The 72,089-nt window shown below is 39.3% G+C and overlaps 2 protein-coding genes across 3 annotated transcripts; one reads left to right on the top strand and one right to left on the bottom strand.

The window, feature by feature from the left end:
• Positions 1-23,620: 23,620 nt before the first annotated feature.
• On the top strand, positions 23,621-33,976 carry LOC130921232 (amphoterin-induced protein 1-like). Its single transcript, XM_057844876.1, has 2 exons — positions 23,621-23,778; positions 25,709-33,976. The coding sequence occupies exon 2, from the start codon at positions 25,745-25,747 to the stop codon at positions 27,230-27,232; it is 1,488 nt and encodes a 495-aa protein (XP_057700859.1). The 5' UTR covers positions 23,621-23,778; positions 25,709-25,744; the 3' UTR covers positions 27,233-33,976.
• Positions 33,977-36,081: 2,105 nt separating this feature from the next.
• On the bottom strand, positions 36,082-42,891 carry LOC130922395 (RNA-binding protein 15-like). 2 transcript variants are annotated; one of them, XM_057847143.1, is made up of 3 exons: positions 38,583-42,891; positions 37,445-37,624; positions 36,082-36,241 (listed from the first exon to the last, which is right to left on the bottom strand). In XM_057847143.1, the coding sequence occupies exon 1, from the start codon at positions 42,722-42,724 to the stop codon at positions 40,373-40,375; it is 2,352 nt and encodes a 783-aa protein (XP_057703126.1). In that variant the 5' UTR covers positions 42,725-42,891; the 3' UTR covers positions 36,082-36,241; positions 37,445-37,624; positions 38,583-40,372. The 2 variants fall into 2 exon arrangements, with proteins under 2 accessions (XP_057703126.1, XP_057703125.1); XM_057847142.1 differs by having other exon boundaries at positions 36,110-36,232.
• Positions 42,892-72,089: the final 29,198 nt, after the last annotated feature.

The raw sequence follows: 72,089 nt of genomic DNA, 5'->3' as shown, positions 1-72,089 counted from the left end.
ATCATTTATATAGGACTAGATGCATTCTAGCTTCGGTATCGTTACCAGCACATCTACAAAAAACTAGATGCGGGCGTTAGTAACGGCCGCCATCTTAAAGCAGTACACTTCCCTGCAAGGCAGTTGTTGCGAACCTTCCCAGCGAGCCTAATTAACTTTTTATCTAAAATACTCCTAAATCGGTAAAATATTGACTTGAATCTATCTTTAAAATAGTTTTAAAACTTTTACATGTTGAAAGTAGACAAAAGAGAAATTATGGAATAACAGGAGCAATTTTAACAACTTTAACGGTTGATTCACAACATTAAATTAATTGAAAGTAGTTTAAAGCTGCTGATATAGAATGGGGACTCGAGTTTTTTTATTTACTGTTATTTTTGTATATTTGTTTACTACTATATGTTAACTTGATATTGAAATAGTAGTTTGGTTTAGCCTGAGAGGATTTTTGAACAATTTTGGAACTAATGTACAAAACAAATTTAAAAAAATAAATAAATAAAAAGGAGTGGGGTGCATCAATAATCGTTTTATAATCGAATCGGAGCCTCTAAATCGTAATCGAATCGTTAGGTGCCCAAAGATTCCCAGCTCTAGATCAGCGTGGCCTGCGACACAAAATTTATCGAGAAGGTGAGGGACGTGATCAGACCAGCCTCAGCCTCCATCATCCTAGCTTCTCAAAGTTGGGCTCTTGTTGCCACGGTGATTTTTTCATATAAAGTCCATCTACTTGCTCTGTTTTAGAGAGGGACAATGAAATCTGGGTGATTATGTATACAACTATACTCCAACCAACTGCTTAGTAGTTTTTTTTCTCTATTTGCATTTGTAAGGTTGCCGAAGCATTTGCATTTAACGACAATTGCACCTCTTTAGCCATGCATGTAACACTTCACAGGCACTGAATGATTAACCTCAATATAATAGGTTTATTAGAATAATCTCAGATTTACAACTGAGCTCTTCTGGTTCAAATATGGCACTGTTTCTTGGCTGTGAATACACAAAGTTCACAAAATCAGAAAAGAATAAATCGTGACATATGTATTTAGTTTCAGATTTTTGCTAAAGATGCAGCATGGCCAATCAATATGCAGATTATTTCAAAAATCTACTATTCTGAGTGGAAACACATGCATCCTATAGATATGCATGCACATGGCTTTAACAACATAACACACAACATGAGGCATTAGAGTGGAACATGATTACAAAACGGTTGTCATGGTATCAAAATGTCAGGTAAGAGAAGGGGAAAGAGGGCGTACACACATTCTTCTTTATACATTAAAAGACAATGCAAGTGTTGTCTTAACTTTGCATTAGAATCAAGAAAAAATTGCCTTGAAAACCAAACACAAGTTGAGAGTTCAAATTATCATCGAGCATAACGCAACAAATCGGCATATCTTGTGGAACTCAGCAAAAGCAGCAGTGGGCAAATTTTGTATTCGTGAACCAGAACTACATCTGTTTTTTTCAAAGGCCAGAAAAAAATACTTCATTTTAACATAGGTGTGCCTCTAATACAATTATTTTAATTTCATTCATGTCAATGCGGACCACCATTTTACAAGCGTGCCCGCACGGATCACTGCTGTTTTGTTGATGCCTCATGCAACACGGGAATGCATCACATTTAAAGGGAATCAGACGGCCCACTTTGATTAGCTGTGGATGATATCAGCGTGTTCAGTTTAAGTCATTCTCTTTCAAACGTACCTGGTTGCACGCATCTGCGAAATTACCAAAATCGCAACAGCACGGCATAGGGAATACTCTGACTTTATTTGCTGCCGTAACAATGTGCTGTACACAACATCTAACACGAAGCAAGAACTTGACAAATATTTGATTAATTATCATTCTGCTGGCCACCAGTGGTCCCCAATATTAGTGGTACAATGGTAGGCCTCTGTGTGCGTCCACACGTGAGCGAGTGCGAGGCGTGCACTGTTGACTCCTGACAAAAATAGCAGCTAGATCCCCAGCTCCCCTGGCAGCACTCATCATTGCTACCACAAATACAATGGTTTCCATGGCAACCGACAAGCTAGACTCCACGTTCGCACTCAGAAATAGCAAAAGGACACCAGAGTGCCTCTACTCTCAATCCCATATCAGCTGCACTCACGTGTGAGCTCGTGCCATTGCATTTTATCAAAACAGATTTATTGACGCCTACACAAACAAACAGTCAGCCCTGATGCTGCAAAGGTGCCCTGAGTGGGATAATGTTGACCTGCTGATAACATCATTTGGGGGACGACAACTCGCAGGATTATTGTGTGGATGGTTTGATATATGGAACACAGACATAAAACCAATGAAACAGTCACAAGTGATGAATGTGACGCCTTGGTGCTTAGTTTATAATTCCATAGGGTACAGCTTGGTTGCCAGCCAATAACAGATCAGCACTGGTGTCGTCAATACCCCTATCATGGATTTATTTGAACTGTAGGAGGAAGCCAGAGTATGGGGAAAACCTACACAAGCAAGAGGACAACATGCCATTGTCACACAAAGTTCAGAGTTGAACCTTGAACCTGTTGACTGTGAGGCGTCTGAAATGCTAGTGCCATGTGAGGAAGCAACATAAATTTGTAATATAATGTCATTATAAATGTCCCTCTTTTAATATTGATCTGAATTTGCTTTTTTGTAGCTGCCTTTGGAAACGGGGGGGGGGGGGGCGGGGGGGTTGATTGCTGATACCTTCATACATCCTTTTTAGGCAAAGGTTACAAAACCTCCCTAAACTTACCACATGAGGGCAGTGTGTCCTCTATGTTCAGAGTGCTGCTATTAGTACAGACTGGGACAAAGTGTGTTAAATGTGTGAGAAAATGATAAACTCTGGTCGTCATTGTCTGAAAATATACAATTTGTGGTGGTTTACAAGTCTGCAGCATCAGCGATGGAGCTCTCTCTAATACTTAAATAAAGTCATCAAAATTTTAGAAACACCTCCGTCACTATGATGCAACATATAGTGGTATGAAGAACAAAATCACAATGATGAAAAAACAGTGGCTGCTTTAACTTAAAACCACCCAAACATTTATAGGTTTTCTTATTTTAATGTGGATAGCATGCAATCAATGACGGGGGTGGGGGGGGTGGGGGGGTAAACCCTCTGCGGGGTGGGGGGGTGGGGGGTTGGGGGGGGTAAACCCTCTGCCAAAGGAGACTTAAAGAGCAATTGAAACCAATTTTTACAGGTCAGGTCAGATGTGTTCCCAATCACCGATGAGTGGTTTAAAGCTGCCCAGCCCACTATAAAACGCACACCTGGTATAAATATCTTGATGACAAGCATTGTCTGATGTGTATCATGGCCCGGTCAATAGAGCTGTCTGAAGACCTTCGATCATGATTGTTGATTTGTAAAAATCTTGTAAAGGATACAAAACCATCTCTAAAAGTCTGGATGTTTATCAATCGACAGTCAGACAAGGATGAGAGGGTTTATTTATCTAAAATTTAAAAAATCATAAATAGGCTGTCAGTAGCTGTAGGTGAACTAAATCATATTGCGTCTCCAAGAATCAACCAGAATCAATTTTATTTGTAAAGCAGTTTTAAAACCAACAATGTTACACAAAGTGCTTCGCAGGTTAAAATTATTCAGATCTACCCAGCCTCCCACTGTCACCCAAACCATCAAACTCAGCCCATCCCCTCAACCCTGCTAAGTCACACATCATCATTCACTCAGAATGACCAATATGTTAGCAGGCTGTGAGTTTTTATTTTCTCAGTTTTTGTCTTCAGCATATTTATAATAATTTATGACATTAATTAATGGATGGTCCAGAGTTATCTGAAATGAAAAGCTTTTTTTTTTTTTTTTTTAAATTAAATACATATATATGGCGGAAAACACAGACAAGACTGAAAAAGCAGTTTCTGCTCTTACACCCCTCTTTAAAAGAAACTGCTGTATTTTAAGATAAAACAACTGTTGTGTTTGATAGAACAATATGTCTATATGCTGCCATAGCAGATTCATGGCACATGAAGCCTCCAAACTATTTTTAATTTGTCCGTTTTACCCTGAAAACCACCGTTTACAGACATCACGCAACCGCTTTTGTTTCAACCCAGCCATAAAACGAAGGTAATTAATTATATTTATTATTCAAAATGTCTGTCGTTTTTAGCTTACAATCATTCATTCATGTCTCATATTTCGTTTTTATTAAAAAAAAAAAAAAATCCCTTTAAAAAATTATTCACTCACGTATTTTAAACTTTTAAACAAATCATGTCACAATGAAAAAAATAGCGTCTGGAAAAAACTCACGGCTATCTACCTCACAACTATCGCTTAATTGTGTTTTTTTTTTTTTTTTTTTTTTTGTTACGGTCGCATTTTCTCCGATATGTTAGATGATAAATACTTGATCCAGACAAAAAAAAGTTAAAAAAAAAAAAAAAAAAAACGTTTAAAAGGGTAAATATATGAAAAAGAAAATCTCGACCACTCCTTGATGTCTGCGATTTCTGCATGGCGACCCTTGTTATATTACCATGTTTCACCCATAAAATCACCCAAAAATTAAGCTGTGGCTATTCACAGCTATGTCTTGACACACAGTGATACATGCTACATGGAGTTATTGGATCGAAACAAAGTAAGTACGCAATAATATCTTGTTAAAGTCATGGCGTCTGTAATTCTGTTCTCGTGTGCTCTCAACTCCGGATAAGGTTTTGCTGTTTAAATTTTTTTTTTTTAAATGCCCTCCTGCTCAATATTTTTCTTCCCCCAGAAAATTTAGATTTTAAGCTTTCCAATGATGTATCACACATGCATATTGGACAATTTTGAAAGTTGGCTAAATTGGGGGTCTCAAAGCGGAACTTCAAGTCACCTGAGTGTTTTCCGCCATTTTTTTTTTTTTTAATCTTTGGCCCCCTTCCTCCATAGACACACAATCACGCCCATGACCACAACCACAATTAGGTGACCCTAAATTGGAAAGTGAACGGGGAAAAAAATCGACACCAGTATATTTCTTCCAAGCAGGGAGTGGATCGTCAACAGAAAAAGCCTTGACAACACGACCGCATTTGATATTACTTTAACCTGCTTGGCCGAGCTCGTTTATAATTCACGAGAGTAGCATAAATCTCCTGACGGCCTCATGTCATTCTGCAAGGCCGCTTACTAAATCGACCTGGCCATGCAGGAGAACACATTACAGTATGTCTTCGTGTGTCGGAAGTCAAAGCACAAGCATCAGCAAATAGTATCACAAGGAAAGGGTTTGTACAAATAAAGGAGATTTAGCTCAGTCACGTTAGTTTGGGTTTAAGCAAGGACCCGTAATCATCACTACGAGTTTTGTGTACATTGGAAGAAAAATCAATACATTGATTCTTAACACATTCTCATTCTAAGCACTGGGCGGCGGCTTACTTTACCTTCCACACACTTCTCATTCTAAGCAGTGGGTGGTGGCTTACTTTACCTTCCACACACTTGAGTCCATTAGCAACATACCGCATGAGAACTATGGTTCTGGATGGATTAATACACAACAAATGGAAACTGTATTCAATTAATGATAAGTGTGTGGGTTCCAATATTCACATTTGTGTCTTATAGGGGCCTGCTTGGGGAAATATTTGTTTTCGGGGAAATATTTGTTTTCCCAAAGGCTACAATGGATTTTTCAAATGGGACACAAAGGACATGTCATCTCTCAGTAAGTTTATATTATTGTTGATCTTTTTTTTAAGTAAAGTACTATTGGACTTAAATTTGTTTTGAATGAAACTATGCTTCACTAATTATTTAATAAAACAGATTAACATGTTAAACATACATGTATAATAGTTTATTCAAATGACTATACTAGATCAGTGGTGTCCAAACTACAGCCCACGGGCCAACTGCGGCCCCAAGCTCAGTTTTTATTTGCCCTCAGCAAATTATGAAAATGATCATAAATTAAATTATAAGATAATCATCATAATCTAATAAGGCCAGCACCTGAAACTCAAAACCAGCCTACATTCTGTTGCACTTCTCACCTTTGGAGCTAGTCTCCTAAACAGGGCCTCTCCATTAATTTAGGGTCAAAACATGATAACATGTTGAAATCAATGTTGGAAGGTCAATATTTTTGTTTTACATTACACTTCAAATGATTGTTGTCAGCACCCTCAGTCAAAACGGATTGGACGTCTATCCCCGTCAATGGCAGCCAATGAATTAAAATTTCCCCAAAAATCTTTTTTACACAACTCCGATCTTCTGTTTTAACAAATGAATGTGGAAGGATTTCAAGTTGGCCCTGGCATCCTTTGATTTTTATGAAAGGGGGCTTTGTAGAAAAAAAATCATTATTCAAAGATTATTCATTCTAATTTTGAATTTTTTTTTTTTTTTTTTACAGTTCATTCAATTGTAATTGAATATTTCATTTTCTCATGTACACCATGCTGCAGCTTGAGCCAGCTGACTGTGGGTACACCCTGAAATGGTCACCAGCCACTCGCAGAGCACAAATAGACAAAGCAATCATTCAAGCTCACATTCACACCTACTGACAATTTGGAATGTTAAATCAACCTACCATGCATGTTTATGGTATTAAGGAGGAAACCCAAGTACCCATATAAAACCCACATAGGCATCAGAAGAACCTGCAAACTCCACACAGCCCTGGATTGAACCCTTGACCTCAGAACTCTGAGGTGACAGGCTAACCAGTAAGGCATCGTGCCTCCTAATTAAATAATGATTTGATAAAAATGTTAGATGTACAGTACAGGCCAAAAGTTTGGACACACCCCATTCAATGCAACACAAATGAATTTCCCAACCCCATTGATAAAGCAATAAATTCCACTAATCAACCCTGAAAAGGCATACCTGTGAGGCCAAAAACCATTTTAGGTGACTCCCTCTTGAAGCTCATCAAGAGAATAGCGAGAGTGTGCAAAATAGTAATCAGAGTAAAGGGTGGCTACTTTTAAGATACTAGAATATCATACAGTGGGGCAAATAAATATTTAGTCAACCACCAACTGTGCATGTTGTCCTACTTGAATAGAGAGGCCTGTAATTGTCAACATGGGTAAACCTCAACCATGAGAGACAGGATGTGGGGAAAAAAAGCAGAAAATCACATTGTTTGATTTTTAAAGAATTTATTTCCAAACTAGAGTGGAAAATAAGTATTTGTTCACCAACAAACAAGCAAGATTTCTGGCTGTCAAAGAGGTCTAATTTCTTCTAACGAGGTCTCACTTGTTACCTGTATTAATGGCACCTGTTTTAACTCACTATCGGTTTAGACCCTAATCACCAACGTCACACAATCACGTGATCGCTGTGTTGTGCCGCCATATTGTCAGTCATTGTGTGTCCGTATTCTCGATGGTCTCAATTTATCGTGCAATTTATAGTGCAATTCATGGAAGCCCCGGGGCTTTCAGACGCTGTAAACTCATTGGATGTGTTGCATAAAAGGCGTTATGTGGAAAAGCTTCGGTCGATCCATTTGCCAGATCCATATTTGATGCCTAAATCGATATTTTTCAAACCGCTGCATTCGCCGTCTCTGCCTGACATCTGCTACCCTGATATCTACAACTATCTTGTCCACAGAAACTCAGCCTATTCTCACGAAACTTTGAAAAACTTTAAAGTGCTTGTGACACGAAAAAGCATGTTTATTTCATAATACACGCGGTATTTTATGCTCCTGAATGATATGGACCGCTTGGATGTGTGTGGAAGCGATTGCTATATTTATTTAGTTTTTTGAATCCCGCGCCAGGAAAATGAGTGACTTCCGGCTTCGGTCTCGCATTGAGGAGGAGGGCGCTGTGACGTGTACGGTAGAAGACGTCCTCTTCACGCTACAGTGTACTGTTGTGTATGAGGACGAAGGATTCAGCTGATTTTGCGGATTAATACTTTTATTTTTTGCATCACGCCAGCCAAACGGCTGCAGAAAAATCATTCTGTATGCGGGAGAGGCGTATGCGCCTTTTTGGAGTTTCAAAAGGTTCCCATTCACCGTGGATATTTACTGTGGGACCATTGGACTTACAAGGAAGTGAGTAAACATCTTGTTTTGTATTATGTCAAATACGAATACAGTGATTACAAAGTAAACACTATAAAATTCCTTTAAATAAAGGACTACTTACGTTTGATCATTGATAGGCATGTAAAAAGCTATCCTCACGCTCATTAGCAGTTAGCTGTTAGCACGTTAGCTACACAACAATTCCAGCCACCCTCCTCCAGGGAACGAACTGTAAATTGCTCTCCGCCGGGCGGTTTGCCGATCCGCAAAGAAACTCGACAACCGGGTCGTCATGTCAAATAATCCAGGCTAGTTATGTGTGATTTTCCACTTCGAAGACTTTGAAACATCCCTCGGTTCGGGTTAGCATGTCAGCTAGCTGTCACTCCTTCTGGTCTGTTTACATTCTCCGAAGCCGGGGAAGGGAAATGACATATGTCCGATTTAGGTGTCATAAAATATCGTTCGGCAGGTGTGACAGTAAAGGTAAAGTCGACTGTTTTGACCATTATGGAGTAATTTTGCCATGTCGTCTTGAATAAATGGATTTTTATTATTTTATATTCCATTTAGCACAAGTTATTTGTCATGACCATGCCATTTATTTAGCAATTGGGGAAAGTACTTGGGTAAAAAGAAAATCCTGTAAAAATATTGAAGTAAAGAGACAGAAACAATGACATTTTGCCGCTCTCTTCGTCGCGTTTTCCTCATTGTGAATAGTTCCCCCTCGACGGGCTGACTGGTCCATCTCAAGCCATTTATATAGCTATTGGGGAAAAATACTTGGATAAAAAGAATATCCTGTAAAAATATTGAAGTAAAGAGACAGAAACAATGACATTTTGCCGCTCTCTTCGTCGCGTTTTCCTCATTGTGAATAGTTCCGCCTCGACGGGCTGACTGGTCCTTCTCAAGCCATTTATATAGCTATTGGGGAAAATACTTGGATAAAAAGAATATCCTGTAAAAATATTGGGAGTAGAGAGACTGAAACAATGACATTTTGCAGCTCTCTTCGTCTCGTTTTCCTCGTTCTGAACAATTCCCCCTCAATGGGCTGAATAGTAAAACCGATGAGCCTAGTCTACCGCTGACGTCATCCACCTGTTGGGGACGCTAAAGCCCTATAATTGTAGGCGTGGCTAACCGGCAGATTAAAAGACTAATTTCTCGTCATCTGCGCTTTGCTAAATTGTTGTATATAGTCGAATCGTCTCAAAATATGATTCTAATTCACATAATAATGCCATTTAAGACTTTTTTTCTGGTGTCGTATGCTCTTTAAGGGCAGCACTCTAAGCAACATTAGCCTGTGTGACCCTTTACTTCCAATTTTCTAAAATGGCGACAATCAAAAAAAAAAAAAGTTGACTGCGGTGGCCGACGCTTCAAGGATAGGTGGATATTGGACTATTTCTTCAATAAAATATGCAACAACTGTGTCTGCCTCATTTGCAAAGAGGCAGTCGCTGTTTTCAAAGAGTTCGATGTGACGCGATATTACCAAACAAGACACGCTGACATGTACGACAACATTACAGGGAAGATACGTAGCGAGAAATTATAGCAACTTGAAGCTAGTTTAATTTCACAGCAGCAGTATTTCACAAGAGCCCGAGTGTCGAAAGAGAACGCCACAAAGGCGAGATTGTTGAAATTATGAATTAAAAAAAAATAATAATAAAGCAAATGTGACACACAGAAGGGCTTGCTAAAATTTGTTTAAATATATTGTTCTACGTAAATCAGCCAAGGTAGCCCCCCACATTTTTACCACACCAAATCTGGCCCCCTTTGCAAAAAGTTTGGACAACCCTGTTTAACTGATGATCCGTAGATGAGGCCAGCTTCTTTCACTTGGTACCAGCTAAATATTATTCAAAAAATAATGATGGAGGAAGAAATAAACATCTTGAATTTGAAACTGTATGTTGTCGGCGATTAGCCTCGCAATGATCTTAATTGTGGTTGTCAGCCCAAAACCCTCTAAATATATATTAAATGCATCTTACCAGGTATAAAATGACTACTATACTATACTATAGTCTGTGGTGATCGTTTGGTGCCCAGTTTTCTCGTCGAATTGCAGCAGTCCATCTCGTTCTCCTCTTCGGGTCTCTCGGAATATGGTAGAACTTTAATTCTAACCGCCACACACGCCTTCACCATTTTGATTATTAATGTTAACGAGCAGAAAAACACGCCGCAATATGAGGCATGTACGTAGCGGTAATGTGTAAACACGACGAGCTGATGGACAATATGGCGACTCCAGTCAGGGGGGCGGAGTTGTGACGTCATGTGATTGGGGTCTATAAAAGACACCTGTCGACAATCTCAGTCAGTCACACTCCAAACTCCACTATGGCCAAGACCAAAGAGCTGTCAAAGGACACCAGAGACAAAATTGTAGACCTGCACCAGGCTGGGAAGACAGAACCTGCAATAGGTAAAACGCTTGGTGTAAAGAAATCAACTGTGGAAGCAATTATTAGAAAATGGAAGACATACAAGACCACTGATAATCTCCCTCGATCTGGGGCTCCATGCAAAAGCTCACTCCGTGGCGTCAAAATGATAACAAGAACAGTGAGCAAAAATCCTAGAACCACACAGGGAGACCTAGTGAATGACCTACAGAGAGCTGGGACCACAGTAACAAAGGCTACTATCAGTAACATAATGCGCCGCCAGGGACTCAAATCCTGCACTGCCAGACGTGTCCCCCTGCTGAAGAAAGTACACGTCCAGGCTTGTCTGTGGTTCGCTAGAGAGCATTTGGATGATCCAGAAGATGACTGGGAGAATGTGTTATGGTCAGATGAAACCAAAATAGAACTTTTTGGTAGAAACACAGGTTCTCGTGTTCGGAGGACAAAGAATACTGAATTGCATCTGAAGAACACCACCACTGTGAAGCATGGGGGGTGGAAACATCATGTTTTGGTGCTGTTTTACTGCGAAGGGACCAGGACGACTAATCTGTGTAAAGGAAAGAATGAATAGGGCCATGTATCGAGAGATTTTGAGTGAAAATCTCCTTCCATCAGCAAGGGCATTGAAGATGAGACGTGGCTGGGTCTTTCAGCATGACAATGATCCCAAACACACAGCCAAGGCAACAAATGAGTGGCTTCGTAAGAAGCATTTCAAGGTCCTGGAGTGCCCTAGCCAGTCTCCAGATCTCAACCCTTTAGAAAATCTGTTGAGGGAGTTGAAAGTCCATGTTGCCCAACGACATCCCCAAAACATCACTGCTCTAGAGGATATCTGCATGGAGGAATGGACCAAAATAACAGCAACAGTGTGTGAAAAGCTTGTGAAGAGTTACAGAAAACGTTTGGCCTCCATTATTGCCAACAAAGGGTACATAACAAAGTATTGAGATTAACTTTTGGTATTGACCAAATACTTATTTTCCACCATGATTTACAAATAAATTCTTTAAAAATCAAACACTGTGATTTTCTGTTGGGTTTTTTTTCACATTCTGTCTCTGTTGGTTGAGGTTTACCCATGTTGACAATTACAGGCCTTTCTAATATTTTCAAGTGGGAGAACTTGCACAATTAGTGGTTGACTAAATACTTATTTGCCCCACTGTACATGTTATTAGTTATTTCACATTTTTTGTTTTTGCTAAGTATATAATTCGACATGTTTTCATTCATAGTTTTGTTACTTTCAGTGAGAATTTACAGAAAAAGAAACACACAAATAAAAACTTTTCGCCTGTACTGTATGTGTGAAGTCAAGTTATGTATTTGTACATGTTTATCTACAACTGTATGTCAATAGTGGGCACGTTCGGGGTAACTAGTGGCGTGCACAGAGAATTTGGGGGCCAGGTGCTCACAAGGGGAAAAAAAGAGCACTTTTTGCAGCGTATGCAACTACCAGCCAAGCTGCCTCGTTTGAACAATGTGAATTAATAAAAGTAAGAAAAAACATTGCAGATGTATTATGTACTTACATATTTATTTACATATTCAAATAAATAGCAACTGAATCCAAACTTAACAAAACACTGTAATTTTCTTATTCTTTCCTTTTCAGGCATGATTGCTGCTGCAAGTGGTAAACATAAAAAAAACAATATGAATAAGCCTGCTTGGTGACTTTACAACGGGGCACACACACGACACAGCTATTTTTATGTTTGGCATTTGGCAAATAAAGGATGCTGATAGCCTGCTTTAAACCTGCATTGTTGTTCTAACAATGTATCTGTGTGCCCATACTCAAACGAGGGTGAGTACAGTTTTCTTGAGCTAATTCACTTTCTACTACACACACTGAGTTTCACTTCCTCCAGCTGAGTTTCAAGTATATATATTTTTTGTGCGTTTATTTTAAATTGTTATATAGAAGTTTCCTGCGTGAAACATAGGTGTCGCCATTTTTGATCATTTCTGCTCCAAACTTCCGGTTTAGACAGAACAAAATGAAGTGCGATTGAATTAAGCAATGTGTTGACAAAGTTAAAACTGCAAAATCAAACCAGAGGAACCCCCGGAATCTCCAAAAACGGATCCAACATGACGTAGATGAGACCCTGGGATTTTCTGTGCTGTGCTTAGTTGTGTGAACTCCTGGAAGCGCCTATATATATGCCTGGAAGTGGAATGTTTTGACCAGCATCCAGTTTCAAAGTGCCAGTGTGGATTTACCTCACCATATGCCAAAACCAGCTGCAGAAAATAAGACAGAATTATAACAACCCACGCAGCCTATGTTAACGATCGTGTACATTGATACGCTGGCCACTTGAGTGACTAAAATGAGGTGAAATTACAAACAATATTACAGTTGCCGATTGCAGATGGGCTGACCCGGATATTTTTGTTACAAGGAAATACAACAAAGTATGTACATATAAACAAAAATAGTATGTCAGTCTTTTTTATTGCAGATATTGATCGCAATAAAGCATTTGGTCAACATGATTCCATTTTTTGTTTTAGGCAAAAGGATTGGTACATGTACAAAATAGGCCAATAAATCACAATTTATAAAATTATTAGAAAAATATTAACAAAGATGGAGCCTAAGTCGAGCCTTCCACCATAAAAGTAGAACACACTTAATCTCGATATATGCCCATCGACGTACAGTAAGTGTTGTGAGGCACATCAAGTCTTCCCTTGCCTAACAGTGTTTTCCACCTGTAAACAAATGAACAAAAAACTTGCATTTATGCGTTTACATAATTGTGCCATGCTACACGTACTGATTAGCAACAGGCTAGCAGCAGATAGCAAGTGTTGCAGCCACAGCAGTACGGTAGTTTTAGTAAATAATATTAAACATCATCATGAATACAGTACAATCATCATCGTAATAAAAGTATCAAAGACAACAAGTCATTTCATGTGCAAGATTTTCGCTTTAGTATTTTTTAAGCACCGGACACATGAAAATGCAGGGATAGAAAGAACATACCTTTCATAACACTAGCGGCAACAGGGCTACACAAACACCGGGTTTTTGTGGTGGCACAGGCTTGTTTCCACATCTGCCTTCATGAACATGTTGTCCTCCCATGACGTGATGGTGGCAGATAGATGCGGTTTTTCCAAATTGTCATTTTTGAGAGATTTTGATGAGTGATGTTACTCCAGCTCCACTGTTGTTTTGGTTGGAGAAAGTGTAAGACGGTAGTCGTGAGCAGAAATGTGGAAATTAAAGCGGAAGTACCTTGAAAACTATTAGTTTTTGTTATGCAGCAACATTCTCCCAAAGTATCAGTACTAGTACTAAACATGCAAGCACATGACTAAAAATTGCTCTATGATAATGTAATGTCCGTAACTATGTGCGGCCCCTTTAAGAGACAACTAATGTGCCCCCTTCGTGTTCACGCTTCGCGTTCATGATGACAAAGGAGGGGCAGTTGGGCACACAGGAAATGTGTTTCCGCATTTGGAGGACAGAAAGTGCTCTCACAGTGATCATGGCTGCTGCGCTTGGGGTTGTACATGCATTACTAACATAATAATGATCATGACTTCGTAACCTTACTAAGGGCACTTGCTCGGTTAAGAGGGTAAGGGCCAGTGCATTAGCACCACCTAGCGTCTATGTGTGCACGTCCGTGGAGGTAACTATTGTGGAATCTAAAAAATGAAACAGAAATTCATTCATTCATTTTCCAAGCCGCTTATCCTCACAAGGGTTCACGAGGCGTGAGGGGCTAGAGCCTATCCCAGCCAACTATGGGCAGTAAGTGCGGTATGCAATTATTTAACTGCTATGCAATCACAGGGCACAAGGAGATGTACAGTGGTATGAAAAAGTATGGGAACCTTTTAGAATATCTCTCACTTCTGCATAAAATCACCATCAAATGTGATCTGATCTTTGTCAAAATCACACAGATGAAAATACAGTGTCTGCTTTAACTAAAACCACCCAAACATTTATCGGTTTTCATATTTTAATGAGGATAGGATGCGAACAATGACAGAAGGAGGAAAAATAAGTAAGCGAACCCTATGGCTAAAGAGACTTAAAGAGTAATTGAAACAATTTTTACCAAACATTTTAAGTCAGGTGTGTGCCCAATCACTGATGAGTGGTTTAAAGCTGCTCTGCCCACTATAAATCACACACCAGTGAAGAATTATCTTGATGAGAAGCATTGTTTGATGTGCATCATGGCTCGGTCAAAAGAGCTGTCTGAAGACCTGCGATCAAGGATTGTTGATTTGTATAAAACTGGGAAAGGATACAAAACCTAAAAGTCTGGATGTTTATCAATCAACAATCAGAGAAGTTGTCTACAAATGTAGAGAGTTTAGCACTGTTACTTCTCAAATGGATTTCCCAAAGAGTGGCCGTCCACTGCAGAATACTCAGAAAGGTAAAAAAGAACCCTAGAATGTCTGCTAAAGATTTACAGAAATCACTGGCACAGTCCAATATCTCTGTGCACACATCAACTAAAGTATATGTAACTATGGACAAGAATTGTGTTCATGGAAGGACTCCACTGAGTAAGCCATTGCTGTCTAAAAAAAAACATTGTTGCTCGTTTAATGTTCGCAAAAAGGCACTTGGACACTCCACAGAAGTTTTGGCAAAATATTTTGTGGACTCATGAAACCAAAGTTGAATTGCTTGGGAGTAACATACAAGCATGGTGGAGGAAGCATCATGATTTGGGGCTGTTTTTGCTACCTCAGGACCTGGACAACTTGCAATCATTAATGGAAGAGTGAATTCAAAAGTTAATCAGGACATCAACTTCAGAATGGTTTCAGAAGAACATAATACATGTTCTGGAGTGGCCAAGGCCAGATTTCAACCCCACTGAGATGCTGTGGCATGACCAAAAGACAGCGATTCATGCCAGACATCCCAGGAGTCCGACTGAACAACAGCAGTTTTGTAGAGAGGCCAAGATGAGTCCTGATCGATGTGCTAGACTGATCTGCAGCTACATGAAGCATCTGGTTGAAGTTATTGCTGCCAAAGGGGGGGCCACAAAATATTAAATGTGATCGTTCACTTACTTATCCCCCCCCCCCCCCCCCCCCGCCCCGTCTGTCATTGTTTGCATACTATCCTCATTAAAATATGAAAACGTATACATGTTTGGGTGGTTTTAGTTAAAGCAGACACTGTTTTTTTCATCTGTGTGATTTTGACAAAGATCAGATCACATTTGATGGTGATTTTATGCAGAAATGTGAGAAATTACAAAAGGTTCAAATACTTTTTCATACCACTGTACAAACAGTCACAGGCACACTCATTCATAAGGAAGATTTCAGTATTCAGATATCAATAAGACAACCATGCATGTTTTTGGGATGTTGGAGGAAACCGGAGGACCCAGAATATGAAACCCACTCAGGCTCGCGGAGAACACGCAAACTCCTCACAGGAAAGGTTGGAGCTAGAATGAATCCCTTTATCTCAGAACTGTGAGGCAGACTCGTTGAAACAAGAAATAACTCACAAAAAAGTTACTGGATTGGGAAATTTACACGATAGACGTTTATGAGAAAGACAGCTTCTGTATATGACGACAGTAACTGTCGCGATCAGCTTCAATACAGGAGAAGCATCTCTTGTCTTATTGTCTAATTAAATTTCATGCTACCTCATTGAAAAAGTCATTTAAATTCACACGCATGATCTTATCTTCAGCCAGGAGCAAATTCAGCATATTCATTTGCTCGCTATGTTGAGCAAAGAAAGCATTAATCTAAATATGTATAGTGTTATCCTGTTTCAATATGTTAACATCCAGCAACTGTGTGACAGACAGTCTGATCTATTAATCATAGACTTTGCTACATCTTAATTTCCTTCCAAAACAGTCACGATGACACTTTCCTCCATTCTAATTACTGCAGGGCTTTGGGTTTGGCCATCTTTCAAGTGGTTAGTTTGTCATATTAACAACTGCTCACATTCTGACTGATGACAGGCTCAATCATGTCCTTGGTGCTCCTACTTTTTGCATCGTATTTCAACAATGGTAATGACCATAACACTTAAAACAACATTACAATTTCCTATATTCATTCATTCATTACTCCTTCTTAAAAAATTCACATATTGTGATAAAGTTAATTAATTTCTGTAATGTACTGATAAACATTTTAGATTAATTACACACAACTGAAGTAGTTCAAGCCTTTTATTGTTTTAATATTGATGATTTGGCAAAAAAGTCCAGAAAAAACAAAAATCCCTATCTCAAAAAATTAGCATATCATGAAAAGGTATACTCTAAAGAAGCTACTAACCTAATCATCTGAATCAATGAATTAACTCAACACCCCTGAGAAAGATTCCTTTTAAAAACTCCCAGCCTGGTTCATTACTCAAAACCGCAATCATTGGCAAGATGCCGACCTGACTGCTGTCCAGAAGGCCATCATTGACACCCTCAAGCAAGAGGCTAAGACACAGAAAGAAATTTCTGAGCGAATAGGCTGTTCCCAGAGTGCTGTATCAAAGCACCTCAGTGAGAAGTCTGTGGGAAGGAAAAAGTGTGGCAGGAAACGCTGAACAACCAGAAGAGTTGACCGCACCCTGAGAAAGATTGTGGAGAAGGGCCGGTTGCAGACCTTTGGGGACCTGCAGAAACAGTGGACTGAGTCTGGAGTAGAAACATCCAGAGCCACCATGCACAGGCGTGTGCTGGAAATGGGCTACAGGTGCCGCATTCCCCAGGTCAAGCCACTTTTGAATGTGAAACAGCAGCAGAAGCGCCTGACCTGGGCTACTGAGAAGCAGCACTGGACTGTTGCTCAGTGGTCCAAAGTACTTTTTTCGGATGAAAGCAAATTTTGCATGTCATTCGTTAATCAAGATGCCAGAGTTTGGAGGAAGACTGGGGAGAAGGAAATGCCAAAATGCCTGAAGTCCAGTGTCAAGTACCCACAGTCAGTGATGGTCTGGGGTGGCATGTCAGCTGCTTGTGTTGGTCTACTGTGCCCTTTATCAAGGGCAGGGTCAATGGAGCTAGCTATCAGGAAATTTTGCAGCACTTCATGCTTCCATCTGCTGAAAAGCTTCATGGAGATTAAGATTTCATTTTTCAGCACGACCTGGCACCTGCTCACAGTGCCAAAACCACTTGTAAATGGTTTACTGACCATGGTATTACTGTGCTCAATTGGCCTGCCAACTCTCCTGACCTGAACCCCATAGAGAGTCTGTGGGATATTGTGAAGAGGAAGTTGAGAGACACCAGACCCAACACTGTGGATGAGCTTAAGGCCGCTATCGAAGCATCCTGGGCCTCCATAACACCTCAGCAGCGCCACAGGCTGATTGCCTCCATGCCACACTGCATTGAAGCAGTCATTTCTGCAAAAGGATTCCCGACCAAGTATTGAGTGCATAGCTGATATAATTCATTGAAGGTTGACTTTTTTTGTATTAAAAAACACTTTTTTTGTATTAGATTAAATATGCTGTTTTTTTTAGATTTGGGGATTTTTGGTTTTTGACTTTTTTGCCAAAATTATCAATATTAAAACAATAAAAGGCTTGAAATACTTCAGTTTTTTGTACTGAATCTAAAATATATGAAAGTCTAATGTTTATCAGTACATTACAGAAAATAATGAACTTTATCACAATATGCGAATTTTTGGAGAAGGACTAGTATTTGTGTTACTCTGTAGTCCACCATTCTGCCATTTTTCATCATACATCATTCCTTAAAAGTTAAAACACATGAATAGACTATTTCCATTATCCTACTGCGAGCACACAGATGAATCCGAACAGCTGCATGCACATCACGTCTGGCAAAGACTGCTGCAGTGCACTCACACATGCGCACATACTTGGCCTGTCCTTCACCACAGTTAAGAGACAGGCCAGGAGGAAGGTCATCATCATTACTGACATCATTGCCTTCGGCATAATGTCATTGGAAGATGACTCAAAGACCTCTTCTCACCACCTCCAAATGATTTTTGTATTTGGCAATAACATCACCATCCCATTCTGTAATAATCAATTCCTCCCCTTTGCAGAGAGCATGATGACTCAAAATTGGTTGCTAGGGGTCCTTGATATTTGACAAAGTCCTGTTCCTACGGCGATGCAACCCAAATATAGTACAAAAAAAAAAAGGATTTGTATCAGTAACCCATCCACATCGGTCAAAAAATGACCATTCATTTATGACCCCTGTCTTTGCTCATCCATGACAACTACATTTAGTGCAGTGCTTCTCAATTATTTTCTGTCACGCCCCCCCAAAGAAGACGTAAATGTTTCGCGCCCCCCCCAAACTCTCTGCCGCCACTGTAAATAGTATCATTTGTCTATAAAATTACTATTATAAATACGCATCTGCCTAACATTGTGTCCTTTTTTCTAATAAAGAAAAAAAGTAACATAGATCATCTTATAATAAAGTATAACTTTATGAACATTGTTTTGTTTGCAACAGAGAAGACTTGACGTGCATCAATTTGCCTAATTTTTTTTTTTTTTAAATTCACATCCAAACTAAAAAAATACACTCAAGGTACATTTTTGACCATTTGATACAGAACAATAAAATGTAATAAAATCAGTAAATAATAACAAATTAAAATTGATTAGAAACATTCACTCAATATGCCAAAAAATTTGACCGAAAAAACAAAACTGAATAAAAGAAAAAAAAAAAAGTGTCCTTGGACAGGACAGTTTTTTTTTTTGCTGCTCACAGTATTTACCTCCTTTGCAATGGTGTGGAGTTATTTTGCAATGAACATGCTAACAATGCTCACTGGTTTACTGATGTAACACTGACAAAGCAGGACGATTGTTGGCAATATTCGGCACGTTTTCACTGAAATAATCAAGCGGCTTAACAATGAGATTGGGGTCTAATGTATTTAAGTGGCGTCTTAATTGATTTGGCTTCTGGCTGTCTGCTATAATTATTTTTAGACACAGTAAACAGTAGTCTTTCATCATCACCCACTGTATTAAAAGTCAAAGCTAAAAGGCAAACGGCACGAAAAAAGCGCATTCACAGCGGCCGAGGTAGAACCGTAGGTGAGGGCGGTCGTCGTGACGATCCCAAGCCGAAAATGGCACTTCTCGGGCGGCGACGTGAGAACCGGACAAGACAGTGGGTCGCTGCGTGAGTGAGTCCGGTCGGAAAACGGCTTTCGAAAACGGCGGTGGCACACTGCTCTTCATATCTGTTGTCTGTGTGTGCTGAGTGCTCTTCCTTAGTTCGAAAATACTGCGCGCACTCTGAAAATGAGAGCGCCACTGCCACCTACTGAGTGGATGTGCAAGTACCCTTTATTCCAGTACGGCAAAAAAACCCAACAAAAAAAACATGTTCCCCGAGGTCACATACGCCCCCCCTGGCATTGCTCTGCGCCCCCCCCAGGGGGGCGCGCCCCACTATTTGAGAAGTACTGATTTAGTGACAGAAAAATGACATGCTTTTTCACTACCGTTGGAGAGTATTATTTCAGTAAACATACTTTTTGAGATTTTTCTAATGTAAAATATTCACCTCAGCTGAATAAAAATTAAATAAATATTGAAATAAATACTGCTATATTATGAATCCTTTATCAATCCACTTTTCCATTTTCAACACCGCTTATCCTCACCAGGGTCATGGAATACTGGAGCCTATCCCAGATGTCTTCAGGCAGAAGGACGACCACACCCTAAACTGGGCGAGAATTCTTTATGCCCTCCTTAAAGGGATCTACAGATAGAAAGACTTGTAGTTCTTAAAAGATAAACATTATTATGAGTTAAAATAATTTGTTATTGAAACCCCCATTGATGTTTTTGGTTTTATACAATTTATAAAATTATTTTAACTAGTAGGTCGCCATTGTTGTTGATGTCACAGGGTGGTGACGTTACATGGTTACGCTGCCGGGCTTCCAGTGTATTATTTATTACTTTAGGGACATGAACATGTCATCTGCTCAACCCTTTCAATTTGAACCCGAGAGGAACATTAATGAGCATGACAGCATTGCAGATATTTCACAAAATAACCAGAAAAAGCAAAATCAACAGGAAGGACGGGATGAGATGAGACGAGAGGAGAGGGGAGTGTTCTGCCGAAATGTGCTACACCAGAGAAACGTCCTACGAGAGGCGAATTTGACGCCGAAAGTTCTACCGTGCGCTTTCAGCTTGTTTTGTTTAGATGCTTACAAACAGAACAGACTAAAGATACCTTAAGAAAATACTTAAAGGTAGTAACATCAAATAAGGGTGGTTTAAATATGGTACGTGACTAATGTGGTCAACCGATCAACAGAGAGAGAGAGAGAGAGAGAGAGAGAGAGAGAGAGAGAGAGAGAGAGAGAAAGAGAGAGAGAGAGAGAGAGAGAGAGCTACAGCGTCAGATGTCAGCCAGGTGGACCATCAACACCCGGCGCAACAGGCCATTACCTTTATGGGAAATTCGGGTTTGGGATGGGATTTTTTTGTTATTTATTCTCTAGTAATCTCAGATTTTTTTTTTTATTCTTTACAAGTTTAACCTGTTGAGAAAGTAATTGCTGACGGTGTACTGTAAGTCCCACCTGTGGTTATGAGGGCAATTGCACGTGCTGTGCAGAGTATAGCCTAAATAATTTTGAATTGTTGTCATAACATTTATACCATGGATATTATCTGAAATTGTTGTTTTCGGCACCATTTTCTGCGTATGTTTCGTAATCTGTGCCCGTCTCGTCATACCTTCAATGTCATATGTACTTTGCGTTCCGGCACCTTACGATTTACAAATTAAGCACTGCTGACATATTTATGATCATATTTAAGTTAATGATGACAGGTTAGTATTAAGCTTGAGAACGATAAACCGATACGACCGGATATCCGGTTTTACAGGTGAGAGATACAGCTGTATCGATAGTAAAGTTACCATTCGACAGTAATTAGCCATTAAATATTCAATTAACTGATAGTAGAGATAGAATTCGACTATCGCGAGCATAAGAATCGGCCTCTAATGCCTCATTCAATGCATTGCTTAATGGGATAATAATTTAGCTTTTACTTCACATGCTGCGCTTGTGTCATTCACCACACAGCGCACTTAGATTGAGACCGCACACATGATATAATACGGACAAGCACAACTCACGGTCGTGGTTGCCTCAACTTCCCATGCATTTCAGCAGAACCGCTACTACTCGCCGTCATTACCCGATCGTCACGGGCGTGTTATAACAACGCGAGAGCTAACAAAACCACTGAAACGCATGCTCCGTAGCGTTTTCTTCACAGCCCAAAACGAAACTAGTAGTGTCAACGAAGTAACATGCTAAAACAATGGACAGTTTGAGCACCGACGCCAGCGACGTCCAGTGATTGATTTTCACTACTCCCAGGAAAACAAAAGTCGGACTATGAAGTGAGAAAGGCAGCCAGATCTGTTCGCATGGGACGGAGCTAGTGTGAAGTGTGGAGCGGTGCACAGATCGTGAGTTTTTAACCCTGAAAAATAACCCACTACAATGGTGGAAAGGGCAGCACGACCCTCTGGTGATTTTTTTTCTTCCACGAAACGCAGTCTAATTAAACATGAATGTGTGGATTAGTTGATCTTCCTCGAGAGAAAATCTGCCCTTCAAAAAAAGATATGGACAGTGATGAGGAGCAAAAAGTGTAGAAACACAGGCATAAGTGAAAGATTTTGCTATGTATAAGGTTAAAGTAATTATTATTGACCTGTCTGTCTAAAATGCCATATTTTTATTCCCCCAATTATACCAGTGGTAAAGCATAATTTATTATTTATTTATAATAACATTGCAGGTTTAATTCTTTTTTTTCTAGAGCTGCTGCATTTAATTAATATTTTTTGTTTGTAAGATGATTACGTTGAAAGTTTGCACTTAAATTACTTACCTCTTGTGTTCAGCACAACAGGAAATACAGTAATTGAATTATTGTACTTTATTGTTGTCTGTCACTGGAGTTTTATTATCAATCCCATCTAACAAAATGACGGTCATATAGTAAGCCTTAATTTTTTTTTCATAAAAAAACAAAACATAACATTGGTATGAAATTTTGTTGTTTAATTTTGCTATTAGAAATGTGGTCTTTTTTATATGTTTAAAATACTGTACAAACACACACAACAAATGTTTACTATCGTATCGTTTTCACTCTGTATCGAACCGTATCGCTCTTAAACTGTATCGAATAGTATCGAATCGCTCGGCCATAAAAATGTATCGTTTTTTTTAATTGAATCGTAACCTGTGTATCTAGATACATATCGAATTGGCTTCATGCCAGAGATTCCCAACCCTAGTTAGTATATGATTATTGATTTAAGCTATTGTTCTGGCAACTTCATAGTGAATATGTTAGCATTTTCTTTTCAATAAAACAACACCAAATTATTGAAGGGTGGGTGGGGGTTTAAGTTTATTTTAGGTGGGGCCTAACGACACCATTGGAATAAAGCAATTTGTCTGTGTTGTTGCACAACTTTATACGAAGTCATTCGCTGCCATTAATGGCGAATGACTTACAATCCATTTGAACTGGGAGGGGCTGGCAGTGACTGATCATGTTTCAGTACTGATGGCGATTGATGTCCAATCCATTTGAACTGCGAGAGGCTGGCACAGAATAATCCAGGCCAAATTGCCCAGTTCAAATAGATTTCATGTCCATTGCAGTCAATGGTAGCAAGTGAGTTCAAGATATTGTCATGCCACAACTCATGAATTAGTTTTTTTTTTTTTTTTTTTTGGTGCAATTTAGCACAGAATTGTGTATGTTTGTGCTTTATAGTAGTGGCTATCAGTAGTTTATTATATTACAAGAAGCATTTAAGAAAGGCGATAGAGATAACTTATTCACAATATCATACACATTCAAGCTTATTGAGGTCAAAATAATTTAGTAGTTTACCAGTAAAGTGCAATGACGAGATGCTGGCAAGGTTTTGTCTTGAATTAACATAATTGGATGGACAGAGAGGGAGAGAGAAAGGCAGAAGAGCGGAGGTGACGTGACACCATTGCATCAATAGTATCACATGGTGCATTCGCTCCACTGCGATACAGACTGCGGACAGCCTGCCGCACGGAGAGCGATTCAGTTTAGTGATGGACTCTCTGCAGCGGACGAGAGGAGAACCATTGATCGGTCCCATCCTGCACCGGTGGTTTACTGAAGATTGGACTCAAGGTTGAAGCGCCAGGACTTTATTGTGGTCTGCTTGCTGCAAGGAACGGTAAACCCCGCTCTGGTTGGCGGAACACTTTTTTTTTTATTGCAGTCATCAATGGCATGCAACAAATTATGTTGCAGTCCTGAATGGATTTACTGTATATTGTGCAAGTCTTCTCTTATGACATCATGGTTTCCGTGCAATACAGAGAAGCAGTATTGGTTAGAATTAGATGTGCCGCGCAGTTAATAAAAAGTTAGGTCTAAATAAGGTAAGGACAACTGCTAAAGCACTTTGGTATTTATTTAAACTATCTTTTCAGAATGATTGTTTTGTTGCAGCACAGTGTAGTTTTGAATTTCGGCATATTTCAGGGAAAACAAATCGGAGTCAACTCTGCATAACAACAAAACTCGGTCATTACTAGAGGTGATATGGCGAATCTGCTCGTCATTCACTGCAATTGACGGTGATCGACGTCCAACCTATTAAATAGTGCGATAGTTCACTTGTAGCCTCCGAGCTCTAATGAATTGGACGTTAATTGCCGTCAATGTCAGCAAATAGTCAACTATTCAGGGACAATGGATAGCTCTTTAAAATTGAACATTTAGGACCTTTAACCCTTTATAGAACAAGTGACTATTTTTGGTGATATTAGCACTCATTACAATATTTTGTGTTATTACTTAGTGTTTTTAAATATTAATTTTACACAAATAAATACAATGGTAATAAAAGCTAAATGAATGAAACTAAAATGGACCCAATTAACCAAGGGCGCAGGTTTGGTCTCAACACTAGTAGGGACGAAATGGCATAACCTGCATGTACACTTTTTGCTGGGGAGCAGCAAAATAAATCTGTATTGACTTATACTAACTCTTATGTGTATTGGTACAGCCTACACCGTTCAATTCAAACCTTTGTTTTCAAAAACTACAAAAGAAACATTCTGAAAACTTCCAGAAAAAATGTCTGGATTTTATGAGCAAATTTAAATTGCATTGCATTATTTGAACATAACTTAAATTATACTAACACACACAATGAATACAAGCTTTTTAATAATCGCTTAACTATCCAGGAATTTTTAAAAAAATAAACATTTGTTTTAAAATCATTCAACAGTGTCTAAATAAAGAAATTAAATATAACTGAAAAAACTTCTTTGTCAGGGAATTACAAAAATAAATAAAAATTGAGCTGTCCTTCAGGTAAAACACTCCTGCTTTTGTCCACAAGCACACCCAAACTCAACAAAAAAAATGAAAGTTCCCTTGTAAGCTGTTTTAAGACCACATAAATTAAAAAAAAAAAAAAAGTCAAAAGGGGGAAAACCTCGGTCCTAACAGTAGAAAACATGTACAGGTGGACACTTCTCTGTAAGCAGCTTCCTACTCGAGTTTCGCAGGTTAGCAAGTTCACACAGTTTCATGTTATGTTAACTCTGATGCAGGTCAGCGTTGACGTCTTTTTACATTTCTCAAAGTGGCTGCTGATGGCTGAAAAAAACCTTATCTCTAATATATAATGTGTGTGTGTGCTACCATCCCTATGCAAACGTACGCCCTTGCAATTAACACTCTAATGATTTTTTTCAAGATTTTTCATTTCATATTTCAAGAAGACTCATTGCATGCCATTGACAGCGATGGGCGTCCAATTCTTTTAAACTGGGAGGAATGGCCATAAATGCTCATCTTTCAATGCCACAGACAGCGCTAGACGTTCATTCCATTTTGACTTGGAGGGACTAATGAACAAACCTTCAAATGCTCCTCCCAGTCCAATTGAATGGACAAATGAAAAAACATTAATTTATCTTCCCAGTCCAAATAAATTGGACGTCTAGCGCCCTTAATGGCAGCCAGTGAGTTAAATGGTTAAAAGATATAAATATATAATGCATGCATGAAAAAATTAAAGGAAGCATGTGGAGCTGGGGACAAGATTCATGCACGTTTGGCATTAATCACTCTTATCCCCACAGCTTTGATTCTCCTGCACAGTGAAGACTGCTTACACAATGGAAAGATTTTACAATCCTGGTCAGTCAGCACTGAGAAGGAGCATCTTTCTCTTGGTCTTCCCTCTGCTTTTGTCAGTGCGTGCCTGCGGACAGTTAATTAGAGGCCCACTGGACCTCCAAAAGACGTGTTTGTGCGCCAGCAATATTATCAGCTGTTCCAATGTGAATCTCACAAGCCCCCCCATCCCTCTTCCTAAATACACATCGGTGCTGGACCTCAGCTTTAACTCCATCACCAAACTGCGAGCCGAGTGGACACCCGTCGTACTTAGTCACCTCCACACGCTGCTGCTTAACCATAACAGGCTCTACTTCCTCTCCTCGGAAGCTTTCGTGCACGTGACTAGGTTGCGTTACCTGGACTTATCCTCCAATGAGCTCCGCCAACTGGACGAGTATATGTTCGAGCCTCTGGAGAAGTTGGAGGTGTTGTTACTTTACAAGAACAGCATCTCACAGATAGATCCCTCCGCCGCTTTCTCGGGGCTAGCCAGCCTGAAGAAGCTCTACCTGAGCCAAAATCTGATCTCGCGCTTCCCCTTGGAGCTGGTGAAGGAGAGAAGCCGAATTGAGACACTCACGCTGTTAGACGTCTCCTCCAACAAGATCAAAGCGCTGGCGTTTCATGAGCTTCAAGCTCTACCTGCGTGGATCCAGAATGGCCTGTACTTCCACAACAATTCCCTTCCGTGTAGCTGTGATCTTTACGAAGTGGTGGCACAATGGAATCTGAAAGACCTCAGCTCGGTCGTGGACTTCAAGGATGAGCACACTTGCATCCTCGCGGGTCAGCCCAGACGAAAAGTGGCCACCCTGGAACTGGACAAAGCCTATTTGAACTGCAGCGAGGTCAGGATCAAGGACAGACAAGCCTACCTGGAGCAGTATGTAGCGCTGGACTGTGACACCAAGCAGAGAAATGTGATGAAGAGCTGGACCCTGCCAGGCGACATACCCATCTCAGCAACAAACAAAAGTGCAGTCATACTAAAAGACGGAAATCTTCAGATTGGACCTTTGAAAGAAGATGACTCGGGCGTGTACACTTGCTACGCCGTTGGAAACACCCTGAATGAGACCCTCCATATCACCGTCGTAGTCTTTAACACCACCGCAAACACCGGCTTGGAAAACCTGAAGACTGCATACACCACCCTCATAGCGTGCCTGATCAGTATAGTGATGGTTTTCATCTACCTCTACTTCACACCTTGCCACTGTTTCTGCTGCCCAGGTCAGGATCTGGAGAAGAACGACCCGACAGGCAGTTTCCATTCCTCCGCTATCAGCATCGCTCAAGCCCACCAGGAGACTGGATCAGAAAGAGGCAACGGGGCCAGTAAAGACTTCCCGTATGACACCAAGGACTCGCTGGAGCAGAATGGGAAGTTGAACCCGAAAGGTGAAGAGGATAGAAAGATGGGGAATAAAAGGAGAAAGGCATCTGTCACCTCCGTTAGCTCAGACACCCCTATGATGGTGTAAAATTTTTTGCGGGGAGAGTCTGCAAAACCACTGTGCATGCATATGATATTACCAAATTAATCAAAAGACTAAAAACTGGAAGACCGACATCAGTTTACTCCTTACCTAAAGAGTGATGCTGTATTCTGAGTAACCTGAACAATCCTTCATACAATAGGCTGTTAATGCCATCCAGGAAGCTTTTTTTTTGCCCACGGGACACAAACGAGAGAGAGGACCTGAAAGGTTCTGGGCATTAGTGCCCAACCCTGAGTAAACCAGACAGCCACAACAGCATTAGTGCAGTCATCACACGACGGCCCTGGCCAAATCAGACACTAATACAGTAGAAACAGTCAGGCAACAAATCAGTAAAACCTGAAACAAATAGCTTTCTAGAATAAACAAGTTTGCCTTGATTAAAAAGTTATTAAAAGAAAAAAAAAACACTATGGAAATGATATAAATTTACAGGTGCTCAACACAAAAAAACGTCTGATGTTAAAAAAAAAAAAAAAAAGGTGTAGCAATGAACTATCTTTTCTCTTATTAATTTGCCATATTTGCACTTTGTCAGGACCACACTGAAAAAGAAAATAGATACTGGTAGTATGAGAATAAATACTACCAGAAGAATATTACCAGAAGAACCATGGACATTTACAGTGGTATGAAAAACCTCTTGGAATTTATCACATTTCTGCATAAAATCACCATCAAATGTGATCTAATACTTGTCAAAATCACACAAATGAAAATACAGTGTCTGCTTTAACTAAAACCACTCAAACATTTATAGGTTTTCATATTTTAATGAAGATAGTATGCAAACAATGACAGAAGGGGGGTAAATAAGTGAGCCCTCTGACTAAGAAGACTTAAAGAGTAATCAAAACCAATTTTTACCAAACATTTTATGTCAGGTGTGTGTGCCCAATCAATGATGAGTGGTTTAAAGCTGCCCTACCTACTACAAAACACAGACCTGGTAATAAATATCTTTAGGAGAACCATTGTCTGATGTGCATCATGGTTCGGTCAAAAGAGCTGTCTGAAAACCTACGATCAAGGATTGTTGATTTGTATAAAGCTGGGAAAGGAAACAAAACGATCTCTAAAAGTCTGAATGTTCATCATTCGACAGTCGGAAAAGTTGTCTACAAATGGAGAGAGTTTGGCACAGTTGCTTCTCTCCCAAGGAGTGGCCGTCCACCAAAGATGATGCCAAGAGTTCAGCGCAGAATACTGAGAGGGATAAAAGAACCCTAGCGTGTCTGCTAAAGACTTACAGAAATCACTGGCACAGTCCATTATCTCTGTGCACACATCAACGATATGTAAAACTATGGCCAAGAATGGTGTTCGTGGGAGGACTCCATGATCATTGCTGCTCGTTTAATGTTCGCAAAAAGGCACTTGGACACTCTGAGAAGGTTTGGCAAAATATTTTGTGGACTAATGAAACCAAAGTTGAATTGTTTGGGAGTAAGACACAACGTCATGTGTGGAGGAAAAATGGAACAGCTCACTAACATCAACACCTCATCCCCACCGTGAAGCATGGTCGATGGAGCATCATGATTTGGGGCTGTTTTGCTCCCTCAGGGCCAGGACAACTTGCAATCATTAATGGAAGAATGAATTTAAAACTTTATCAGGATGTTTTGCAGGAAAACCTGAGGCCGTCTGTCAGACAGTTAAGGCTAAAAAGAGGATGGATGCTGCAACAAGACAATGATCCAAAACTCAGAAGCAAATCAACTTCAAAATGAAGTTGAAGAATGAAGAAGAACAAAATACACGTTCTGAAGTGGCCAAATCAAAGTCCAGGCTTGAACCCCATTGAGATGCTGTGGCATAACCTGAAGACAGCAATTCACGCCAGACATCCCAGGTATTTAATTGAACTACAGCAGTTTTGTAGAGAAGAATGGGCCAAGATTAGTCTTGATCAATTTGCAAGGCTGTTCTGCAGCTACTGGAAGCGTCTGGTTGAAGTTGTTGCTGCCAAAGGGGGGACCCCCAAAATTAAATGCCATGGTTCACTTACTTATTTCTCCCCTTTCTGTCATTGTTTGCATACTACCCTCATTAAAATATGAAAACCTTTAAATGTTTGGGTGGTTTCAGTCAAAGCAGGCACTGTTTTTTTCAGTTGTGTGATTTTGACAAAGATCAGATCACATTTGATGGTGATTTGATGCAAAAATGTGAGATATTCCAAATGGTTCAGATACTTTTTCATCCGACTGTAGAACTGATTTGAAGAACTATTTGGGGAAAGAAAAGGCATATTTTACAAGAGTAAAAAACTCGTTAAATCATATTACCTGGATGAACATATGAAAAGTCAATTGAGAAAGTGGATGCTCATCTCGGGCTGTTAAATTGTGTGGGAATCGATTTCCTCTATTATCATAATATAACAACTAACGTATATTTTTCAGTGTGGCCCTAATTTTCCTCTGTAGCATTTGAATGAGTTAAATTCTCAAGCACCAGCAATGTCTTTAAGCACTAAGACATTGGAACTATGCTTGTACTAATCATAATGTAGCAACCTGATATTAAAGATCTAAACAAATCTACTGAATATATATGTGGTGTGCTAATTGCTGTACACGCTGTTTCAGCAATAAGATACATCAGCATTAAATGACAAAAGAACACGAATAACAAAACCTCAAATACCTTACTTGTTTTGCTTTACTACAGCCATGAAATGGGATATGCTAAAAAGTTGACATCATCAGCTCTCTTTAATGCTGATTTAATGCCTACGATATTATGTGACCTTGTGGGTAAGGCTAGAGGTTCTATATCGGCTCGTATAAATAGAAAGAGGGAGCAACTTGGCAAGTAGCACATAGAATATTTAAGAGGTCACTGACAATTATCCTGTTGAAGCTCAGCGCTGTGGTATTTTATCCAGCAACATTATTGCTGTTCACTCCCACTGGTCACTTCAGACATTCTACATTACAACAGTAGCGTCACCATGTAGGATGTTTGAAAATTCTCCTCCAGGCATGAAATCATTCTTGTTTTCTGGCATTTTACAGCACAGGGAGAGCAAACCGATACGATAAGTTATTCATTTGGTTGCCTTTTAATATTAATCAAGTACAATGATGTATTTTATAGTATTTTAAAATAATGTTTGTGACGCTGATACACATGCATTGTTTTAATTGTACTTTCAAGACAAAGGAAAGATAAACACTTCAGGCCAAAACCTGAATTAGAAACACGGTGCCCACATACTGAACTTACAAAAATACATCTTGACCTATCATAACATACCCATTGTGGATTCCTCAGAATAGCAAGACATTTTGGAGAATTGAACAGGGCAGAAGAACATGGTCTGAAGACTCTTTTCTGTTCCAGTTTGTGCTACAGGTTCAGAAAGACATTTTGGGGTGACTGATAATTTGTTCCATTGAATAGTTTTATCATTACAATATCATTTCATAAGGTTGCATCCTCTATTACCAATACTGACCGACTAACAGAGAAGCAACAACACAAAAGCAGCATCAGGTTTCACAGCAAAGCTGACCTGATGCTCGTCTACATCAGACTTTAATCTGCTAAGTGTGCTAGAAGCCTGCTGGCTCATGTTACAATATTTCGTTAATACAGACTGCCTTGATTACTTGTGAAATTGGTTGGCGCACCAATGCTACAGTACAGTCAAATTACTGTATGTGCTTCCTTTAACCTCCTTTTTTGGATCGTTATGATCTTGCTGTCAATCGTGGTATCACCACCTCAGAAATTTTTCACATGGGTGGTCAGATGGGCACACCAAAACTAAAAGCCATAATTTCAGGATATTATTCTGTTGAAGTCAACCGACCTGTGGAAAGGTATCAGAAAGACAGAAGAACTGCTTGCTGGTGTACTTTGCTTATTTGCTGTTACTAATGATGCACAGACTAATAACAATACTGTTAACATTTTGAGTTCCACAACTATGTTTCATTATTGGGTAATGACTATATAAGGCATAAGGTGGAAATTTAAGTGTTCTGTTCTTGACAGGGCGATATCTGTGCTTAACCAGGGGCAAAATCATTTGTTCTTACATTAAAATTATAATACGTGGGGGCATTCATAATTATTATTTAGACCCTCTCCATAGTAATGATCAATTCTAGCTGTAATAACAGCCTGAGTATGCATTTCTTTTCGGACAAACGAACCTCAATTATCAACATACATGAATCAAAACGCTTTAAATGATTGTCATGAATTTAACCCTTTCATGCGCGAAATATGATTTTGTTTAACTCAGTCATTTAACTCATTGGCTGACATTGATGGCGCTAGACGTCCTATCCATTTTGACTCGGAGGATCGAATGAACGAACGTTGATGATGAGTATTCAGTCGGTCATCCCGGCATGCAATGAGCTAAATACTATGTAAAAAAAAAAAAAAAAAACTTTTGTGTCACTTGGGGCCGTAACCAGCATACATTTCTCTTTTTATTCATTTTAATGTAATTAATTCCTTTTTTATTAAAATTGTATGACCAATTTATCAATGTACGCAAAATTATAATAAAAAATACATTTTTTTTGTTTTGTTTTAATAAGGGTTTAAGACCTGAAGTGTCAACTTTTGAATAGTTGTCCACTGTAGTGACCACTGTCCCTGAAAGGGTTAATGGAAACATAATAAACAAAGTCCTGTACATATTTCTCCAGCTGACGTTAGTCTATAGCAGGGGTGTCCAAACATTTTGCAAAGGGGGCCAAATTTGGTGTGGTAAAAATGTAGGGGGCCAACCTTGGCTGACGTCCTTTACGTAGAACAATATATTTAAGCAAATTTTAGCAAGCCATTCTGTGTGTCACATTTGCTTAATTATTTTTTTTAATTAATAATTTCAACAATCTCGCAACTAGCCTTTGTGGCGTTCTCTTTCAACTCTCAGGCTCTTGCGAAATACTGCTGCTGTGAAATTAAACTAGCTTCAAGTTGCTTCAATTTCTCGCTGCGTATCTTCCCTGTAATCTTGTCGTACATGTCAGCCTGTCTTGTTCGGTAATATCGCCTCACATTGAACTCTTTAAAAACAGCGACTGTCTCTTTGCAAATGAGGCAGACACAGTTGCGTATTTTAGTGAAGAAATAGTCCAATTTCTACCTATTCTTGACGCGTCAGCCATCGCAGTCAACTTTTTGTTTGTTGATTGTCGCCATTTTAGAAAATTGGAAGGGTCACACGGGGTGATGTTGCTTAGAGTGCTGCTGCCTTTTAGTGGGTAAATGAGGAGCAGCATTTAGTGTGTAAGCTACTTCATATGCTGGTAGCAGTTCTGCTGAAATTTTTTTTAAGTCTGTCCAGACGTTATTGATTTTATGACAGAGGCTGGGGGCCGGATGAAATTTGACCACGGGCCGCATTTGGCCTCCGGGCCGGACTTTGGACATGTCTGGTCTATAGGCTAGTCTTCAACTTCATTATCATGGCCACGCAGTCAATAGGGTGGCCAGTACATTCATAAGAGGGGGGCCGTAGCCACCCCCTGGGGGCGCCATTGTTCCACATCTAGTGGTATTTTGCTTTGCAGCAATAACCTATGACGTTATAAAGGGTCAGTGCGGCAAATGTGCAGCAATCTAACGGCCATCGTGCCGCACTCTCATGTTACCATGTTTACACACGATAGAGGGAACACACAGTAGCTGGAGTATACTAGAGTCGACAATACACGACTCATCCCACTAAATGGAATTTAGGTTGGACTGAAATTAGAATTCAGATCACTTGAAAAATTGAACAGATTAATTAACTGGAAAGATATGTAACAGCCTGAGGCAGATATGACATATGTTGTCACTGAACAAACAAAGCTTAGTTTGAAAGTCCTGGATTTTAAGTAAGATGACTCATCCTTTCCTCCTGGGACGTTTACATGAAAGTGAATGCCACTTTGAAACGGTTGCTCAGTGAGCGTGCTGCCATCTAGCGGCGACAATGTTTAACTACAACAAAAGCCCGCACGTGGGATTCTCGTGTTGAGGTTGAAATCGTGCATACATTCGGTTAAAATTCTGCGTCATTTACTTATTCAATGTTTTCGACAGAGTGTGTAGCTGCAATCTCTATTAATTACCATTGAGATGAAGCATGAATATTTTTTTTAGAATGCCCCCTTTCCTTGCTGAGCCCAAACTCAGTTAAAGGTCAGTGAGCATATTTGTGGTTTATTTGGTCACATGAGGAAACATTTTTTCGCTTTTTTTCTGATTCTTTCGAGCCGTTGTGAATGAGAGGCTTGATCAAAATCCACAAAGGATGTCCTGATCTCCTATTTCTATATGTCACCTGACTTTTAGTATCCATCAAGAAGAGGCAAATATATATATACATATATTTCTTATTATTAAGTATTTTTTCCCAATTCAAACAAAGCTATCCCAACATTACTGCCACACAAAAGGGTTATTTGTACAGCAGTTGTTTCAATGAAGTGAAAAAGATTAAAAATCCCAATTTTTTGTATTTTAGATATGCAGCACAGATTAAGTTGCAAACAAATTACGTTTAAACATTTTGTTTTATATGAATAAACATATATACCGTAATTTTTGGGACTATAAACCACTACTTTTTTCCCTTGTTGTGAATCTTGCGGCTAATAGTCCAGTGCGGCTTATTTGTTAGTTTATTTGTGTTAATAGGTAACACTGATTTGACAGCGGCATCATAAGACTGCCATCAGACTGTCACAAGTCGATCATAATTGTGATATGATACCATCATAGGCATTAATGAATGCTTATGACAGATGTCATAAAGTATCATTCCGCAAATTATGTCACTAACTCCATTTATTTTCAACTCGGATCTTATACATCTATTTAAAAGTGAGATAATTTGTCATATCACACATAATCACATCTGTCATTAGCATTCATTAATGCTCATGGCAGTGTCATGTCATAATTATGATGGTCTTATGACAGTTTTATGGCGCCATTATTAAATAGTGTTACCACATACCAGCGCTAGCAATTAATGAAACAACTGGAAGAGTAACTGAAGAAATAATTAGCACAGAACATGAATTTTGATATTTACAACTGTAGTGCTGCAATGCATGCTAGGAGGCATGTTGGATGACAACAGTGTTGATAGCAAGTGGCAGCAGTGGTTGACTGTCTCCCCCAAGGGAGCAGTGATGGCCAAATGAAACTTCTTGAAGCTTTATGGTGGTTCATTTGGTGTTATGACAGTCTTATGATGCCGCTGTCAAAGAAAGTGTTCCCCGTTAATATCTTTTGGTGTAAATATCCCATAATACAATGAGGACAGCTGCGGCTTATAGTCCAATGCGGCTTATCTATGAACAAATGCTGTTTTCGTGTCAAATTTGATGGGTGAGGGCTTACGGTCAGGTGCGCCTTATAGTCCAAAAATTACGGCAAACTGGTCATCTAATTTGATAATCTGACCTATTTTGGTTGGGATATTCTTGAATTTTTTGCGGTCGCTGGACATTTTCACTTTGTTTTGCAAAGTTTGTTTCAGCAGTGTAAATATGTATATTCTTAAACTTCTGGATTATTTTGTTACCTGAGCCCTTAATTAAATAATTACTTTTATTTTATTCACAACACTGTGCAGGTCAAATGCAATGACATTTTGTTCTGTATTCACTTGTGCATACCAGAATGACAAAGTTTAGTTATCTATTGATCCATCTGAACTCATTAACTTAGTGGTCATGCTACACTGCCACTGATGGCAATAGACATCCAATCCCATTTGACTGCTTGTTTGGCACAAGTCAATTGGGATTAAACATCTATCACTGTGAATGGCAGCCAATAAATTTATACCTAAAAAAATAAATGACCGTATTGGCCCGAATATAAGACGACCCCCTCTTTTTCAAGACTCAAGTTTGAAAACACCAAATTAAATTTTATACAGAAAATAATTACAGTACATCTGAAAAAAATGATTATAACAATATATTTGAGAGAGAAAGCATGGTTTTTTTCCCCCTCATTCAAATCTTAATATCTGAACATTTAAATATGTAAACTAAAATGCAATCAAATGTAAATGTAAATGAATGGCTTCTGGTTTTTGAAATGTAAATAAACCAATCTATAAATAAAACAACAAAATTGCAATAACTGCATTAACCATCAAAGTGAAGTCTAACTGTAACTGTGGTCTTGAAACAAATCTGAATAAGGAAAAACATTGCAGTAAAATAATGCAAACTGGTTAAACTAGTAGCTGAGATCTGTCATGACAGAACATCGCTTCAATGATATCTGGCGCCATCCAGTGTCGTGAATGGGGAGAGTAGCTGAGATCTAATGAGTATAATGTCTAGACGGCGAATATAAGATGACCCCCCCCCCCCTTTTTTTTTCCCCAATCTTATTTCAATGCAAAAAACACCATCTTATATTCGGGCCAATACGGCAATACATTTTTAACCCAACCCCTCACCCCACCCTTATTACAATCATCCGAAAATGATCGGGAATTGGGCCCGATCACGTGATGGGATTGGGGACATCCCCAATATCCACCCCCTTCGTTTACATTTACACTGAAGCCCATTCACGCTGATTTAGGGCAAAAGGCTGAATCTTGGATTCCCCTCCCATGAATATGGGTCGTCCTGTTTCTTCATGTGATTGAAATTCTACCTGTCCAGAGTGTAATCTTACTTTTTTGCCTCTATTCCATTGGAATCGCTCCAAACTCACTGCCATCCTAAGCATTCATTCATTCATTCATTCATCTTTCTGAATAAAAAAAAGAGCATGCACTTCAGTATCACAAAAAACACTGCATTATTTGTTTTAATCAAAAACGGAGTTTATTAAACAGCAAACCCAAAACACAATGTAGAGAACAAGTGGATGAAATAGCACTGTAATTAATAATACACATTGAAACTATACTCACCAAAGCAGGCATGGTCTATCCTTAATAATGAAATGTTGTCTCTCAGTAAGGATGAATGTGATGGATCACTTGAAACACTAAAAAAAAAAAAAAAAAAACTTATGACCTCCAGTTTACTCTTTCAGCCATTTTAAGTTGCTTTTTATTACTTTTCTTTGCAAACAACCAGAACTTAACTAAAAATTAATATGTAGTTGAATGAATTAAATTCCAATATATGACAACACTTTGTTACAGTTGGCCACTGGTAAGATCTCGGCGGCCTATTATTATTATTATTATTATCATTAACGGGACAAAACAACATAATCTTGACTGTGAAATACTTAGGGATTTCTCCACAGATAAAATGATGACATTAATAAACTTAGTTTGGCAGACTTTGTCCATGGACGTAACGGTGAACCTTTGTCAGCCAGCTCCCCGAAATGAGAGGGCAGGCACTTCCATAATAAAGTGACATAAAATTTAATTGTTTCCCATTTGAAAACTGCTGATTTGCAAAGGCGATTGAATTAAATTGACAAACTGCATAGAGGTCAAATTAGGTCACGTACTTCTTTACCTTTTATGGATCAAACAAAGGGGAAATTTGGGGAATTTTATAGGTCATTCTTGGAACAGACAAATACCTTTTCAAATTACTGCTTGGCTGAAATTTTTAAATTGAAATGTCCAAAAATATTTACTTTTGAGAACCAAGTGCACTCCACAATTCAATCAATAGCCCTAGCCTTGTCAAAATAGCTTCATGACGAGTCAGCTTAGTAGCAACAGCACTTCATATGGGTTTATTATGTATTGCAACACCACCTCAATCTACAAACACTTCAATAAACAGATAAAACAATCACCTTTGAACTTTACAAGTATCAAAAATCACCTCTGAACTTTAAATGTCATCAATAACTACTCATCAGGATGAATACTCGGTATATTAAATCATACTGATTTTCATCACTACAGCTACAGTCTGAGCATTATCACTGACTGCCACACACTGTCAAACAAGGCCAAAACAGACTGAACTTTCGTGCCGTTTCAAGGCCTTGGATAACTAGTATTCATGTGTGGACTACCATCAGCCAGTTTTTTTTGTGTTCTTTGTTTAAAAAAAAAACACAACAGAACAAAATACTCTATGTTGAGCCAAGAAAATCCGATACAGGGTTGCAATAGATAGGTTATATCTAGTTGCTAACAGTAATCGTTTTCGTCACAGTCCACTTGTTGTGCGGTGGACCCTTAATGTAACCAGGACAACGCTGAAGTCCACTTACCTTAACTGAACTGCCAATGTCACCTCAGCTGTGAATCTTATCTCTAACACAATACTGTAAAAGATGAGCACAACAGAAAATGGTTAAAAGACAAGACGGTGGCCTACCTCTGCTAACGTGCTCTGTCTGGTTCTTATAGTTGGTCCAAAATCCCATCTGTAGCTTTATAATTGCCAATGCCTGTGAACAGAAACATAATTTCAACATTCCAAAGGCAGCAACTTCTCCATGAGTAAAACATCTTATCTTGTTGCATGTGACTGTAACGAACCCAACCCCTTAGTCAGTGTTTTTCCAGAGATAAGGGTTAGATATTACTATAGCTGATAAACTGTCCACTAACCTAAATGAAATATCCCGAATCAAGTTTGGACGATTAAACGGTCATAAAATTATTGGACTCATGATCGATCCTGATGGATATAGTACTAAATATTTCAGGAAATAAATGAGTTTAACTGGACTGTATTAAAATGACACATATTAAAAACGGTTCAATGACACCACAGTAAACTAAACTCGACATAGCAGTGATTACGAAATGACTTTTTTTAAATGAAATCTTTGCACTGTTTTCATGAATTGGGATTGCTTCTCGTGAATCTCAAAAACTCAGCATTTCCCAATGCAGATTTTTTTCTACATGCTTTGCTACTATATTTTTAGACTAGTTAAAATAATGCAAAATAAATAAGGTTTCCAATTGAATGAAAAATCATATTATCCGCCTCGACTGGTACCTCCTTAAGAATGCTGTTACTATCATCAGTTTCTAAGGAGTAGTAGTCCCACAGAGCAGTCACTTGGCTAGTGGTGTGATTAACAGCAGCTGAAAAGCATGACGGTACTGGAAACACTCGCGACTACTGAATAAGATCCAATCGTGTGACCAAATTCGATACTCCAATAGCTGTATACGACACCGATAAACTGAGCATTAAATCGGGAGCTCTCTCACGAGTACCCAATTAAAACACATGGAATAAATGTGTTGTTAGTTTTAACCTATCACAATATCCGTTTATTACCAATGTCCCAGATATAAAGTCTGCTTTTGTAAATTGTTAATCACCCTGTTCATGTTTTTTTGTGTTCCACACTGACTTTGCCTCACAATGTTGAGTCTACGCATCCTTACCTGAGGATGACAAGTGAATGTCTCCAAATCACAGCACCAGGAGTTGTTGAATCCTTGTAGAGATATTCAGGTCCCACATTTGACGGTGAGAACTAGCAATGTCTGAGATCCTACTGTTGAGTCTTAATGTCACGAAGAATAAGCAACACTTTGTTTTAACAAAAAAACGATATGTAACTCATCACATCAGATAAAAATAAGGGTCTCATATGCGTGGCTGCTTTTGTTCCATTCCAGGTAATGTCAAATAAAGGCGGCGCTGCTCTCTGACGCAGACGTAATGCGTGTGTGTGAAGTGCGGCCCTCGCAAGAGGTTCTTGATGAGAGAACCTGACGACGCGAACAAACATGCCCTTAGTGTCATCTGTGCCAGTGGTCCAAATGAGACCCGAGGCCTACGAAAGGCCGTCCTGGAAATCACATTGAAATGAGGTCAATCAATTGTAATCAACACACTGATTCGAGTGGTTCTTTTCCTCGGAACTCAACACTTCCTCTCCTGGTTGCTGGGAAGATTCCCACTGTCAAAGCCTCGTCAGACTTGAGCGCCGGATAGACAAATCCGAGAACAGAAAAGGTCACAAATGTAGTGTTTCCTTGAGGTTCCCACGAATGAGCAAATTTATTGAGACACAATCTGCGAAGTGCACTTTGCTTACTCCTCACGAGCACGGCCGCTCTCCATGTGAGTGTCTGGTTTTCCTGAGTACACAGCACACACGTTCCATTTGGACAAAACAAAAACAAACAATAAAACAAGACATAACAGGGAAACAATGTGAAGTCCCATTTGAGGGAGGAGTGCCAAGCATCCCCTCTCAATTCTGATCACTGAATGAGTCCAATCTAGACAAGCGATGTTATTTGAACCACACAAATCCTCAATGCATTTTTTTAAAACTCTATACACTTTGTTGCTGATTAAACCCAAAGTTGACAGATAACAAATCTTTGACATTGGTGGATTGATTAAGCGGGTGTTTCAGGCTCATTAAATGTTTTCAGACAACAATTGTCACACTATTCACTGTCCTTTTTCAATGGAAATATTGAATGTTATGAGGACATTTGTCAATTCGGAAATAATGAAAGTAATAAGATGAGACAGTTCACAAAAGCGCTACGTCACAAATTCTAAGAAAATACAAATAATTTGCACGTAATCCAATGCATGCTCTTCTAAGGATGGCTGCTTGTTGCACTCACAATTTTCACCATGTTACAAAACCTCCAAATGTGCCTCAGAATGGATTTTTTTTTTTTTTTTTTTTTTTAAGTAATCCGTATGTATTCTCAAATTTATGGGGAATGCCACAAATCAGGTTGACTTAAAACATTTTTAAGACTTTTTTTTTACTAAAAAAAAAATTGAGGTACTTAACTCACTCACAGCCATTGACAGCAATAGGCATCAAATGTTTTTTAACTTTTGCTGGCATTGCATGCCCCAGTGCCCCATTGACAGCAATATACGTCCAATCAAATTTTGACTGGGGAGGGTTGGCAGCAACCATTCAATAGCTTCCAAGCCAAAGTTTTGGGTGTGTTTCCTTAATTTCAGTGTTGAAAATGTTAGTAAGTTACTGTGTGGTCAATGTCAATGGCAGCCAATAAGTTAAGTTTGCTTTATGACAATGCATTTCTGTTTAAATAGCTTGAGCATCCAATGCGAACTACAGCGCTAAGGTCAGCATATGTTCAAAAACAGTTCAAATTCAAACTCAAGTGAAAGACAGCTTGGGAAACCTCAATTACAATGTCACTTCATGACACTAGTTGCATTTTTTTTCTCACGATGCCCCTCGAATAATTACCATCACCATGTAGTCATCATCTGATTTAGCAAAAGCTTTTGCAGACTCATCCATAAACTGCATAGAGAACTCACATGGAGGGAACGCGTGAAGCACGCCGCTGTGCTCCTTGGCGCGGGCACCGCCCACGGGGAGGCTGACAATGCCGGCCGCTTCCTTCTGTTTCAGGTAGGACACCAGGTTCTTCAGCGGGCGCTCCATCGAGTCTTTACCGTCTGGAGGCGCGTCGTCTGATTTGACGGGCACGGCTAGGAGCACGGAGTAGCCGCCGGGTCCGGCGGCCTTGATGCGGCGGGAGACCTCTTCCAGCTTGGGCGGCTCCATCCGTAGGCGCTGGCTGATTTTCAGCTGAGACGCTTGGACGTCCTTGGAGCCCTCTTGGAGCAGTCTGGAGACCACCGCCATGTCGCCTTCCAGCAGGTGCAGCGCTGTGGGGAAACTGCTATTCTTCAGGAGGAGGACACCTTGCCACACGTGACTCAGCTTCTGAGCGGATGTGCGTCCGGAGACGTCGTCCTTCCCCGCCGGGCTCTTCAGTTTGTCGGCAGGTTTGCGCTTACGCTCCCTCTGGGAGTTTGAGGGGGCTGCGGTCGGGCTGAGAGGTCTTCTTCTCCGGTCCTGACTGTTTGGGCGCCCTCTCGTCGGGGATGGGCGACCGGAGCGAGGCAAGCGTTCGCCATCGCTATCGCCGCCTCCGTTCACTGGGCTGCCATTTCGCGGCGTGCCGTTGTGGTCAGGGGATCGATCCGTGCGCCACGCATGCTCCGGGTGTCGTCTTCGTCGACTCCCTTCGCCTCTTTGTAACTCCCACTCGCGTTCCGCCGTCCAGGGCTCACGGGAAAGTCTCTCCAGGTGAGCCGGAAAGCCGGACCCTCGCGTCCTTTCGTGGACACCCAAGCCGGACCATTCGGCCGGAGAGGAAAGCTCACGCTCACGGAAGCGAGGAGGTAGCAACGGCGACCGCTCTCTGATGGGGTCGGTGAAGCGGTGATCGAACGCCGGAGTGATAGAGTCGTAATGCGGGAGGGCCAGAGGGGGCTGGTTGTACTGCTGCTGTTGTTTGTAGTGCTGCTCGGTGTCAGCAAAGTCTACTCGCAGTCTCCTGTCGGAGCTGCCCAGAGGGAAGCCTCGCATGTTGGCGCACGCGGCCTGAGCGGCATCCAGGCTCTCATACTGAACGTAAGCCGAGGACTCGCCTTTCCTGTAGTCTATAGTCCTGATGGTGCCAAAGCGGTCAAACTCTTTAGCCAGGGCGGAGAGGGAAACCCACGAGCCGAGGCCTCCCACCCACAGCCTGGTCGTGGGTGTGGGCTTGCCATATCCAATTTTAACGGGGTTGCGGCCCAACATTTTCCCCGACATGGCCACTTTGGCTCGATGGGCCATGTCGAGATTTTCAAACTTGACAAAACCAAAATTGTTCTGGCCGCGCGCCGCTCGCTTAATGTCTACTTCGGTTATGGTGCCGAAGCGGTCAAACGCTCGCCGCAGGTCATTCTCTGTCAAGCTGACGTCCAGGTTGCCGAGGAACAACGTCCTGTTTGCCCTCTGGTCGTCCGCCGACGAGTTGTCATTGTGGAATTCTGGAAGGAATGCAGCGTGATTCCTGGCATCATATAGGGAGTAATATGCATCTCTTTCAACATCTGTGAGGTGAGGCAGGGGAGGAGGAGGGAGATTGCTCAGCGCCATTTGCTGTAACCGGAAGTCCCTGTAGCCCAAACCGGTAGGCGAAAGTGTTCTCTGCGGGGGCACGTGTCTTTGTCCTGTTGGGAAATTGTCTTTGGAAAGCGGGGAGCGGCTCCTGCGCCGGTTATTGTACACCAGGTCGACTTTGAGAGGCCGGTCGAAGAGCACCAGTCGGCCTCGAGCGTGCTTCGCCGCTCGGGCGTCTTCGGGCTTCCGGAAGTTGACGAACGCCACCTTCTCGCCGTTTTCCCGACTCATTTTCACACTCACGTTTCCAAATTTCTTAAACTCGTGAAATAGTCCGTCTTCGATGTCTTCGTCGTTCAGATGCGAGCCCAGTTCACTAATTTTAAGAGTATTGTACTCACTTTCAGAGGAGCGCGGGTCGCTGCGTGAAGCGAGGACGGCGGGCGGAACTCCGTAGTCATAGCCATTACCGGGCCGAATGTCCGAATAACTGTCTCTTTTGTCACCCGGTAAGCTTCTTCTGGACGAGGCGGAGACGTAGCTGTTGCCGTTGTTGCTGGCGACGGCCAACAACTCTCCCGTCCGCCTGCTAGGGAGACTTCCTCTTCGCTCTTTGCAGTCATCTGGCATCCGAGAGCGTTTCCTCACTGGCGAGCGGTCTTTCTCCTTCATTTCCAAATGCCAGTCCAAACCGAATCAATACGCGAGGGTGAAAAAAAATGTTCTTTTACGATTAGAAATCGAAAGAAAGTTTTTCAACTCGAAATTAGGCCGAAGGAGACTCCTCACTCGAGATATGCGAGCGCCATGTTGGAATACTTTACTACTGTACCGGAAGTCACGCCTACGTGTTTGTGGTGTGTTCTGATTGGCTAGGCGGCGGGTTTGTTGAAAAGAGGAGGAAGTGCGTCCGCCTATCACCGACAAGGGAGAGGCTCCGACGTAGGCTCGAAATAATATTTGAAAATAGCACAAAAGATAACGATTGTGACACGAGGCACACGCTCTAACTTTCCTTTGTGACGCACCAACGACTTCAAACACCTAAAACACAACCAGACTGCAAGTTAGATTTTTTTTTGCCACAAAACCTGTTTTAGAGGCCATACAGTGGGCAATTTTAGATATTATTATTTTAAACAAATGGTCCAAATAAATTTTTCAAATTGAAGTTAAACCAAATATAAATTAACATTAAAAAAATAAATTAGAAACACATTCGGCGTAAAATCCTAAAAACGTTCCGTGTCAAGTTTATTTGTACAGCCCTTAAACTCTTCGGTTTCCTTTGACGGTGAAAAACATCCGATCCATTTTTGACTGAGAAGGGCTGACAGTGAATGATCGCGAGAAGAACTTTGCTCATTGGCTGTTGTTGCAACTACATTTTAACCACTAGAGAGCAGCATCTGATAAATTCCCTCGCTCAATCCTGAATTTCTCATGTTTTTCATTTTTAGAAAGAAACAAACGACAAAAAGTAGTTATAATAATAAACTCACTGATTGTTTGTTTATGTTGTTTTTCTCTGCGGCGAACCCTCAATCGTTCAGTGCAAAGACATGAGAAAGACAATTCAAGGGCTGACTTGAAATTCTTCCGCTTTCGTTAAACAGATGATCGGAACAGAGTAATTAATGCCAGCAATAAGAAGCAATTATCAAAGAATCCCAAAATTTGAAAAATAAGGTCCTAATGAAACCTTTTTTTCACATTTGTAAAAAGAAAAGTCAAAATGAATATGTGTAATAAGCGCTCAGATATCGATAACCCTTGCTAAATCTTTGTTTTTCTCATGGAACCTGCAGATGCATGTGTTGACTTGCATCCATCTTTTTTTTTTTTCAAAAAGAAATGTCAAAATTCTGAATTAGTCTCAAAATCATGAAATTTTAGGTGTATCAAATGTGATACATTTGGCAATATAGGGTTAAAAAAATTATTTTATTTATTTATTTTTTAAGTACCGTAATTTCCACACTATGAAGCGCACCAGACTATAAGCCGCCACCAGGTGCGTAGGTTTGCAAAGAAACGGTAGGGACATAACACTAGAAACTTTTCAGGATGCTCAAATTGTCCCCACCAACCTCATTACATACATACCTGTCAGGTAGTACGGTTTCGGCGTAATTTGTACAAGTGAGCACTGATTTTTAAATGTGTACATCGCACATTTTTCGTGCATTCCTTTTTTTTTTCTCCGTTCCTGATTTTGTCACTGTTTCGGCAACGAGACAATGTTCGTTACTACGCGTTACTGCGTTGGTTGAATGACGCGAGAAAAGTCAGAGACACGGAGAGGGAGTGTGACGCTGTAGCAAACGTGATGCTAGACTAGATGGCTCCAATATTTCCTGACTGTAGCCGACAGCCTACAATCTACACCTAGATATCACATGCATATAGAACTACATGCGAAATGACAGACTTGGCGGCGTTAGTAAACAGCCGCCTTTTTAGAGCAGTACACTTCTCAGAAAGGCTCTGTTGTAGTGAACCTTCCTAGCGAACCTAAGTAAATTTTTATCTAAAATACTCCTAAATCTGCAAAATCTTGACTTGAATCTGTCTTTAAATGATGAAACAGTTTTAAAACCTTCACATGTCGAAAGTAGACAGAAGGGAACTAATGCAAAAACAGGAATTTTAACAACTTTAACAGTTGATTCACAACATTAAATGACTTCCAAACGTAGCAAAGGTTAATACGTTTTTTTTTTGTTTTTTTTTTTTGTAATGGAAAAAAAAAAAAACATGAAAGGTAACACCAGTTACTTTGCCAAGTAACTAAATTCTCTTACATTCAGGTAACTGAGTTACTAACTCAATTGCTTTTGGGAGAAGTAATTTGTAACTGTAATTAATTACTTTTTAAAAGTAAGATTAACAATACCGGTCATAAAGATGAAGTCTGCAGAATGAAAAGTGATGAAAGCGGAGATTTTTTTCTGCCAATTTGTCGCTGAACACAATTTGCCTGAAATGTTCCATGACTCCAAGATTGCATCGGTGAGTTAATGTTATCAATTGACCTTTTTAATTTATAATTGGACACACTAACGAACTACCTTCAAGTCAAACTGAATTGCAAGCGGAAGTGCAGCCATCAAGACATGATAGAAATTGCCAAAAGTGCTACATACAATTATAACAAAAGTGACTATTAAATTTTAGTAATCATGATGTAGCTGATATTGATTTTTCTTTGATTGCACCAGGTTATATATTACAATATTACCAATAAATTCATATTATTTTAAAAATTGAGTTTTATTTTTGTTTCATATTGTACGCTATATACAGTACAACTTTGTAAGATTAGTCATCAATTTGTAGGGGCATATGTCAAGATTTGTAAGATTGCCAACGGCCTTGGGTTGACAGTTATGTACATATGAGTTCAGTTATATAGGTAATTTAGATTGTCTCCCCATATGTAGTAAGGATAAATTGACCCAACTAATATTAAATGAATTATTTTCATTATGTTCAAACTTGACCCCTTTTCACTTGCTGAATCTGCCAGTCCATTTTTTGTCGTCAGACGCACGTTTGAGTAGCGGATGACTATTTATTTTCTACATTATTCATTTTTTAAAAAATATATATTTGCAGCTTATGCTGACATTTGTTTTTTCTCCAGATAATCATACAATTATCATAGCAAAGGTAAAAAGTTTTCATTTTTTGTTGAGTTCTGCTTGTTGACAAAAACAGTAGTGTTTTACCTTAAGGAAGGCTCAATTTAAATTTATTTTTGTTATACCCTGACTAAGAAGGTGTTTTTCAGTTATATTTTATTTATTTATTTAAATAGACAATGTTGAATGGTCTTCAGACAAATGTATTTTTTGCATTCCTTGGTTAAGATATTATAAACAAGTTTATATTTATTGTGTATGTTAATATTATAAAAATATATATAATCTGAAAAAACAAAAGTTCTGTTCAAACATTGCAATTTAAATTTGCTTATAAAATGCAGATATTTATTTATAAACAAGTTTTCAAAATGTTTTACTACTTTATGAAAATAAAGGTTTCAATTGAACAGTGTATCACCTGAACCAATACATGTGAAAGTTAGTATAAGTCAATACAGCCTTATTTTGCATTGATCATTTAGCCCAGGGGTCCCCAAACTACTGCCAAAATACTGCCCGCCTCCACATTTGGTCCGGCCCCCTGAACAATTTTTTTTTTTTTTTTTTTTTCCAATAGTTATTTATTTCCTGTTTTTTAATTATTATTTTTTTCTCCCAGAGAGGGTTATTTGGTTATTATCTATTTAATTAATAGTGTTATTATTATATTATATTATATTATATTATATTATATTATATTATATTATATTATATTATATTATATTATATTGTATTATATTATATTATATTATATTATATTATATTATATTATATTATATTATATTATATTATATTATATTTACTTTTGTTCCCTGAAGAATCCAGAAAGGGTCATTTGATTGTGGCTTTCTGAAGAAAAAAAATATTTTTTACATTTGGTCACTCCTGCAATCGTCACACCTTTTCTGTTACAAAGTGACCCTGGCCCCTCATCAGAGAAGGGAAAAGTTACGTGGTCCTCACAGGAAAAAGTTTGGGGACCCCTGATTTAGCCTATTAATTTATTAGGTTAATATACTATATATATATATATATATATATATATATATATATATATATATATATATATATATATATATATATATATATCGTCCCTACCAATGTTGAGACCAAACCTATGCCCTTGGCCACCACCCACTGAATTTGGCACATTTGTTCATAGATAAACCGCACTGGACTTTAAAGTGCCTGTGACACGAAAAAGCATGTTTATTTCATAATACACGCGGTATTTTATGCTCCTGAATGATATGGACCGCTTGGATGTGTGTGGAAGCGATCGCTATATTTATTTAGTTTTTTGAATCCCGCGCCAGGAAAATGAGTGACTTCCGGCTTCGGTCTTGCATTGAGGAGGAGGGCGCTGTGACGTGTACGGTAGAAGACGTCCTCTTCACTATACAGCGTACTGTTGTGTATGGGGACGAAGGATTCAGCTGATTTTGCGGATTAATATGTTTATTTTTCGCATCACGCCAGCCAAACGGCTTCAGAAAAATCATTCTGTATGAGGGAGAGGCGTATGCGCCTTTTTGGAGTTTCAAAAGGTTCCCATTCACCGTGGATATTTACTGTGGGACCATTGGACTTACGAGGAAGTGAGTAAACATCTTGTTTTGTATTATGTCAAATACGAATACAGCGATTACAAAGTAAACACTACAAACTTCCTTTAACTGAAGGACTACTTACGTTTGATCATTGATAGGCATGTAAAAAGCTGTCCTAATGCTCATTAGCAGCAGCACGTTAGCGGCACAATAACTCCAGCCACCCTCCTCCAGGGAACGAACTGTAAATTGCTCTCCGCCAGGCAGACAACCGGGTCGTCATGTCAAATAATCCAGGATAGTTATGTGTGATTTTCCGCTTTGAAGACTTTGAAACATCACTCGGTTCGGGTTAGCATGTCGGCTAGCTCTCACGCCTTCTGGTTTGTTTACATTCTCCGAAGCCGGGGAAGGGAAATGACATATGTTCGATTTAGGTGTCATAAAATATAGTTCGGGAGGTGCGACAGTAAAGGTGAAGTCGACAGTTTTGACCATTATGGAGTAATTTTGCCATGTCGTCCTGAATAAATGCATTTTTATTATTTCATATTCCATTCAGCACAAGACTGTTATTTGTCATGACCATGCCATTTATTTGGCAATTGGGGAAAATACTTGGATAAAAAGAATATCCTGTAAAAATATTGAAGTAAAGAGACAGAAACAATGACATTTTGCCGCTCTCTTCGTCGCGTTTTCCTCGTTGTGAATAGTTCCCCCTCGACGGGCTGACTGGTCCTTCTCAAGCCATTTATATAGCTATTGGGGGAAAATACTTGGATAAAAAGAATATCCTGTAAAAAATATTGAAGTAAAGAGACAGAAACAATGACATTTTGCCGCTCTCTTCGTCGCGTTTTCCTCGTTGTGAATAGTTCCCCCTCGACGGGCTGACTGGTCCTTCTCAAGCCATTTATATTGCTATTGGGGAAAAATACTTGGATAAAAAGAATATCCTGTAAAAATATTGGAGTAGAGAGACTGAAACAATGACATTTTGCGGCTTTCTTCGTCGCGTTTTCCTCGTTCTGAATAATTCCCCCTCAATGGGCTGAATAGTAAAATCGATGAGCCCAGTCTACCGCTGACGTCATCCACTTGTTGGGGACGCTAAAGCCCTATAATGGTAGGCGTGGCTAACCGGCAGATTAAAAGGCTAATTTCTCGTCATCTGTGCTTTGCTAAATTGTTGTATATAGTCGAATCGTCTCAAAATATGATTCTAATTCACATAATAATGCCGTTTAAGACTTTTTTTCTCGTGTCGTATGCTCTTTAAACCGCAACTGTCCTCCCTGTATTATGGGATATTTACACCAAAAGATATTAACCGGTAACACTTTATTTGACGGCAGCATCAAACGACTGTCATAAGACCAAATGAACCACCATGAGTCTTTAAACCAATTGGCTACAAAGCTTCATTGCTTCAAGAAGCTTCATTTGGCTATCACTGCTATCCTGAGCGAGACAGTCAACCTCTGCTGCCACCTGCTGTCAACACTGTTGTTGTCGGACATGCATTGCAGCGCTACAGATGTAAATTACAATCAAAATTCACTTTCTATGCTAATTATTTCTTCAGTTTCTGTTCTAGTTGTTTCATTAATTGCTAGTCATGGTATTTGGTAACACTTTATTTGACAGTGGCGCCATAGGACTGTCATTAGACAATCATAATTATGACATGACACTGTCATGAGCATTATGAGTACTTATAATAGATGTCATTTAGTGTTATCCGGCAAATTATCTCACTTTTGAATTAATGTAAAAGATCCAAGCTGGACATCAATGGAGTTAGTGACATAATTTGCCAGATGTCATGTCATAATTATCATGGTCTTATGACAGTCTTAGAACGGCGCTGTCAAATAAAGTGTTACCTTTTTACCCAAATAAATAAACAAATAAGCCGCACTGAACTATACGCCGCAGGATTCAAAATTAAGGAAAAAAGTAGCAGCTTTTAGTCCAAAAATTACGGTCTTTATTTTTAAATGTTAACTCATTGGCTGCCATCCCTGCCAGCCCTCCAAGTCAAAATAGATTGGATGTCTATTGCCATCAGTGGTAGTGAAACATGATCACTCAATGCCAGCCTTTTTTTTTTTTTTTCCCCCTTCAGGCATGACAAATCCAAACAAACATACAGCATTTATATGTGTTCACAATTAATTCAACCCGAAAAGAAAAGGGCTGACGGGAGAAGCCGAAGCTTATTGAAACCCGTCCCCAGTGTACCACATAGGACGCAGAAAATATCGAATATCAATTTTTGACATCCAGATTTCGTCGTGATTACAAGTTTTTTTTTTTTTTTTTTTTTTTTTTTTTTTTTTTATAGTAACCATTCTCTCTGATTGTTCATTTTCCCAACAGTCCATTGTCGATCGTGTCAATGTGCTTGTTATGTTAATTAGATCCAGTAGATTAGTTCATAATTCAGTAGTTAGTTTATTCAGTTGATTTGATCCAGAAGATAGGGAATAGCTGAGGACCGATGGTAGGCCGTGTCCGCCACCCTCCTTTTGTCGACTTAATCCTCGTCGCAGTTTTCATTCTGACTCCTGACGAACATTCATCTCAAGGTTGCGCAGCTTCGTAGTAGGTTGCCTCGCCATTCCGGTTGTGGACTCATGGCCTGGGGGACTGGCGTCGCTAGGTCCTTCATAAGGACCGTCCCAGCGATCACTGTCCCACCTGGCACAATCAGAAGAGTAGCTGGCAGCAGCGCCTTCCTTGTTAAAATGGATTTTATTACTTTAACTGTCAATGGCAGAGAAATGGAGAAAATACTCCAGAGATCAGGGTTAGGGTTAAAAAAAAAAAAAAAAAATCCCAAATTTGGATAGGCATCATTGCTTGATTGTTTTTTTTCCATAATAAAAACACTGCAGCTAAAAACTGCAGCTTAAAATACAATGTAATATGTTTCGAAAAATAAAATACAGTAGTTTATAGTTACAGTCTATTTTTATTCTTACAACAACAACAAAAGAAATGATGCCTATCCAAATTTTGGGCCTTTTTTGGGGGGGGGGGGGGGGGGGATTACTCTGTGTGATTCAGTGTGAACACTACTAAAACAAAATTTGCAAAACACATTTCCAGTGACAACAAAGTGAAGAAAGTCACAACCAAGATGGCTCAATTCAACACACTGGATGAAATTCTGCACAATTTCCTACATTGATGTCAACATGTTGTTAGGTTTTGACTTCTGAGCTAATGTAAAGGCATTGTTTAAGTAACTAGCTCTATCTACTGTTAAAGCTGAGACGTGTAACAGGATGTAGGCTGAATTTAAACTTATTGTGCGGGCCATATTCAAGGATATTTTCATAGTACAGCATATTTCATGGTGCCTAACCTTTCAACAGTCCTTGATGTGTTTTTTTTAATTGTTTTTCCAAAATGTTATTGACATCCCTTTTTTATTTACTTATCAATTAACTATTATGAACTTACTGTTAGACATTTTCTAGTTATAGGTACTTTGCATCATGATCATTCTGTATTTTCTCACATGTAGGATCTTTTTATTGTGATTATTAGGGGGTTAAAATGCTTAGGCATGTATGTAGGGCGCTCCCACACAGGGATTACAGCTCCCACCACAGCATGAACAGAAATATGCATGCAGTTATTAATCAACAACTTGGTTTCGTAATTAAAAAAAAAACAAAAAACGGCCTATTCATATAGATATTGTGAATGGTTTGTTCAATTAAATCCAAGATTTCTCTGTATAGTCAATCCGACCCAGTTGCTTGTCACATCACTAAGAAGACCATGCAGTATCATTTGCTGCGGGATAGTCTCAGGGGATTATTGTGTCCAAAAAATGGGGACAGCAGCTTTGCCCTCAGCCCTGTGAGCTGGCCCCTCTTTGAGCGACCATCTGGTGACGTCCCTCTATGGATCACATGTTCTTATGGGGGAGGCAATCTGCCACTAGTATTAAAACGTGTTGAACTGTATCTGAAATTTTCTCAAAACTCTGAAAGTAAACATGGTGAGGCTGTAAATTCATGAATATCAAACAGTAAAAGTAAAATCTAACCAAGATTAACTCATTCACTCCCAGCCATTTTCATCGGAGCAACCTCCTTCGCTCCCGGCCGTTTTACTGGATTTTGACTGATTTTGCAAGGCCCACAGACAATTCTGTTCTATTGCTATATAAACATGGAACCCACCAAAAGAAAGATTAAACTCTCTTCGTTCAGCAGGAAAAAAAGTTAGTTAATATCTTTTTCCATACTTTAGAAATCTGCATTAGAAAATAGTTTAGTTTGAGCAATTTTCTAATTTCTGATCGAAAAACCAATGAAATTGAGCTTTTTGTAAACGCATACATTTCAAACATAACTTTGACTTCAACACAGCTATTTTTTGCTTTTGTGACATCCCAAACATCTGAATAATGTTTTCCTTTTACAAAATAACATAAACAACAAGACAAATAGAGCTTTTGTTAGCAAAGTAACAATTTATTTACACATAACTAAACTATTGAACTGAGAGATGGCTTGTGGCCGTGGCTGTAGCCCCGGCTGTGCAACCCGACCGTTCCGTTCTGTTAAATCGGGTTACGCCTGTAGTCCTGTGTGGGTGAATTCTGGGGTGACCAGTGTAGTTACTAGTGACCAATACCTCATAACAGAATTCACCTACTTGGAACTTGTGCCTTGTGTTTGACATTGTTCTCCACATTTTTCTCACGCTTCTTACTTCTTCCAACTTCCATTTCCTGACTATTTCTCTTCATTCACTTCCTTTCATGGTCCGATATGAGATCTTACCAAATGCACTACTGACCTTAAGTGGCCAGTTTTATTGCTTTAAAATGGATTTTCCTCGTTGTGCTTTGGAGCAAAGTTGCATCAGAACCTAGAGATGTCTGTTATGAAAAAAAAAACGTAAAAGATGTATAAATACATCTTTGGGACACTGAAACAATTAAAAATATAACGTATTTATACGTTTTTGGGAGCAAATGAGTTAAGTACTGTAAAGCAAGTCAAGACAAAATTTGCATGTTTTTGGCCGTCAAGATCCTTTTTCTGAGCAAGGCAGTCTGTATACTGTATAGGAGATTCTGCGAGCATGAACTAAATTGCTTCGAGCATTTTTATTCATAACCTACAAGCAACCAAGTGGAGTCATATATGACCCCCGGCATATATTTGTGTGCACCATTTTTCTAATTTTTATCAGGAAAAAAGTTTCCTATATTTGTACATACAATTTTCTGTATGGCAAGTACTGGATAGTCAAAATCTGTGCGGGGGGGACTTATGACCCCAGGGAGAGCTATGATACTTTTTTTTTAATATTATAGCTTTAGATGGTATTGTAATATGCCAACTATAATTTAATGTTTTGCAGTTAAGCTTGTCCAATAGACCCAGAATAGTTTAAAAAAATAAATGAAAAGTGCAAAATTGAATGTTTCAGATAATTCAGCCATGCATTAATTATTATTTCTACTAACATGTTTAAACGGTGTCTTTCACATTGCACATTGATAAACAAGATGGTGTTTAAAAAAACACAAATATTTGCACAAAGATGACTGATAGGATTTGTGTTGAAGTATTGCACTCACCGGTTCTTCTATAGCTTGATGCTATAATTACCATTCCACAATGTGATATATACAGTGGTATGAAAAAAGTATCTGAACCTTTTGGAATAACTCATATTTCTGCATAAAATCAACATCAAATGTGATCCGATCTTTGTCAAAATCACACAGATGAAAAAAAACTGCCTGCTTTAACTAAAACCATCCAGACTTTTATAGTTGTTTTTTTTTTTTTTTTTTTAATGAGGATAGTATGCAAAAAAATGACAGAAGGGGGAAATATAAGTATGTGAACCATCACATTTAATATTTTGTGGCCTAACCCCTTGGCAGCAATAACTTTGACCAGACACTTCCTGTAGCTGCAGATCAGACTGGCACATCGATCAGGACTAATCTTGGCCCATTCTTCTCTACAAAACTGCTGTAGTTCAGTCAGATTCCTGGGATGTCTGGCATGAACTGCTGTCTTTAGGTCATGCCACAGCATCTCAATGGGGTTCAAGTCTGGACTTTGACTTAGCCACTCCAGAACGTGTATTTTGTTCTTCTGAAACCATTCTGAAGTTGACTTACTTCTGTGTTTTGGATAATTATCTTGTTGCAGCATCTATCCTCTTATTAGCTTCAACTGTCTGACAGACGGCCTCAGGTTTTCCTGCGAAACATCCTGATAAACTTTTGAATTCATTCTTCCATTAATGATTGCAAGTTGTCCAGGCCGTGAGGCAGCAAAACAGCCCCAAATCATGATGCTCCCTCCACCATGATTCAAGGTGGGGATGTGGTGTTGATGTTGGTGAGCTGTTCCATTTTTCCTCCACACATGACATTATGTGAACATCCAGACATTTAGAAATGGTTTTGTATTCCTTCCCAGCTTTATTCAAATCAACAATCCTTGATCGCAAGTCTTCAGACAGCCTTTTTGACCGAGCCATGATGCACATCAGACAATGCTTCTCATCAAGACAATTCTTACCAGGTGTGTGTTTTATATTGGGCAGGGCAGCTTTGAACCCATCATCAGTGATTGGGCACACACCTGACTTAAATTGTTTGGTAAAAATTGGTTTCAATTGCTCTTTAAGTCTCCTAAGGCACGGAGTTCACTTACTTATTTTTCCCCTTTCTGTCATTGTTTGCATGCTATCTTCATTAAAATATGATAACCTATAAATGTTTGGGTGGTTCTAGTTAAAGCAGACACTGTTTTTTCATCTGTTTTTGACAAAGATCAGATCACATTTCATGGTGACTTTATGCAGAAATGTGAGAAATTCCAAAAGGTTCAGATACTTTTTCATACCACTGTATCAATTCACTGATATACCACTTATTCTAATCATGGTCGTAGATGACTTTCGAGGACAAGCTCTGTGCACCTTTAACTGTAGTGTTGGAATAAAATTTCATTAATTTTTAATTTAATTAATTTTTCATTAATTTCATTAATTTTTACTCAACACACATGCGTATAATTAATCACATTATTAACACGTATACCATTAATGATAAACACTTTGATTTAAATGTACTCAATAATCTCTTAATTAGCACTAACTGCATAATCACATTTTTAGTAGAGGTCCAACGTACCAATCAGTCACATGCACGCTGAGTATGTGACCCAGTTGACATCCTCTTGAGATTACTTCATATTTTGCTCTAAATAAACTGTAAAGGGTTTTACTTCAATGGGAATGGGGCTGGGACTTTTCACCCAGAGTTGGGGTACAATAAATTGCTTGGCACAGCAAACTAACAGGTCACAACGCCTCAAGATGGGAAAAATGGAACTGACACTGACGTCTCACAAGACCAACAGAAGACATCACCTCATCTGTGACTCGAAATAGAATGCTAATGTTTCCACGCCTCTGTATTAGGATGTGCACTGGCTTGGGGACTTTACTGATACGTCCGCTACCATGGGCACTCTCGGGGTAAGGGAGCTATCAGTCAGAATTCTGTACTTGTCATTTACAATATCTCTGGTATCAATATACTCAGATCAAATTACTGAATCAGGTCTGTAAGATATTTAAATCTATTATTAATTAGTAAATACTCCTGCTCTCAGTAATTAACAAACATGCAGAAAAGATAATTAATATACTTTCCCTTGACCTTTACTGGGGTCTTGTGGGCCTTGAAGGGTGCAATTTTTCACAGTAGGCAAGGCAAGACAAATTTATTTGTATAGCACAATTCAACACAAGGCAATTCAAAGTGCTTTACATTACATGCAAATCCACAAGCAGAGATAATATGATTAGTAAAAATCACCTTAAATCAAAAGAAAGTTAAAACAAAGACAATGGAAGCAGGAATAAAATTATACAAAAAATCACATTAAATCGCGAATAGGTTTTTTTTTTTTTTTTTTTTTTTTTTTTTTTTTTAAATTAATAATATCTGCATTAGAAATGGGAATAAAGCAGAAAATGAATAAAAAGCAAATACCTTGAAATTTGAAATATGTAAACAGCTATGAATATGCTGTGGTAAACAAAAGCATTTTCAGCCCTGATTTAAAGGAGCTAACAGTTTCAGCACACTTCAGACCTTCAGGTAACTTTTTCCAGAGGTGAGGAGCATAATAACCAAATGCTGCCTCACCCTGCTTGGTTCTTGTTCTTGGAACATACAGGAGACCGGTTCCAGATGACATTAGGGGTCTAGATGCTTTATAGGGTTCCAACAAATCAAGCATGTATTTTAGTCCAAGGCCATTTAGTGTTTTGTAGACACGCACCAGTATTTCATAGACTATCCTTGACTCACTGGAAGCCAGTGTAACGATTTCAAAACCGGTGTAATGTGGTCCAGTTTCCTTGTATTTGTAAGGACTCTGGCAGCAACATTCTGTGCTAGCTGCAACTTCCGGACGGATGTTTTAGTAAGACCTGTAAATATAAGGTTGCAATTGTCCAATCTCCTGAAAATGAATGCATGCATAAGTTTTTCCATGTCTTGTTTTGTCAGAAGCCCCTTAATTCTGTCTATATTTTTTTTAGGTGGTAATAAGAAGATTTAGTGACAAATTTTAGATGGCTATCAAAGTTTAGGTCTAAGTCAATAATTACACTAAAGTTTCTGACTTGATTTGTTGCTGTAAGTGACATTGTGCTAAGGTGCCTGCTTATCTTTGACCTTTCCTTTTTTGGCCCAAAAACGACCCCTTCTGTCTTATCCACATTTACAGTGCCTTGCAAAAGTATTCGGCCCCCTTGAATCTTGCAACCTTTCGCCACATTTCAGGCTTCAAACATAAAGATATGAAATTTAATTTTTTTGTCAAGAATCAACAACAAGTGGGACACAATCGTGAAGTGGAACAACATTAATTGGATAATTTAAACTTTTTTAACAAATAAAAAACTGAAAAGTGGGGCGTGCAATATTATTCGGCCCCTTTACTTTCAGTGCAGCAAACTCACTCCAGAAGTTCAGTGAGGATCTCTGAATGATCCAATGTTGTCCTAAATGACCGATGATGATGATAAATAGAATCCACCTGTGTGTAATCGAGTCTCCGTATAAATGCACCTGCTCTGTGATAGTCTCAGGGTTCTGTTTAAAGTGCAGAGAGCATTATGAAAACCAAGGAACACACCAGGCAGGTCCGAGATACTGTTGTGGAGAAGTTTAAAGCTGGATTTGGATACAAAAAGATTTCCCAAGCTTTAAACATCTCAAGGAGCACTGTGCAAGCCATCATATTGAAATGGAAGGAGCATCAGACCACTGCAAATCTACCAAGACCTGGCCGTCCTTCCAAACTTTCTTCTCAAACAAGGAGAAAACTGATCAGAGATGCAGCCAAGAGGCCCATGATCACTCTGGATGAACTGCAGAGATCTACAGCTGAGGTGGGAGAGTCTGTCCACAGGACAACAATCAGTCGTACACTGCATAAATCTGGCCTTTATGGAAGAGTGGCAAGAAGAAAGCCATTTCTCAAAGATATCCATAAAAAGTCTCGTTTAAAGTTTGCCACAAGCCACCTGGGAGACACACCAAACATGTGGAAGAAGGTGCTCTGGTCAGATGAAACCAAAATTGAACTTTTTGGCCGCAATGCAAAACAATATGTTTGGCGTAAAAGCAACACAGCTCATCACCCTGAACACACCATCCCCACTGTCAAACATGGTGGTGGCAGCATCATGGTTTGGGCCTGCTTTTCTTCAGCAGGGACAGGGAAGATGGTTAAAATTGACGGGAAGATGGATGCAGCCAAATACAGGAACATTCTGGAAGAAAACCTGTTGGTATCTGCACAAGACCTGAGACTGGGACGGAGATTTATCTTCCAACAGGACAATGATCCAAAACATAAAGCCAAATCTACAATGGAATGGTTCAAAAGTAAACGTATCCAGGTGTTAGAATGGCCAAGTCAAAGTCCAGACCTGAATCCAATCGAGAATCGGTGGAAAGAGCTGAAGACTGCTGTTCACAAACACTCTCCATCCAACCTCACTGAGCTCGAGCTGTTTTGCAAGGAAGAATGGGCAAGAATGTCAGTGTCTCGATGTGCAAAACTGATAGAAACATACCGCAAGCGACTTGCAGCTGTAATTGGAGCAAAAGGTGGCGCTACAAAGTATTAACGCAAGGGGGCCGAATAATATTGCACGCCCCACTTTTCAGTTTTTTATTTGTTAAAAAAGTTTAAATTATCCAATAAATTTTGTTCCACTTCACGATTGTGTCCCACTTGTTGTTGATTCTTGACAAAAAATTAAAATTTTATATCTTTATGTTTGAAGCCTGAAATGTGGCGAAAGGTTGCAAGGTTCAAGGGGGCCGACTACTTTTGCAAGGCACTGTAGTTGGAGAAAATTCTGCCACATCCATTCATTGATTTGATGAATGCATTCACTCAGGGGGACTGGGGAACTATAATCATCCTGGGACACAGAAATGTAGAGGTTTGTGTCATCTGCATAGGTGTGATAGGAGATGTCATACTGTTCCATGAGCTGAGCTTGGGGAAGCATATAGATGTTAAATAAATGTGGTCCAAGAATGGACCCTTGAGGAACCCCACGTGTGAGTTAAAACTAGTATCTAAATATTTATTCAAACCCAGTAATAAACCTGAAATGTGTGCTTTTGGAAGGGTAAAGGAAGAAAAGTGAATGCATGAAGAGAACAGTACCTCGATACAGGAGGGCCAGGACCTGATTTCAAACACCCAACCTCAGAACTGCAAAGCAGAAAACCACTATACCTTCATGCCACCCCAACAAAGCTGCTTGTACTGTTTCTCTCATTAACAAAACAACTGATTCGAAGAAACATAAATTTTCATAATTAAATTCCCATCACAATACCATAAAAAACATAGATGTCCACAAATCAATCAATTTACGAGTGTTGCTATTTCATTGTTTAAAAAATAAAATAAATAAATAAAAAATTGAACTCCTTGCGGCGGGCTCTGGTGACTGTGGCAAGGCACTGCAGTGTGTGTGTCATGACAGAACCTGACATACTTTTTTGCTGGTCGGAACACCTGCACACTTATCAATATGCCCTCTGTTTGTTGGAAGAGTGATGTGGTAAAACTAGCCTACAAAACAGCATTCAAAAACATTGCCCAAAACGTCAAAATCACTAATCTGTGCTCATTCAATGCTGTAATTATGTTTGCTGAAGTGTTAATATTGAGGATAATGCATCAGATAAAGTGATAATAGCACATCTGGTCTTGAGGCTTATTTTTAGCAGCTGAGATTGACCCAGACAGTGCACACACAAGAGGAGAAACACAGCAAGGTTGGAGGGAGGGAGGGAGGAATTTAAATGAGACCGGAGTGAAGGAAAAGTACTGGGCGGTTGAGGCGGTGCCAATGCAGAATGCATGAGCGCACGTGAGTGGAAATGGGTGTGAGGGAATAGGGGGAGAAAAGCATCACATGGCGGCCCAAGGTGAACGGCATACCAGCGGTGGCGTGCTGACGTCAACGCGTCGAGAACAAGCCAGAGATTGTATCGCAACCGCAAAATTGTCCCTCCCAGGTGACTGCATAAGAGGAAAGTAAAACAGTCCATTAGAACATGACTGCATCAGACAGACGTTTGAATGCTAATTTGATGTCTCTGGATTCATTATGTGGTAGTTCCTGTTAGGGTCCGCAAATGCAGAAACAGAGTTCGACTTTAAAACAGACAACAAACAACCGAGGGAGGCGTTCAAGGGTTCATTGAATACAAAACAAAACAAACACAATCGTGGAAGAGGAGAAATAACAAAAAGGGTCCGTGACAGAGGGTCATCGGGGATCAATACTATAAATGCGAGGGTAAACCAAGGTGGTAGGCAGAAAGCCAATAAAACAACTAAAAATTAGGGCTGTCAAACGATTAAAAATTTTAATCGAGTTAATCACAGCTTAAAAATCAATTATTCGTAATTAATCGCAATTCAAACCATCTATAAAATATGCCATATTTTTCTGTAAATTATTGTTGGAATGGAAAGATAAGACACAAGACGGATATATACATTCAACATACTGTACATAAGTACTGTATTTGTTTATTATAACAATAAATCAACAAGATGGCATTAACAATATTAACATTCTGTTAAAGCGATCCATGGATAGAAAGACTTGTAGTTCTTAAAAGATACATGTTAGTACAAGTTATAGAAATTTTATATTAAAACCCCTCTTAATGTTTTAATTTTAATAAAGTTTGTAAAATTTTCAATCAAAAAATAAACTAGTAGCTCGCCATTGTTGATGTCAATAATTACACAATGCTCATGGTGCTGAAACCCATAAAGTCAGTCGCACCCAAGCGCCAGCAGTGGGTGACAAAACACCAAAAAACACAAGTAACAAGAGGACATGACACTTTGCTGTCATTTTAATCTGTTTGAGCGGGGCATGTGCGTTAAATGTGTCAAATATTTTAACGTGATTAATTTTAAAAATTAATTACTGCCCGTTAACGTGATAATTTTGACAGCCCTACTAAAAATACATTCAGATACCTGCACAAGGTAGAGACATTTAAAACAAAAGTGGCAGACGACCAAAACCCAATAGGGGCGAAATTACGAAATGCAAAGCGACTCGAAAGTTCACGGTGTCGGCTGGCGACCAACAAGTTAATATCTCGGCACTCTCCACTTGGATCGCCTGCGTTTACTACTGTTGATTAGCTGGAATTAGCTGCAAGTGCGATGTCGGGAACTTCCCCACAGTAACAAAACAAAAGCTGACCAGCAGCAGAATATGACAGTTCCATTTCCATTCAAGCGAGGAACCCGCAGAAAACCCATGCAAGCACATGCAAATTGAACACAAAAATGTCAGAACCAGAATTCAACTTCAAAACTCAGAACTGTGTGGCAGATGTTCGTAACACTGAATCCACTGTGCCGTAGACTGCAAAGACACAACTCCTTAAAACGAATTCAATTTTCTTGTTTTCAGTGTAAATCTACTAAAAATAAGTGAAATCATCTGCCAGTGCTTCTAGTACATTTTACTCACTTAGATTTCTTGAAATAAGAAAAATAACTCACTGAAAAGAGGCTTGCGACAGCATAAAAAAAAATCTTAAATAGCACTATTATGTGAATCATAATCATATTTTGAGACGATTCGACTATATACAACAATTTGGCAAAGCGCAGATGATGAGAAATTTAGTCTTTTAATCTGCCGTTTAGCCACGCCTGTCATTATAGCGCTCTAGCGTCCCCTGCTCGTCGGCAGGGTCACGATTTCAGCTGATTTAGAATTCAGCTCATTGAGAGGGAAGATTCAGAACGAGGAAAATACGACACAGAGCAGCAAAATGTCATCACTGTTTCAATCTCTCTACTCCAATATTTTTTTACAGGATATTCTTTTTATCTAAGTATTTTTCCCCAATTGCTAAATAAATGGTATGGTCATGACAAATAACAGCCTTGTGCTAAATGGAATATGGAATATTAAAAATGCATTTATTCAGTACGACAGGGCAAAATTACTGCATAATGGTCAAAACTGTTGACTTATTGCACCTGCCGAACAGTATATTATGCCACCGGAGTTAGTCCGGCTTTTGTCATTTCCCTGCTCCGGCTTCGGAGATGGAGGAAAGAGTTTAAACAAAGAAGGAGGCAATGATAGCTAGCCAACATGCTAACCCGAACCGAGCGGCGTTTCCAAGTCTTATTCACGTCTTTCGAAAACGAAAAAGCACACAAAACTACCCCGGTTCATGTCACACAGTGACAGGGTTGACTGTCTTCACCGACAACTTGCGACGGGCAAGTTTCAGCTCGTCATTCCCCTGCTGCGTGCTGGAGTGCTCGTTGAGGGGGAAACAGCTGGAAAATGACCGCTGAGCGGTTTTTCCAATCTTTTTTGCCTTTCGAAAACGAAAAAAAAATCACGAAACTATCCCAATTCATAGTTGTATTGAGTTGATTTTGCCTACACTTATAGATTAGTCAAATTTTCTTTTATCCCAGACAAGACGCATGACACCAACAACAGTGACCCTCTGACAAAGGTGGAAGTGTTCACCAAAACATGTCAGGTAATTAAATCACCTACTATTGTCTGGGATAAAAGAAAATTTTGACTACCCCAATTCATGTCACACACGGCGGCGTGGGTGACAGCCTTCACCGATCGGCAGCGAGCAAGCTCGTTGTTTCCCTGCTGCGGGCAGGAATGCTGGAGAGTGACCGCCGTACAAACCAGCCGACGTCAGAAGAGCACGTAGCTGCCCGAGCCTAACCCGATAATAGTGGTCTATTGCCGGGCACATGAAGAGGGCAGAGGGGGTTGGAAGTCTGGACGATATGGCGAACCGCAGACGAGAGCGGAGGGCTTCACCAGCACAAGCCAAGCGTAGCTGGTCCTGGCGGGCACGCGAATAGGACCGAGGGGGGTGTACGACAAGGCGCTGGTCGTTGGCCGAGTGGCATTCTCCCTGGACAAGGAGCATTGTCAGCCACAAAATGCAAGCCACCTCCGTATTAAAATGTGTGCAACGATCACAGTATTTGACATAATACAAAACACGATGTTTACTCACTTCCTCGTAAGTCCAATGGTCCCACAGTTGTCGGACTTGTTTTGGCCAATCTCGTGGTGAATGGGAACTTTTTGAAACCCAAAAAGGCTCACACGCCTCTCCCTGGTGCAGCAACAAAACCCTGGAGCACATTTGGCTGGTGTGATCCGAAAAATAAACGAATTAATGCGCGAAATCAGCTGAATCCACAGTTCATCTGCATGCTATAAAGCAATGCTGTATTGTGAGATGCTGACACGGGTGACGTCACATTCGCATTCATCCTCAACCCGAGACAAGAGCCGGAAGTCACAAATTTTCATGGCACGGGATTAAAAAAATTGAATAAATAAAACGATCGCTTACAAACACACATCCAAGCAGTCCATTTCAATCAGGAGCATAAAATACAGCGTCAAATATGAAAGAAACATTCTTTTTGCTGTCATTGGCACTTTAACAGACTTATTTTAAGCAATAAATTAGTACATTCAACCCCCCCAAAAAAAGCTTCTTTGTCAGAAATGTTCTTATTTCGAGAATAGATATTGCTCAAGACATTATTTGGAAACAATTATTTCTTGGTGAAATTACAAACCTTTAGCTCTATGGGCTTTATAAGAACAAATAGTAATATTTACTTAAAGTAAATGGAATAATCTGGCACATTAATCTGTTAACTAGTCTTTAACACTTAAAACAAGTTGGAGAAAGTTATATGACATTTAGGAAAAATAATCTGTTTAAGACATTATGTACAGTATTTGCAGTGTACCCTGTTGTACTTTAACAATGGTTCATGGTTCCATGTACAGTATTACCCTCAAAGGTAAACCATTGCTAATACAGCAGATATTTTTTTAAAAATCTACACACCCCTGATGAAATGCCAGAGGTTTCAATGCAATAATTATCTTTTCAAGAAAGGAACTCAAAAAAACAGATAATGTGGTTGCACACTTTTTGAAGTGGGGATGTGGTTGAGTTAACAATTAACCAATTCCATTACAATGATCCCTCGCTACTTCGCGCCTTCAGTCCATCGCGGATTTTTTTTTTCCAATTAAAAAAAAAGAAAAATACAAATGAGCTGTCCCGAGCCGAACGCGTAGTCTCTCTCTCTCCCTCTCCCTGCTTGTTGTTCGTCAAGCAGTGCACTTGCACTGGAGTGGCTTATTAAAGTTAATGATGATTGACAGATGAATGTGTTTGCTCTTGCCGGAATCACAAACTTCAAAATCGCCGCAATCATTGTTTAACTTGTTAAACAGTTGCTGTGGCAACTCATTGTGTGTAAGTGAGCAGGTCGAGCGGATTTGAGTGGACTCACTCAATGAAGCATTTAAGAAAGCCAAGCATTTTTCTACTACTTTATTCTTGTTTAGCAATCATTCGTTGGGACAGCAACATGTTTAAAACATCACATTTGAGGTACTTAAAAAATGTATTAAAATATATATACTTTTTTATTAAAATTTGGGAAAAAAGTGAAAAAAAGGGTCATATATGTATCTCTCTCCAATGGTAAATCTGAATAAATATATTGAAAACAACCCTCCCTTCGCTGTTTTTCACTTATCGTGGCGGGTTCCGGTCCCCATTAACTGTGAGACCGAGGGATCACTGTCTATCTCATGTTAAACAATTGTAATTGTATTTATATAGCATTTTCAAGGACACTGAAACATCCTATACATTGCATTATTCATTCACTCCACACTAGGTTCCGATAAGCTATAACTGTAACACAGCTTCTCAGCGGTAAACTGAGAGATTCTGACCATCAACATCCACTCACTTTTTGCTTTATTACACAGGCAACATGGGAAATGTGTCTATCCCAAGGAAACTTTGATAACATGCATAAGCGGAAGCTGGGATTCAAACCCCCGATCTTTCGACTAAAGGATAACCAAATCAACCACCTCCACCACCGATCAGCGAGCAGCTGCTACAATTTTTTTGTGTCATGAAGGAATATCAACTTTTCAAGAGGGGTTTTCCCGAATTTTATTTTATGCTTCCTAGAAGAAACTTGAAGGTTGTGCCAACATTAGCTGATATCTGACATTGTAAACTCATTCACTGCTTTTGACGGCAATTGACAACAAATCCATTTTCATGAATTCAGTGAATGATCACTGCTAGAAAATCCATGTTCATGAATTTAGTGAATGATCACTGCTAGTTGTCCCAGTAAAACTTGATTTGACATCTAATGACATCAGTGGTAGAAAATAAGTTTATTCCTCTGACTTGGCTTAAATCGCGAGTTCCAGCTGAGGAAAAATAGCACTAAAGCTTTATGGTACTGCAATCATGCTTCATGGAAAAATGGTGTAAATTATGGCGTTAACTAGTGATTTACTTGTGTTAAAACATACTTTTCGGAATGATAGCCAAAATGTTCAGCCATGGTTTCAATAGACAATGATTAAATTTCCCAAACAAACATGGAAAAATCTGTCAAGATCTGAGGAAACCAAATTTGAATGGTTGATTATTCAATTCTGCTCATTTATCTTGCTTGCTTGAATTTATTATTATTTCATTTCGAATAGGTTATAATTATTTAAAGCAATGATTGAAAAGTTCTTGAATGATTTAGCTATGTCTCACATTTTGAACCGCACCAAAGCCTGTCTTCAGCAGCTGTTAATTCAGTCACTATCAGAAATCCATTCATACGGTTTTTTTTTTAACACTTAGAATGTTGTTTATGAATGATGTTCAACTGCTTATAGCTAAAAAATAAAAAAGAGTAGAAATAAACCTTTTTTTTTTAATGATTCGAGATGGAAATCTAATATTTCTTTTTGTCTTTATGTGTTCTGTGTTCATGTAGCCATAGAACAGATTATTCTGTGGCACTTTAAAAGATCGGTCAAAATCATCGCAAATGGCCGGTACAGAAGGGGATGTCTTGTGAAAAATGGCTGGCATTGAATGAGCTAAATAGAAACAAACATGGATGTACAGATGGCAATAGTGTTAGATGAATGTACAGAAGGGCTAGAGTTGATTTTCTGCACCATCTGATCTGCAACATTGACTCACTTTCGCTGTTCTCAGCCAAACAATATTTGGCCAGACTGTTTTTCTCTTAAATTGGTGTTTATTGCTTATTTATTCCTTATTTTTACCTCAGCATCACTCTTTGATCGTGGTATGGGAAATACTGTGGGTATATTGAAGCATTGTTGGACATGTTAATATGTTTTACAAACCTACGAGTCTTCTGTCATAGCATTGGGTTGAATCTATGTGCAGAGTCATATTCATTGAAACCCTTTATTGGGCAAGTAACTATTTGGGGAAAATTTTGTTTCACTCATTATATTGTTCAGTAATTTAGAAATTTATCAATTAATAAGATCATGAAGTTAAAATGAATAAAAACATAAATAAACTCTAGTTACGGTACCAACATTTTAAATTTGATTATGTTATTGTTATTGTTGTTGTTTTAAAATTCCATGGTATTTAAAGGTGCTATCCTAAGAAATGGAGACAAAAAATGAAAATGACTGCACTAATACTGTGTAAGTTCACATGTAGAAAATTTATTCGGCACTGAAATCTTTACCATTTCATAGTCATTCCGTCCATCCAAGGCAGCTGAGAAAGGAAGACTGGGATCTCCTTTCAGTAATAAGCCTTTTCTGTCACTTTTCTCATTGATTTGCATCAAAAATGTGGTCTGCTATCATTTTAAAGTCACTTGCTCTAGTATTTCATAGCACCTTTAAATAAGTGCCCTATAAAGAGTTCATGCTTGAAGGTGTTTCAAATGATTCAGCCAAGAATTTGGGGGTTGAGTTGGAGCCTATCCCAGACCCGGCTGCAGAAAGAAATTACAGGGGGGGGCATTACATTTTTTTTTGGGGGGGGGGCACACTTCTTCAATGTAAATTTAGCCGTAAAAGTGGCGTTTTTACCCGTTATATTTTCTGATGATAGTGTCAGTCAGTGAAACTGCAGGAGGTGGCAGCGCTATCGGTTCATGTTGACTTTCGGCCGCGTCTTTGTCATGGCTTGAGTTCGTCTTTAGTTTCTTGAAAAAAACACGGATGTCCATTCCAATTTGAATTAGCAACGGAGGAGCCGCTCAATCGCTATTTCTGTAACCGGAGCAATCCCTATCCAATCACAGTACACAATGGCCGGCTACTCAGGCTGCCCCCCTTATCTGTGATTGGCTAGAAATTGCCTACATTCGCTGCTCTGATTGGTTGAATTGAAGACGACAGATCAAGATAGGATGACTAGAGCAGTGTTTTTCAACCTTTTCTGAGTCACGGGACGTTTTTACGTTGGAAAAATTCTCACGGCACACCACACCAAAATGTTCCAAAATTACTTTCTGTATAGTATATTTAATTATAAAATAATTTCTCAGTATTTATACTTACTCAGTGTGAAACGTTCAGCAATTAGGCTTGAAAAACTATCAGACAGGGGACTTGAGCAATGCATTTAAGCACATCAGGGCTGGTCGTCTCGCTGACAATGGCTTTGCAGACAGGTAGTATTAACGTCTCTGCCACAGTTTGGGACTTTTGGGATTTAGCAACAAAGTAACTGGCTTTCAGGGCGTTCTTATTTACCTTTGTAGTTTTTTTCAAAAAAGTTGCCCATTTCTCTGTGTTTTCACGAAGGCGTACAAAATAATCCATCGACTTGTTCTGAAGCGACGGGCGTTCATTTGGAGATGACGTTTAAGCTTGTATGGCGCCATGGCGCTAGATAGCCGCTCGTGTCGCGTTCAAGAACTGCTCGGATTTCTTGGTATCTCCCACCTAGCTGTCCTCGATAATGTGTTGGAATAAAACAAAGAGGGAGGATTAACGGGCGTCACATATGGATAAAATGGAAAGGACACTTTTGTATATATCGACACTTGACGAGTCAAATAATGAACAGTAGAAGTGCTGGGGTCCACATTGTTACGGAGAGCAAGGTGGCTGATGGCTGGAAATCCGAGCAGTTCTTGAAAGCAACACGACTCATCTGCACACAACCGAGAACTTTTTCCCCATTCCTTCCTTCCTACTGCAACTTTGCCCGACGATGTTAAAAAAAAGCGACATTGGATAATTTCTCACGGCACACCTGACGATCTCTTACGGCGGCGGCACAATCGGTTGAAAAACACTGGAATATAGGGTTCATTCTCCCCGTGTGTGTGTGTTTTTGTGGAAGATTTTTTTTTTTAATTACACAGTACATTTTAATCGAGTTAGGGCGGCCACACCCGTCCCTCAGGGCGGGCACGGCCCCCTAATGCCCGCCCATGCCGCCGGGTCTGGCCTATCCTATATCATACACTGCAAAAACACACCTTCTTAAATCTACAGTGGTACTTCTACTTACGAACATCTCTTCATATCGAATTTTCAGGCTATGACACGCCTCAACTGAGAAATATTGGCTCTTGTTACTAAAGAAATTTCAGGATACAAAAGGCTAAAATACAGTATGGGCTGCTACTCACAGCTTTAAATTCCCTTGTTTTCAGTGTAAATCTACAAGAAATAAGTGAAATAATCTGCCAGTGCTTCAAGTAAATTTTACTCAGATTTCTTGAAATACGAAATATAGCTAGCTGAAAATAGGCTTTCCAGACTTATTTTAAGCAGTAGATTAGTATATCTCATCTTAAAAAAGATGTAAATATCACAAATATTCTCAATTCAAAAGTAGATATTGTTCAAAACATTTTTTTTGTTTTAGGTGAAAAATTACCAACTGTTAGATGTATGTTCTTCATAAGAACAAATAGTAATATTTACTAAAAGTAAGTGGAATAATCTGACACATTCATCTGTTAACTAGTCTTTAATACTCAAAGCAAGATAAAATTATTTGACTAGATTTTAGAAAAATAATCTGATTAGGACATTAAATTTTCAGTGCCGAGTTTACGGAATGTAACGTAGTTAAAGCAACTCTGCCATTGGCTATTGCCTAGCATCTCGCTGGCATCCACTTGTGTCATCAATTGTCTTCATTTGCCCCTCGTGATCCGACAGCTTACATGACTGTATTAATTTTTATTCTTTATTCTTTGTTTTTTACTCTCTAATTTCATGTTTATTATGCAATAACCGAATTGTAACGTGTATTTGATATAGGTTTTGATGCAATTTTATGCTTTATAAAAGATTTATGTCTGAATTTTGGCGGCTTCAAACAGATTTGGGCTTTTCCATGGAAAAAAAATCTCTACTTACAGAACTTTAAGTTTACAAAACCACTTCCAGAACCAATTAATTTCGTAAGTAGAGGTACCACTGCAGTTAAATTCCCTCGTTTTCAGTGTACTAGTATATCTAATAGAAATAAGTGAAATTATCTGCCAGTGCTTCAAGTACATTTTACTTACTTAGATTTCTTGAAATAAGAAAAATAGTTACTAGCTGAATATAAACTTACCAGACTTATTTTAAGCAATAAATTAGTATATTTAACCGTCAAAAAAAAAAAAAAAAAAAAAGCTTTGAAATGTCAGAAAATTTCTTTTTTTTAATTTTTTTATTTTTTAATTAAACCTGTCCTGTTCAGCTGTTTGACACGGAGAATGGAAGCCTAATTGTGCCCGGAAAGTCTTAACAGTTTTAATGTTTCACATTGAGAGTCTGACATACTCCCATTGTAATTATACAACATACCTCGTTTATTATAACAAAGCAGCGAACAGGACGGGGTTAGGGGGGAACAGAAGAAAAGAAACACAAGAGAAGAAAGAAAAGAAACACAAACAACAACAAGAAATACAATGAACGCCTAACTACTCTGACTACTAATATGTTGGTGCTATCGTCAGCTAAATGTATTTCTGGTTGACGCCATGTGGGGGGCCTGTTGATAAGGGAAAGAGGGGGAGGGAGCTGGGGGAGTCTATAAGCTAAGTGATAGAAATGGGTAGAGTGTACACAAATCATCTCTGTGATCTAGAACCCAGTAATCGTGTGAATCCCTTGTGAGTTTAAGCCCGTTGGCCACCGACCCTACGCCGCCCCATCGCCAATCCCGGCACCGGGACCCCCCGCCCAAGCGCGCCCAATCACATCCAGCCGCATGCGAGCCTCACTGGGCACGCAACAGCCACGCAGACGAGCGGAGACGCCACGCAGGCGCCGACAAAGGGCCACGGCCCCCACCCAGCCAGCCCGGGGATGGAGGGCGGGGCCGGGGGGGTGTAGGTGGCCTCTTTCCGCTGCCCAGCAAAGGAGCCCTTGCCCCCCCCCGGAATCCAGGGTGGTCCCCCGGGCCAGCCGCGCGCCCATCTACCGGCCTTCAGGGATGGCAAGAGGGGACGCACCAACCCACCCCACGCCCGTCCCCAACCTCGTCCACCCACCCGGGCCACGAGCCGCTGCCGCAGCCCCCCAGCCATCACAGCACGCCACGGGGCCCCCAGCGGCCCACCAAGCCCAGGGCAGGGCAGGGTCCCTCGCCGTAGCAGTCAGAAATTTTCCTAATTGAAGAATAGATATTGTTCAAAGCCATTTTTGAAAGCAAATTTTTCTAGATTTGGGCAAGTCTATGATTTGGGTAAAGGATTACCAACTTTAAAATGTATGGGGTTGATAAGAACTAATAGTAATATTAATTTAAAGGAAGTGGAATACTCTGTCTTTAACACTAAAAAGAAGATGGAGACATTTTTTTTGACTAAATTTAAGAAAAATAATCTGGTTAAGGTGTTATAAATTAGAAGAGTATAGTCAACCCTGGACTGGTTACCAGGCAGTTGTAAGGCACATAGAAACTTTTAATAATTCCTCCACTTTTAGGCAAATGAGCTACATTGCTGCCTACATTTCAAATCAGCATCATGAATATACTTTGGATATTACAAAGCAATTAGATGACCAAGATGATTGACCTTTTCTTTCATGTTCGACTCAGATTGAGTTTGTGTGTTGAATGTCAACTTGCTAACATTAATTATGTAATGAAATCCAATAGAGCTTGACGAATGGAATGGCCAGAGGCTGTGAAACCAATGCAAGATTTAACCCTTTCATGTCAATTTTTTTAACCCTTACAGAGTATTCATTTAAGTCATTAGTTTAGCGCTTACAATGTCACTGAAACATGAGCACTCATTCCGCCTTCCCAGTTTAAATAAGGTGGAAAACACTCAGGTGACTTGAAGTTCCGCTCTGAGTCCCCCAATTTGGCCAAATTTCAAAATTGTCCTATATGCATGTGTGATACATCATTGGAAAGCTGAAAATCTCAATTTTCTGGGGGAAGAAAATTTTTGAACAGGAGGGCATTTAAAAAGAAAAAAACTTTTTAAACAGTCAAATCGCAGACACCAAGGAGTGGTCGAGATTTTCTTATTCATATATTTCCTCTTTCAAACGTTTTTAATTTCTTTCAATTTTTCTTTGTTTGGATCGATTATTTATAAACTAAAATATTGGGTAAAATACGACTGTAACAAAAAAAAAAAAAAAAATACAATTAAGCGATAGTTATGAGGCAGATATCCGTGACCTATTTACAGACACTGCTTTTCATTGTGACGTAATTTGTTTAAAAGTTTAAAATATGCGAGTGAAGAATTTATTAAAGTCTTTTTTTAAAAAAAGCTAAATATTAGACATCAATGAATGATTCTAAGCTAAAAATGACAGACATTTCAAATAATAAATACGATTACTTACCTTCTTTTTATGGCTGGGTTGAAACAAAAGCGGTTGCGCGACGTCTGTAAACAGGGATCTCTAGGGTAAAACGGACAAACGAAAAATAGTTTGGGGGCTTAATGCGCCATGAAACTGCTATGGCAGCATATTAACATATTGTTCTATCAAACACAACAGATATTTTGGCTTAAAATACGCAATTTTTTTTTTTTTTACCAAGTTGATTACTAGTTATTAAAAGCTAACTAACTACAGTAGCTTACATTATTTTATGCACACTGGAACCGGAAGTTTTTTTTTTTTTTTAAGAATTTGCGCCCCTTCGGCTGAAGTGATGCATTGCGATGAGTTGCTGTGGCAACTGTTCCCAGAAGTCAGCCTAAGGAAGGTGTCACCAGTCAAGGACAAGTGGCAGAAACAGAGAAGACCTTGAGCACATCTGGAACTCTGAGTGTAAGGTTAAAGAAAAAAATCAATTGAAACATAGAGGCGTATCATGAATTACAACATTACTCACTGAGAGCCGTGTGAGAGCGATTGATGTAGTTAGAGAGTAAAGCAGAGTGGTTGAGCAGTCACAGGAAGGCCAAATTAACAATTGGCACAACAACAGTCATTTACATCCTGTGAGACACACCCAGACGAACATTATTTCATCATACATTTTAAAAGCAATAGATTTTTTTAAAGGTGAATTGCTCATGTTTTAGTTGACACATTTTATTTTGGATTCAGGGTTTGGAAAAGAATTGCTCCCTATTTCCAACCTGAAAATTGGTGGTGGTGAAGACATATGAACAGTGGTGTTTTCACCTTACCTTGGCAGGAAAGATTTATTTTTCGAAGATGGTACATGATTTATGGTTCTCTGGGTGACTGGCTGCTCCTGTCCTGTATCTCTATAGAAAAAATGACCCGCAAGATGAAGAAAAAATAGTTGTAAAAGATTGAAGCGGGAGGGTATGGAAGGAGGTGGGGAGTTTTGTTTCAACAATTTACGATGACAATCACCTGGGAGGGGGCATAAAAAAACGAGAGATATGATTGATCACTCACTAAAGGAGATTCACACAATACAGCAGCAAGATACAAATGACAAATGAAGGACATCAGCAAGTATCAATTTTAGATTAGATTAAAAGGAGCAAATATATACAGTATAAATGCATAGCATACAAATATACATTATATGTTTACTGAACAAAAATATGAACACTATTCTTTTGTTTTTGCTCCCATTTTTCGTAAGATAGACATGAAGATCTAAAACTTCTATATCGGTACACATTCGGCAGTGTTGTTAATGAACAGCATTATATTTTTCAGTAGTGAGTAAGGCTGCAACAACAACTTATCGATTAAATCGATTAATAAATTAGTTGCTAACTAATTTGATTTGTGTGTAAAGTGAGGCTGCGCACATGCAACAGTGATTGCAGAAAGCGAGAGTGAGTTCACTGCTACACTCAGATTGGGTTGCTGAATCAATAACATTACCAAGTGTCGAGAGTGAGATTGTATTTTGTGTTGTTAGATCCA

The sequence above is a fragment of the Corythoichthys intestinalis genome, chromosome 9 (assembly GCF_030265065.1).
Source record: "Corythoichthys intestinalis isolate RoL2023-P3 chromosome 9, ASM3026506v1, whole genome shotgun sequence".
NCBI lineage: Eukaryota > Metazoa > Chordata > Actinopteri > Syngnathiformes > Syngnathidae > Corythoichthys > Corythoichthys intestinalis.
The sequence above is the reverse complement of the archived record's forward strand: the minus strand, read 5'-3'. Positions and strand labels throughout refer to the sequence as shown.

Bases quoted from the DNA above. Each gene is read 5' to 3' on its own strand.
- LOC130921232 (XM_057844876.1), top strand. From the start codon at position 25,745: ATGGAAAGATTTTACAATCCTGGTCAGTCAGCACTGAGAAGGAGCATC.
- LOC130922395 (XM_057847143.1), bottom strand. From the start codon at position 42,724: ATGAAGGAGAAAGACCGCTCGCCAGTGAGGAAACGCTCTCGGATGCCA.